This window comes from Nicotiana tomentosiformis, chromosome 10, assembly GCF_000390325.3.
Source record: "Nicotiana tomentosiformis chromosome 10, ASM39032v3, whole genome shotgun sequence".
NCBI lineage: Eukaryota > Viridiplantae > Streptophyta > Magnoliopsida > Solanales > Solanaceae > Nicotiana > Nicotiana tomentosiformis.
Window position 1 is genome coordinate 48,123,727 of NC_090821.1, and position 72,089 is coordinate 48,195,815.

The following is a 72,089-nucleotide window of genomic DNA, read 5'->3' on the forward strand; positions in this document are numbered from 1 at the left end:
AGCTTGAGTGGAAAGAACTGAAGGAGTAGTTGCAAGATTTGCTTGATAAGGGATTCATTAGACCTAGTGTCTCACCCTGGGGTGTGCCAGTGTTGTTCGTGAAGAAGAAGGATGGTTCGATGAGGATATGTATAGATTATAGGCAGTTAAACAAAGTTTCTATTAAGAACAAGTATCCATTATCGAGGATTGATGACTTATTTGATCAGCTTCAGGGTGCCAAAGTGTTTTCGAAGATTGATTTGAGATCTGGCTACCATCAGTTGAAGATTAGGGCATCGGATATCCTTAAGACAACTTTTCGGTCTCGGTATGGGCATTATGAGTTCCTAGTGATGTCATTTGGGTTGACAAATGCCCAACAACATTCATGGATTTCATGAATCAAGTATTTAAGCCCTATTTGGATTCTTTTGTAATCGTCTTCATTAATGATATTTTGATCTACTCCCGCAGTCGAGAGGAGCATGAGCAGCATCTTCGGGTTGTACTTCAGACTCCAAAAGATAGTCAGTTATATGCCATGTTTTCAAAGTGTGAGTTTTGGTTGGACTCGGTTGCCTTTTTGGGGCATGTTGTATCGGCCGAGGGCATTAAAGTAGATCCTAAGAAGATTGAGATAGTTCATAACTAGCCTAGACCTACTTCAACTACAGAGATTCGGAGTTTTCTGGGTTTGGCGGGTTATTATCGTCGGTTCGTGGAATGGTTTTCATCCATTGTATCCCCATTAACTAAATTGACCAAAAAAGTTTCCCCATTCAGGTGGTCCGATGAGTGTGAGTTGAGCTTCCAAAAGCTCAAGACCACTTTGACTATAGCCTTAGTGTTGGTGTTGCCTACAGGTTCAGGATCCTACACTGTGTATTATGATGCATCGTGTATTGATGCAGTATTGATGCAGTATGTCAAGGTGATTGCCTACGCATCTTGGCAGTTGAAGGTTCATGAGAAGAATTACCCTATTCATGACTTAGAGTTGACAGCCATTGTTCATGCATTGAAGATTTGGAGGCATTACCTCTACGGTGTGTCGTGCAAGGTATTCACAGACCATCAGAGTCTACAATACTTGTTTAAGCAAACGGATCTCAACTTGAGGCAGCGGAGGTGGTTAGAGCTATTGAAAGACTATGATATCACCATTATGTATCATCCCGGGAAGGCCAATATGGTGGCCGATGCCTTGAGTAGAAAGGCTGTGAGTATGGGTAGCCTTGCATATATTCCAATTGTTGAGAGACAGCTAGCATCAGATGTTCAGGCCTTGGCCAGTCAGTTCTTGAGGTTAGATGTTTCGGAGCCTAGTCGGGTTCTTGCTTGTACGGTTTCTCGGCCTTCTTTGTACGAGTGCATCAAAGTGCTTGTCCTTAAGGACACGGTGCAACATGGTGATGCCAAGCAGGTTTCATTGGAGATGATGGGGTGTTGCGGATGCAGGGTCAGATTTATGTGCCCAATATAGATGGGCTTCGGGAGTTGAGAGGAGGCCCACAGTTCGCGGTATTCCATTCATCTTGGTGCCGCCAAGATGTATCAGGATTTGAGGCAACATTATTGGTGGAGAAGAATGAAGAAGGATATAGTTGCATATGTGGCTCGGTGTTTGAATTTCCAGCAGGTGAAGTACGAGCATCAGAGGCCTGGCAGTTTGCTACAGAGACTTGAGATTCCAGAGTGGAAGTGGGAGCATATTACCATGGATTTCATTGTTGGTCTCCCACGGACTTCGAATAAATTTGACGCAGTATGGTTCATTGTGGATAGGTTGACCAAGTCGACGCATTTCATTCCGGTGGCAGCTACTTATTCTTCAGAGCAACTAGTTGAGATCTATATTGTAATGATCCGGCCAGTCATTTTGAGTATTATAGCCCCGTTGCCCCATTTATTGCCTATTTTGTGTTTGTTTGCTGTTATGTAACTTGTCGGGGTGGTTGGTTTAGTTCTGAAGATGTTTAGTAATGAGTTGGGACACTTAGTCCCAAGGTTGGAAGCCTAAGTTGAAAGAGTTGATCGGATGTTGACTTATGTGTAAATGGTTCCGGAATAGAGTTTTGAAGGTTCTCATACATCCGTATAGTGATTTTGGACTTAGGAGTGTGTCCGAATATTGATTTGGAGGTCCGTAGGTGATTTTGGCTTGAATTGGTGAAAGTTGGAAAAGTTAAAGTTTGGAGAGTTGAGAAGTTTAATCGAGGGTTGACTTTATGGTTATCGGGCTTGAATTTTTGTTCCGGGCATTGGAATAGGTATGTTGTGTCATTTATGACTTATGTGCAAAATTTGAGGTTAATCGAAGTTGGTTTGGTATGTTTCGACATTAGTTTTGGAAGTTAGAAGTTCATAACTTCATTAGGCTTGAATTGATGCACGATTCATGGTTTTAGTGTTGTTTGATATGATTTGAGGCTTCGAGCGAGTTCATATTATATTTTAAGATATGTTGGTATGGTTGGATGAATCCTGGGGGCCTTGGGTGTGATTCGGATCATGTTCGGTGCATTTTTGGACATTGAGGAACTAATGATTGTTTGTTGCTAGTTTCCTCTTTCGCGACCACGGAGATGGAGAAACGATCATGAAGAGTTGTTATTGGAAGCTGGGGAATTTGTGCTACGCGTTCGTGAGAATGGGTCTACGATCGCGAAGCTTGGGGAGTCAGTGAATCGCAAATAGGTGAGTTGGGTTGTGTCCGAGAAGAAGGAAGGAAGAGGCTGGGAAGTCCACTAGGATTGTTCAAAACCAAGCCGAAACCATTAACCGAACCGATAGCTTATTGGCTTATTGGTATCGAATTATCGGGGTAATAGATGGTAAACGAATTTGAGATTTTATAATTAACGACTTAACGGTTTAGGGGCGGATTACTCAATTTTCTTATCAGGTAAATCGTTAACCCGTTAAGAATTTTTATATTTATACTTTTATCCCTATGTATATAAATTACTATTGAAACCCTAAATGGCTAAATTCCTAATTTCTATTTTCTAATTCTCAATTGTCTGCAGCCACCAGCGGCAGAGAAGTCGTCAGTCTTGTCTCTCTCTTGAACTGAAAACTAAGAAGTAGAAAAATCGAAATCTCAATGATTAATACGTGTATGTCTGTATGAGTAGTCTTAATTGTATTAAAAATTTGGTTAATACGTGTATAACAGTATGAGTAGTCTTGAAGCCTCTTTAATTAAAAAATACCGTTTTGTTAGATCTTAGATGGTATTAAAAATTTGGTATTGATTTGAAACTGTTTGGTATTGATTGAATGATTGTTCAAAAAATTTCTATTTGGTTTAGCCGATAAGCTGCCCGATAATTGTTAATCTGATACCAATCCACCCTTTGTCTTATTGGATGGCTAGCGTATTACTACATTTATAATCCGGTAACCGTTAAGCCGAACCGTTAAGCGTAATTATCCGCCTGATTCGCCCGATAAGCACCCCTAAAGTCCACGTGAGTGTTCTTCGCGATCACGTGAAGGAGTCTGCAATCGCGTAAGTCGAGGATTATGTGCATCGCGTTTGCGATGGGTTGTCTGCGTTCGCGAAATGTAATTTGGAGGGCTGTAATTTTTGTTCTTCGCAATCGTGAGGGACTTTCCGCGATCGCGAAGAGGAGCACCTGGGCAGAATATAAGATTCAAAAATGAGGGTTAGAGTATTATTTCATAATTGGACTTTGGGAGCTCGGATTGAGGCGATTCTTGGAGGGATTTTCAAGGAATTGATTAGGGTAAGTGATTCTAACTCGGATTTGGTTAATATACATGAATCTATCGTTGATTTTATCATTTAATTAGTATTTTGGGTTGGAAAATTTGGGAAACATTGTAGAATTTCATAAACTATAATTTAAGGATTTGAAGGTCGAGTTGAGATCGGAATGGAGTAATTTTAGTACTGTTGGACTCGTGGTTGACTGGGTATTCGAATTTTGTTAATTTTGTTAGATTTCGAGACGTGGCCCCAGGGTTGACTCTTTGAGTTGACCTTTTGACTTTTGTTAAAGAACTTAGCTATATCATATGGAATTGATTCCTATAGTATGTGTTGATTGTATCGAGTTGTTTGTGGCTAGATTTGAGTCATTCGGAGGCCGATTCGCGAGGCAAGGGCTTGCTGGAGTCGGGATTTATGCGGTTTGAGTTAAGTAACACTTTTAAACTTGGTTCTGAAGGTATGAATCCCTAAAATATGTGTTATGTAGTTAGTGTATAGGTGACGTACTTGCTAAGTGACGGGCGTGTGGGCGTGTACCGTAGTAATTGTGACTCGGTCGATTATGTGGAACTGTGTAGTCACCTAATCTTGTTATTATTCATGTTTACTCCATATGTTAGAGAATTTTAGCTTTGACTTATGTTAGAAATCATGTTTAGGCTATATATTGGTACTGTTGGGACCCACAGAGGTCGTTATTTTGCTGTTGAGTTATTTTCTTAAAATGCAGTTATGTACTCAGTCGCATTCATCATTTGCATATCATATCTCAGTCTCTATTACCATTTATTGTTACATCATGTATCATTATTTTGGGAAGATTGGCATGAGTGTTGTGAGCTCGAGAGACTGGAGAGATTGATGGCTGAGTGACGCCGAGGGCCTGCTTATGAGTGATATTGATGGTATCATGTTACGCACCCAAGTGGGTATTATTGATTCATGACGGGATCGGGTTGCATGTCGCAACAGGTATTATTGATTCATGATGGGATCGGGTTGCACGTCGCATTAGGTATTATTGATTCATGATGGGATCGGGTTGCGCGTCGTAGTAGGTTTTATTAGCGCTTGGGCAGGATTCGCTCCTCCGAAGTCTGACATACCAGCAGTGAGCGCAGGTACCGTACAATGCTGAGTGACTGAGTGTGATGAGTGAGAATTGAGACAGTCAGATTGAGTACTCTGAGAGCGTGAGTACATGAGGTTATCATTGTGATGTATTACATGTGGCATGCACTTTTGACATGTAGATATAAAGATGTAACATTCCTCATATCTGTCATTCTAGGAATTATTTATCCATAGTATTATTGTTTTTTTATATTGAAGTTACTACCCTCCTCCCGTCTAGGGTATTGAGGCTCGAGGCAGAACATACATACTGCTTTGAGCATGTTTTCATTAGAGGTTGGATGGAACCATTATGATACTCTCGGGGTAAGTTTCTTGTATCTTATTTTTTATCTACCCTACATTCGTTCTCTCTAGTTAGTTGTAGTATTACTTCACATTTGGAATCAACGGAGCAACATATAGCAGTAGTTCGCTATTTTCTGTTAAATAATATTCTTAAAGCTATTTCCTCTTACATAATGTTCTTAACTTCATTTTCATGTATTTTTTACCAATATGAAAATGTAATTTTCTACTCCAAGTAGTAGTTGGAGTTCCTTTTTCTTTCTGCTTAGCCCTTATTCATGTAAAAATGAGCTTTGGCTCCTATTTCTACAGTTTTTATAAGATGAGTTTTCATACTTGTAGTCTGCAATTATAATTGAAGTTTCAGTTTTTTATTAGAATATCTGACTTTTGATGGTGACTTCTCCCTTGTTTGTGATAACCACAAGATCTTGAGAATAAGAGAGCTCAAGCAACATATGTTGCACCCTATTTTGCACTAGACAAAACAAGATTCAACTTGTGATTTCTCTGTTGTTGATAAAAGAGAGTCGCCACCTAATATTTAAAGGTATACTGGGGTACCTATTTAATTACTAAGTCATGTTCCTTATTGGTCTACAAACCAGTGAGATTATGAGTAAGGGTTCTTGTTTTTCTAAGGGGAAGGTGTTAGACACCCCTTAAAATCTACCTGAGGTAGCTCCATAGGACTTAGACTAATTTTAAGGGATCAGTTATTTATACTATGCTTAATTACTATTAAAAGCACGGCTTACTATATATATATATATATATATATATATATATATATATATATATATATATATATATATATATATATATATATATAAGGTAGGATACATAAAAGGGGGTGTAAGACTTAAGAGGGATGTGAATTCATAAAAGAGTTCTGAAATAGGTATGTAAGTGGTCTATATATTTTATAAGGCTTATAGATGAGGTTAAGTTATAAAAACGATTGATTTAGGGAATGGGTGTCTATATAACTCTAAAATATGTTTGTAAGAAAGTGAACCTAAATGTACCTTGATTTCTAAAATCTGAAGAGAGGCGGTCTTTGAAAATCCATTTTGGGCAATAGTACTTCACCTTTTTATAAAATCGGAATTTTTACCTCTTAATAGTAAAGCTGGCGATCCGTTTCTAATTTTTCTTTTTAAAAACGGGGGCTGTTTTGACTAAATTCTGGGCTTCATAATCTTTAAGAAAAAGCAAGGGAACGATGAGATTATAATGATACGGCAAAATTAGAATTAGCGAAATGAGAATTAGTTACTAACTAATTCCTTTTATATCATATATTATTTAAAGTTTGCATATGTTTCATGTGATATTAAAGTATGAAAATAAAGTACGTGATCTAATATATGAGTGTTAAATACATGATATCAAAATACGATAAAGCGACAAGGCAGTAAGTAAAAGTAATGAAGCAGTAAACTAGATTAAGGAAGCAATAAATAATAACAAAGGAAATGAGGGAAAGAAGACTAGACTCTGGTGATTGAGGCTCAAGAAGGTAGGCCCAGCAATAGAGAGATACGGCTACAACTGACTTTGTACTCTCCAAAAAATGCGACGAGGCTGGGACTTGGGCCTGAGTTCCTTAGGAACTCAGCAGGCCCAAAGGAGTGTACATGCCCAAAAGAGAAAGAAAGTCATTAGACACATACTCCATGTATTCAATATATTCAACCATGTATGAAACATATATAAATAAATGACTGGAACAAGAAAATACAAATACTCAAAGACTATGGGAAATTATACTAATGTGGTAGTCATACATGGCAAATAATTTTAAACCTTTCGTTGTCATTAAACACTAAATCCTTAAAGAACCAAAGGCGTCAATGAATTAAGGGCTAAGGAGGAAGTTCTACTCAAGATCGATGCCCCCTTTAAATCTCTCGACACTTCAAAGTTCCCAAGGGACTCAAGGCCCAGGGCAACGCTTGTGCCAGGGAGGGCATCCCAACCTAGAGTTAAACTCCACTCTCAAATACCCTTAACTATTAACAACATATTTTTCTCATAGGTTTAAGTGCCAATGAGGCCCTTTTAATGTAAACTAAATGCTATAACATCACCTACCACAAAAATAACTTTCCCTTCTAATAGAATAACATAAGAGCACACAGAATACATTTGATACCAAATAAAGAATACATGTCAGGTAAACCTAAAGTCAGACTTTCGAACACACACATGAGAGAAGCAGAAGCATCATAACATACTGTTAAGGGTCCAAACATTAGAGAAGAATACATTTGAAGGGAAAATAAGTTATACAGAGTTCATATATGTTGTAACACAAATACAGATGCTCATGCCCTAACAAACTAACTATGGACTAATTAGTTTGATACTGGCACATGCATGGGTGGGTAATACTACTTAAAACTTTAAAGGTCATCAATAAAGATGCAGACAAAATAGTTATGACTCGCCACTTTTGCAGAAGATAACAGAAACAGGATTAAACTCTCAACATGACTACAAGTTCACAGATTTAAAAATGGAATCTCTAAGGGCTCGCCGGAGTCATATCCCTAACAGTATTATCCTTAAAGAGGCCATCATGTTCAAACGATATCAACAAAGGACTTCTCACAGGGTTTAATGATCAGGTTCAGTTTTTAAATTAACAATAGAGAAAGGACTGAGTATAATTTAAGACAAGAACATGAGATCATAGAGTCAAACAGGGATACATGCAATATTCAGTTAGCTATACATAGGCAGTGCAAGTGAGGTTGTGACTTCATATAGACAGGGGAGCTTTGCACATTACATAATCAAGCTAACATGTCATGAAGAGGGGGAGTTACAGATAAGGGAAGTGTTGTATCAAAACAAGGTTAACTCAGGCATATAGTCTAGCTTAGTATCTAAATGTGAAGTAGTCATGCTTCAGCCTTTAAACATTATCACGGATTAACTAAGTCCCACTTTCACGAGAGATAATCTCAAAGATAACTACATGTAAGCTTCATAAAATCAACAGTAGTTTAATGAGATTAAAGACATGAAAGTACCGCACCAAGTAGGTTTTGAATTGCACATGTAACTGAAGGTTTTAACTGATCATGATATAACTAAGTTCAGTTGTACAGCAATTACCAGTTGACTATAACCAAACATGGTCATGACTTGTTCTATGAAGAGGAAGATAGCTTAATCTTAACAGATTATATACAGTAAAGGTTCATGAAAAAAAAATAGTTTAACTCAAACAAGATGGTATCATACAAATGCATCCAACAGTTAGGTACAACCATGAGAATTCCATAGTAATAACCCAAAAGTTACCTTCAGAGTTAACAGATACAGGTATAGAGGAGAAAGGTATCTAAGCACTTGGATTTTCATGCTTAAGTCAAATGGTAGATGATATGAACTTAGGAACCTTCAAGTTTATCCCAATCAAGACTATTAAACCATAAACTCGATCATAAGACAGACACACAAGGGAAACAATAGGCAGGGGTGAAGATCATAGTGGAATCAGCCATGAAAGATTATGAAGTTCAAGTAAAACATGAACAATCATTCAAGGCACATTATAGCTTAAACATATAGATTGTTGGAACTCAGAAATGAAAATCATCAAGAATCGTTTAATAACTTGATTAATCATCAATTAAAGACTCAAGAAGCATGATAAATGAGCACAAGTAGACAGTAAACAGAACAAAGCATTATCATACTAATTACAAACATCATAAACAATTATAATTCTTAGAAGATAACTAGCACATCCATAGCGTTCAGATAAGGTGAGCAAAAGAGAGATATTAGGGATATACTAACCTTTTTGAGGGTAGCAGACCAAACGAGGATCTCTCTTAGTTGCTTAAGACCCCAAAAGCTGAGTGGAGAGCAGTTGACCACTGAAGGAAAACCCTTCGGATAAATTTCCAAAACTCAGAGGTCATTACGTTTGACCTATGGGTACATAATATTCATGATGGAGCTCTGATACGTGTGCGTGCATGCTCTGATTCTGTAGAGAGGGTGGAGAAACCAGATAAAATAAAAGCTCATCAATTAGGTATATGATTTCGAATTGGGGTTTTTGAATTCAAACAACGAGATTGGAAACTGGGCTTACTGGCTTCGTCTCCTAAGGACAAAGGAGACGAATCTACAAGTTGATTTGAATGGACGAAGGAATCGTGTTTCAACCATACAGGTCGTGTCTAATCTCTCAGATTTGGAGAATAAAAAGGTAAAACTAGTGGGATTCGGGGAATGGAGGGACAGGGAAGGACGATTTGATGAAGGTCTTATGACCTTGCACCGATTTGTGCAAGCTTTCTCTGATTGATGGGTTGGAAGGGATGAGAGAAAAGAGATAGAAAGGGGAAATGAAGGCGGTAGAGTTGGGTGAGAATGATTAGGGTTTCTGGGTAATTGGGGGTTGGTCTCTAGGTTAAGTGTCAGGAGATAGAACCTTGACCGCTGAAAAGATCAATGGTCCTGATAATTTGGTTAATTAGGATTTTAGGGGGAAATTTTGGTGGTCGTTGGATTGAGGGATTTTAGATGGCTGAGATTAGATCTCTGGGGCGGGTATCAAAATCAAAAGAAAAATCAGAGAATAAATGTGAGCCGTTGGTCTGAGGAACAAACGGCTCAGATTCGTTTGTACTTCTTGTGTGAGTGGTGAGGGAGGGTGATATGGCGTGTCGTGATTGGTGCAAATAGGGTGGCTTGGATCGCCACAGGGAAAGAGATGGGTGTTTGGGTTGGGTATATTTCGGAGTGGGCTTGAGTAATTGGGCCGAAATAATTTAAGGAATGATCACTTTGCCTTTGATTTGAGAATTGCAATTGTGGCCCTTTTGTCTTTTAACCCCTTTTGAATTTAATTTAAATAAACTTAATAATTTTCAATAAATGTGATAAAAATTATAATTACTATATATACTACTAATTACTTAATTGACTATTTGTAAAACACTTTGTTTTTCCTAAATTGCAACACTAATTACGAATTTCACATAATAATCTAATTAACTAGAAATTAAAGAGTAATTTATTAAATTAATTATAAAACCTAATTAATGTATATATAAAAAATATTTTAATAATCTTAAAAATAGTAAATATATTTTTAGTTATATAATGTTAATACTACGCGATTAATTTTAAAACTATTACTTAATTAATTTGTAAAAATAGATATTTGTTACTAGAAAATACTTTATAAATATTTATTGTAAATTATTAAGTAAAAATAAATTAATTTAAAAAGGGAGGGTCAAAATTGTACATATGAAAGGAGAAGGCAGTTAGGAAAACAAGCAGTACAAATTTTAAAGTAACAATTCCTTTTTCTTTTCATATTTGAATGTATATATTTCTAATCTTTGTTCTTGAAATTGTTGAGAACTCATAGGAAGCAAATAGTATGAACTACGCAACATAGGATTGTTACCTTGTGTTTAAAAAAAGTAAAAGTCAATGTGCTGCTAGTGGTCTTTATATCTCGTTATACTTGTCTTAAAAATTACAAGTTGTTCTATATTTTTTCTTGCTTGACTAGTTCTTTGGTTGAATCATTACTATTGTCCTTGGATGTGTGATATAATATCTTGGTCATGACTTTCAATCTTTACCGCTAGTCCATTTTTCTTTAGTTAGTCTGTGTAGGAAGATTTCATGTTTTTATTTGGTTGAAATGACAATACTTCCAACTCCCAAATATTTTTGTTTGGTTACCAACTGGTTGGATGCATTAGGGACTTTCGAAATGGTATCTTACAAGATTAGGCAGCCCCAGTTCCAAAGATAGTGATCAAACCTTATGTAGATTCATCTGAACGAGAAAGACCATTAATAATATTTCTTTAGTTCCATTATCAGAAATTCTTTCTAGCATCCTTTGTATAACCTTAAGTCTTAATCAAAGAGGATCACCTAATCTTTTTGCAGGTCATGTGAACTTGATATTGACAGGAAAGTTGAAGGTTCTTAGAAGAGAAGATATAGAGGAACAAACAGTCGATTTTTTCCAATGAACTTCAGAAAATCTGTGTTCCAAATTTTATTAATAAGAAGGCCTTAATTCTTTTTGATTTTAGCTGTGTTGCCACGGTTTTTAGGAAACAAAATACATTTATTTTTATCATTAAGTTTACTAAGTATAAATTAGGTGGATATAACACACTAGTATAAGGAGAGATAATATATATTAGCATTTTATTTGTAAATGTTGGTGTGACACAAGCTTTGGTCTCTATCTTCGTGTGGATGTTTAATAGAAAGCAGAGGAGTAGAATCTTGAAAATGGAGTAAAAATATCACTTTTGCATTCTTGTCGGATCTTTGGATTTTGCAAATTTCTTTAGTATTCTTTCTTTTTTTCTAAAAAGAAACGTGAATACGTCTATCCTGTAGGTGGAAACAGCAAGTACTCCACATGTTTGCGCTATCTCCTTGTTGGATTGCTATTGTTAAGTACAAATAGACTTGAGAAATCTGCAATCCTAATGGAAACCATTGTGAGCTTTTAGAACACACTTATATAAGTTTGTTTGGCAGATATTCATTTGAATGCATTTGTAAAGCTGATTCTGACCATATGCTGCTTTGAGATCTTCAAATACAAATCTATCTTTTGAGAAAAACACATTAATAATAAACTTCTTGTTCATTTGTTTTAATGGGATTTGGTAGTAGCAATTCCTTAATATGCTATATGAGCGTGCAAATGTCACGTAGTTGGTTTCCTAGCTATTGATGAACTTCATATGTGGTTGTTTATTTATGTTTTTTATTTCATTATGTCAGGTCATTTATGATGTTCAAAATCTTCGCCCTGGCAGATTTCATTATGATCAAGAGTTGGAGAATCTTTCTTATGTCACATATTGTATATAGCTACTTGATAAATAATTTATTAGATGCAAAATAACACTAGTTATTAGATTCAAATAGGTTAGCGTTTTTGTTATGTTGTTGACACTTCCAATTTATGGATTAATAGTTTTGCTTGTTGTGGATTAATGAAGTGCATTAAGGTTTTTGAAGAGAGTATCATTTTTAAGGTAAATAAGCATACCATGCAATAATTAAATGTGACAATTATTTTTTAATAGTTAGCTGCAATAAGAAAAAACTGTTAAAAGGTCATTGTTATAGCAATTATATGAACTTTTATCGACATTAATAAAAGCTATTTAGTAAATGAATAAAGGTGAATTCAAGGATAACTTTAGTGGCCATTATATTTTTTGCCAAAAGGGTTCTTTTTGTCAGTTATTAAATTGAGTTGACAACTTGTGTGCCATGCTTTCTGAATGTAACTTGGTGGGAAATCCTAAACTGTGGTGGTTTGATTCAGGAGCCACTCGCCATGTTTGTGCAGTTAGAGAGGCTTTTGCTACTTATGCTCTTGCTGAACCCGGAGAGACAGTTTATATGGGAAATGCTTCAACAGCAAAAGTTGAAGGATATGGGAAGATATTTCTGAAAATGACTTCTGGCAAGGTCATGACTTTGAACAATGTCCTTCATGTTCCCGAAATGAGAAAGAATTTAGTCAATACTGAACTTCTTGTTAAGCACGGTTTTAAGTGCGTTTTTGTGTCCAACAAGGTTGTCATTGGTAAGAATAAAATATTTGTAGGAAAAGGTTACCTCACCGAGGGCCTTTTCAATCTAAATGTAATGGTTGTGGAAAATAATAATAATATTTCAGCTTCTTCTTACTTACTTGAGTCAAATAATTTATGGCATGTACGTTTGGGTCATGTCAATTATAAAACCTTGCGAAAAATGATTAACTTGGAAGTACTGCCCAAGTTTGAATGCGAAAAATCAAAATGTCAAACATGTGTGGAATCTAAGTATGTTAAACATCCTTATAAGTCAGTTGAAAGGAATTCAAATCCTTTAGACTTAATTCACACAGATATTTGTGACATGAAGTCAATACCATCTCGCGGTGGAAAGAAGTATTTCATAACTTTTATTGACGATGGTACTCGATATTGCTATGTTTACTTACTGAATAGTAAAGATGAAGCAATAGACGCATTCAGGCAATACAAAAATGAAGTTGAAACGCAACTTAACAAGAAAGTAAAAATGATAAGAAGTGATAGGGGTGGTGAATATGAATCTCCTTTTGAAGAAATATGTTTAGAATATGGAATTATTCATCAAACAACAGCCCCTTACACGCCCCAATCTAATGGGATTGCGGAAAGAAAGAATCGCACATTAAAGGAGATGATGAATGCGTTGTTGATAAGTTCTGGTTTGCCACAGAACTTGTGGGAGGAAGCCATTCTTACGGCTAATCGAATATTAAATCGAGTGCCCCATAGCAAAACACAATCCATTCCATATGAAAAATGAAAAGGAAGGAAGCCCAACTTGAATTACTTTAAAGTGTGGGGGTGTTTGGCAAAAGTGCAAGTTCCTAAACCCAAAAGGGTAAAGATAGGACCGAAAACCGTTGATTGTGTTTTCATAGGATATGCGACAAATAGTAAAGCATATCGATTTCTGGTTCATAAATCAGAAAATTCCGACATTCATAATAATACGGTTATAGAATCAGATAATGCTGAGTTCTTTGAAAATATATATCCATATAAAAAGGAATGTGAGTCGTTTGGTGAAGGATCTAAACGACCTCGGGAAGAAACAAAAGAAAGTACATGTAACCAGGAGGATCCAAGACGTAGTAAACGTCAAAGAACGTCTACTTCATTTGGACCGGATTTTGTGACTTTCTTATTGGAGAATGAGCCTCAAACATTTAAAGAAGCTATGACTTCTTCGGAATCATTGTTTTGGAAAGAGGCAGTCAATAGTGAAATAGAATCCATATTGAATAACCATACATGGGAATTGGTTGATCTTCCTCCTGGAAATAAACCTTTGGGTTCTAAATAGATTTTTAAGAGAAAAATCAAAGATGATGGCACTATTGATAAATTCAAGGCAAGGCTCGTAGTCAAAGGGTATAGACAACGAGAAGGTCTAGACTACTTTGATACATACTCTCCAGTTACAAGAATTACGTCCATACGGATGTTAGTAGCATTAGCTGCAGTGTATGGTCTTGAAATTCATCAAATGGATGTTAAGACTGCCTTCTTAAATGGAGAGTTGGAGGAAGAAATTTACATGGAACAACCTGAAGGGTTTGTGGTTCCAGGTAAAGAAAAGAAGGTATGTAGACTTATTAAGTCTCTTTACGGACTAAAACAAGCACCCAAACAATGGCATGCGAAATTTGACCAAACAATGTTGTCAAATGGTTTTAAGATAAATGAATGTGATAAATGTGTGTACATTAAAAATGTTCCAAATCACATAGTCATTGTTTGCCTATATGTGGATGATATGCTGATAATGAGTAATGACATTGCCAACATAAATGCTACTAAGCGTATGCTCAATAGCAAGTTTGATATGAAAGACTTGGGAGTTGCTGATTTAATTCTGGGAATTAAGATCCATAAGACTCCTCAAGGTCTGGCATTGTCACAATCTCATTATATTAAGACAGTACTTGAAAAATTCAAGCACTTGGGCTTTAAAGTTGCAAAGACTCTAATTGACGTGAATCTTGCATTAGCAAAGAACAAAGGCCAAAGCATATCACAATTGGATTATGCTCGTGTGTTGGGATGCTTAATGTATATCATGAATTGTACACGACCAGATATAGCTTGTGCTATAAGTAAACTGAGTCGATATACAAGCAATCCAGGCCAATCTCATTGGATGGCAATGAAACGAGTTTTGGGATATTTAGAACATACCCAGAACTTTGAATTGCACTACAGTAATTTTCCTGCGGTGATTGAGGGATACTGTGATGCAAATTGGATCACCGGTTCAACTGATTCTAAGTCCACGAGTGGATATGTATTCACTATTGGTGGAGGAGCGGTATCTTGGAAGTCGTCCAAACAAACATGTATTGCCCGCTCTACAATGGAGGCTGAATTCATAGCCTTAGATAAAGCCGGTGAAGAAGCTGAATGGCTCCGAAATTTCTTGGAAGACATTCCATTTTGGCCCAAACCGTTGGCACCAATATGCATACATTGTGATAGTCAAGCGGCAATTGGAAGGGCTGGGAGCGTTATGTATAACGGTAAATCTCGTCATATACGACGAAGACATAAAACCGTTAGGCAATTACTCTCTAGAGGAATTATCACGATTGACTATGTAAAGTCAAGTGATAATGTGTCGGATCCACTTACAAAAGGCCTAACTAGAGAGGTAGTTGAGAAATCATCAAGGGGAATGGGGCTATGGCCGAGAACAAGTCATTGTGGCGGTAACTCTACCTAGAAGACTGGAGATCCCAAGATCTAGGTTCAAGGAGATCAAACAAAGTCATTAATGACGGTTCAACATTGTCAAATAAAATTTTAGTCCGTTCTCGTGATGAGACAATGTTCAGTACCAAGGATAAAGCATTAAGGCTTTTTAATGATTTCTAAATTTGATACGGGGTATATCAAATAGTGTATCTACAGGATGACACGTTTAGGAATCACCTATGTAAGTGTGAAGTGTTAGCCGCTTCAAGGAGAACTTTGTAAGGCCAGTTCTCTACGCACTTATGAAACCAGGCGGTGTTCATGGCTGAAACGAACACAACAATGAGAACCAAAGACGGTTAAGGGTTGATTGTGTCACTTATGGTTGTCTAGGTATACACCAAAGATCGACGGTTCAAAGATATCAAATCTACCGATTGACCGAGTATATCCGACATAAGTTTATTACGGAAAGTTCAAAAGGAAACCTACTTATCCAGATGCGATTAATTCTTACTTGTAAATCACACATTTTTTTCATGCATACTTCCGTGATATAGCCATTCCCCATTCATGTGGGGGATTGTTGAGGTTTTGTTTTTAAGATGAAATATTCTTAAAATGAGGGTGAATGGGAAATGGAGGGAAAATGAAATTTTGAGTAAAATTTTAAGTTTTCCCCTCTTGACAATGAGACATTGTCCCATATTGGAAGAGGAAGACATTTTTGGTGGGTATATATATAATTGCTCTTCTTGTAACTCTTAAAGAGTTAAGAAGAAAGCAAGCCTCGCGCCGCCGTCGTCGTCGCTCGCTCGGCTCGGCTTCGGCTACGGCTACGGCTTCGGCTTCGGCTTCGGATTTGGATTTGGTCAAATGATCGATTGATTGATTAATTTTTTGGACCAAATTTATTTGTTAATAGTAAATATTAACGTAATGCTCTTCCCACCATGAATGTGCTTGCTCCACAAACATGAAGTGCTTGCTCCACAAACAAGCTAATGCTTGCTCCACCATGGAGGGTGGACGTTTGGTCTTCTTCAACACTGGCTGCTATATATATGTGCAGCAGATGTTGAAGAAAGACACACAACACACAATTCGCTCAACAAATTGGCTATACATTGCACTCCTTCCTCTCAGCATTTCCATACGATTTTCTGAGTTTATACTCCTTCGTTCTGCATTGTTTTTAACTTCAAACAAAGCAACTGTAAGTGTGATTTGCTACCGAACTTTGTGTTCGCTGAAACACTGGGGTTTGAAGTACCGCTACACCAGTGTGTTATTCGTTCTATCCTGGGAGGAAATAATCCATTACCTTGGGTACTAGGAGGGGATTAAATTCCTTAAGGAAACACTGTGAATTCAGTGGGCTCGAATTTATTATTGTTTCATTACGTTAACTTATATTTTGCAGAATTATTATTTACAAATACAGTAATATTGGCGAAAATAACATAACGCTCTTTAAATTTTTTAAATATTTAATTTTATCTTTTAATATTAAAGGATTAATTCTTAAACTGAATCGAACATTAAATAGTCTGTGGCCGACTTGACTTTGCCAATACAACTTCTTTTGTCGTGGCTATTGATTTTTTCTTTTTGCAGCATATAAATAAAGACGGACCTATGCTTTAAGGAGAGGAGTCATCAAACCCTATTAACTTTGACAAAAATTTATATACATATGTATATGTGTTAAAACGATCATATATTTTATTTGGAGCTCTTAAGATCAAAAGTCACATGGAGCTAGTTTGCTCATGTGCCTGTCACCTTCAACCACGTAACCAAAAGAATATTACTAATAAGAAATTGATAAAAAGAGAATGAGAAGGTAAAATATATAGAAATAGAAAGTTTTCTTATTTAGCTAATGCATCAAAGACTGAACATCAGTTATTTCGAAGGAAATCCAGCTTTTATTGTTCTTTTTCTACTTTTGGCCCATGAAGTTTTGGTTCTTCAATTGTGCCCTCATTAGTTTTTGCAACTTGTTTTTGAGGAGGCCCGTAATTTGAGCAAGCACATAAACCAAGTGAACAACGATAGATAGGGGATGCACCACAAGTTTCCTTACAATCTGCATCTGTCTTGCAACAACAATAGCTCACATTCCTTGCTTCAATCTTTGGTGAAACACCTGCCAATTTCTAAAATTTATAATTATAGTTGATGAAATAAAGGCTTTACCATAGTGAGCAATGTATATAAAATATATACATGCAAATCTTTCTTTTCCCTATACAATAAAAACTTTATCTATGCTGATTCACAAAAAAACCTTGAAACAAACAATTAGATATGACTGGAGTTACCATAAATAATAAATAATGTATGGGATAAATATTGTCTGTTTTGCCAAGCTTCTCCTAGGGCCAAAAGTGTCCTTTTCCCAGAAAATAATTTTTTTTTCAACTTGAGGTGGTTGGTCAAGATTGTTACAGTTTCTCCCCAAAAACATAAGTAATTTTGACTTTTCTTCTTATCAAAAATGCCTTTAACAAAATTTAGTATATACCGAAATAACCTTATTTATTTTAAATCTAATACTTAGGATATTAATGTATAAGTATTTCTTCTTATTTTTAGGATAACTTTCTAATATATAATAATTTATGCGGTGAATATTTTTATATTTGTTAAATATTTTTTAATATATTTTAATTATCTTGAAAGAATTAAAGTATTTTTTAATTTTATTTTCATATTTTATTTAAATAAAATAAAAAAAAACTTAATTATTATCTTTCGGTTGGTGCAACATATATACGAGGAAGTCTTTCATTTATTACTTTTGCCCCACTATGCATGTCTCAATCCACTAAAAAAATGTTAAAATAAATAAATACATAAATATTTTACTCTACATACAATAGCCCTATTTGGTCTTCCCCTTTTAACTTATACCCGTTTTATTTTTTCGTTTACATCCGTATTCATTTTTTTGTTAAAAGCATTTTAAAAAGACGATTTTTCCCTTCGGGACTATTGACAAAACTATAGACTGCACGACAATACTTCAGCATGTTTTGGCATGAAGTTTTAGCAAATGAACTAAATAATTTAAGCATGTTTAGTCTGAAGTTTTAGCAAATGAACTAAATAACTTAAGCATGATAAGTCTGAAATTTTAGCAAATAAACTAAATAACTTAAGCATGTTTAGTCTGAAATTTTAGTAAATGAACCAAATAACTTCAGCATGTTTAGACTGAAGTTTTGGACAAAACTCATGCAAAACTGTTGACTGCACGATAAATAGCTTCAGCATGAATTAGCATGAAGTTTTAACTTCAATGTAAAACAACTTCAGCTGCTACTGTAATTGGCTGAAGTTTTACACCATCTCGCATGCTAATGAATAACCCCTGGTACTGTAAAATAACGTCATCTCCAAACGTTAGCATGGTGCTACGTTTATCAGGGCTTGTTTTACAGTATGCTAATGCGAATGAGGTCATCTCCAAAGTAGCATGCTAATACTATCATGGGTGTAATTGTCATATTATTACGAATTTTTTGTCAACTGGCTACCAAATCAATAATTTTTAAAAATAGGCTACAGGTTAAAAGGTGGCACAAATATAGGGTACGACGGCAAATCTCAATAAGTTCTATATGAACTTGGAGTAAAATCAAGAGGAGTGTGCGATATTCATGTATCGAAAATTTTGAAAAACATGTACAATTTAAAGAGGAAAAGACTTACAAAGTCCTATCACTATGAAGGTAAGAAGAAAAGTCATCACTTTGTAAACCATATCTAAACAATTGGTCTAACTTTAGACAAGTTACTTGAAAATAATATGTGTAGGTGTTTGATGATAACATATTTGCCTTTGTTCTCTATTTATAGCATGTTTAGCCAATATATTTGCAGCAAGCACAAATAAATGATCTTTACCATTGGTATTTAGTAGCAAATTAAAATAAAATCTAATAATATTTGGCAAGTATGAAGTATCTAGTAAATGCATACTTATTAGATTATGATCTTGACAACCAAATTTAAAATTGACCCGTTGTCTAGTTAACATGTTCAACTACCACTTTGTTTTTGAACAACAAAAGTATTTTTTTAAGATAGATGGGACTGGTTATATAATAGGGGAAGCAGATGTAGTTTTTTCTTTCAATAACCGATTAAATGACTAAAGAATTATCGATCTATTCTATCTCAATACATTATTTCGAACCTTACAGTATTGACGCAAAAGGATTGTTTTGATTCGCTTGAGTCAGACTCAATCACTATTTTAGTTTGGAGATAAAGGAAACATGTTAGTGAATTTAGTAGCATATATAATAATAATAATAATAATAATAATAATGTCTAATGAGTACAAATTGAATTATGGTCATCATAGCAAACATTTAAAGCAAATTAAAGTAATATCTAACAAGAACAAACAAGAATTCATGGACTTATCTATTAAAGACAAATCAGATTATAATCTCTACAACCAAATTTAAAATTTGACGCAAAGTTTGGTTAAAATGATCAATTCCCACTTTGTTTTTGAACACTAGGTATTCTTCTTCTTCCTCTGACGATTGAAGACAATTGTTACCAAAACAGATCAATAAATTTAGTAACAAATTACATTTTAATATCTAATAACCTCTCAAATACAACTAATATAGCCTAAAACGTTTTAACTTGTTTGCATTCAAAAGTCTCGGCGATGGAAATTTGGTGCCGGAATATAAGCAGCCTAAGGAGGTCTGCAATAAACAGGCAGCTAAGCCATCTCATTGCACCATATGTTTCTGGTCAACTAATACGTTGTCGTTCGACCAAGATTTCTGATGCTCCTCCAGACATACGTAGAGCGAACAAGAACATCACGAATTTAATTCGAAATGGTCGAGTAGAGGATGCCAGAAGATTATTCGGTATGTTAACGCATCGAAATACGGTTACGTGGAACTCAATGATAAGTGGGTACGTGCAACAGCGTGAGATTGTAAAAGCAAGATACCTGTTCGATAAAATGCCGCAGAGAGATGTTGTCTCCTGGAATTTAATGATTTCTGGTTATCTGTCCTGTCGACATTTGGAGGAAGGTAGAAAATTGTTCGATGAAATGCCTGGCAGAGACTTCATTTCCTGGAACACGATGATTAGTGGGTATGCTAAAGCTGGAAAAATGAATGAAGCACTGAAGCTTTTTAACTGTATGCCTGATAAGAATGTTGTGTCCTGGAATGCGGTTATTTCTGGATTTTTGCGTAATGGGGATGTGAAAACTGCTGTTGAATATTTCAAGAGAATGCCGGAGAGGGATTCAGCTTCTCTTGGTGCCCTTGTATCGGGTTTGATCCAGAATGAGGAATTGGATGAGGCTGAAAATGTTCTTTATGAATTTGGAGAAAGCAATGATGGGAAAGAAGATTTGATTCATGCTTATAACACTTTGATTGCTGGATATGGTCAGAAAGGAAGGGTTGGTGATGCTAGACGCCTTTTTGATAAAGTTCCTTCTTATAGTAGTGGTCAAGAAATTAGCAGAAATAGGAGATTTGAGAGAAATGTGGTATCATGGAATTCCATGATCATGGCTTATATCAAAGCCGGAGATATGGTTTCTGCAAGAGAGCTTTTTGATCAGATGATGGAGAGGGATACATTTTCATGGAACACAATGGTTAGTGGCTATGTTCATGCCTCAAATATGGATGAAGCATCAAACCTGTTCTCTAAAATGCGAAATCCTGATGTACTATCATGGAATTCAATAATCTCTGGATATGCACAGACGGGGAAGTTGGAATTGGCCCGTGATTATTTTGAAAGGATGCCCCAGAAGAATCGGGTTTCTTGGAATTCCATGATCTCTGGGTGTGAAAGAAATGCAGACTATAAAGGAGCAATAAAGCTTTTCATGGAGATGCAACAGGCAGGAGAGAAACCTGATAGGCACACACTCTCCTCACTTCTAAGTGTTTGTGCTGAAACTGTGGCTTTGTTTCTGGGTATGCAGATTCATCAGCTAGTGTCAAAGACTGTTATACCAGATATACCTTTAAACAATTCCCTAATAACTATGTACGCAAGATGTGGTGCAATACATGAAGCAAGGACAATTTTTGATAATATGAAATTTCAAAAAGACGTAATCTCATGGAATGCAATGGTCGGAGGATATGCATCTCATGGTTTTGCATTTGAAGCCCTAGAGCTTTTTGAATTAATGAAGTGCCTTAAAGTGAGGCCAACTAGCATCACGTTCATTTCAGTTCTGAATGCGTGTGCTCATGTTGGTTTAGTGGAACAAGGTCGGTTATATTTTAAATCAATGGACTATGAATTTGGCATCAAACCTGAGGTTGAGCATTTTGCCTCCCTTGTAGATATTGTTAGCCGCGATGGACAGCTTGAGGAGGCCATGAAAGTGATTAGCACTATGCCAGTGGAGCCAGATAAGGCTGTCTGGGGTGCAGTATTAGGTGCTTGTAGGGTGCACAACAATGTTGAGTTTGCGCGAATAGCAGCTGAAGCGCTAATGCGCCTGGAACCGGAGAGTTCAGGCCCTTATTGTTTGCTATATAACATGTATGCCGATGCTGGAAGGTGGGATGATGCGAATGAAATCAGAGTGTTGATGGAAACGAATAATATAAGGAAAGAACCCGCTTATAGCAGGATGGGCTCAACTTCCTCATAGTGATTTCTCAAATTATAAATTTTGGTTACACGAAGAATTTGGACCGAGTTGTCTATTTTGGGGTTTAAATCATTTGAAGGAAATGTCATGTACATCCTGCTGAGCATTTGCAATATTCCTTGCTATGAATAATAATTCGACAATGCTGTTAAACCCCTATTGATGTTTTGGAGCATTTATGTCTGCAGTTTAAGTGCTGGAGTTCAAAGAATTGGGCATAGTGAATACAGTGGGGCATTTAAGTGCTGGAGTTCAAAGAATTGGGCATAGTGAATACAGTGGGGCAGAAGCTTGTTTCATGAAGAAACACCATGAACACAGGCATGGACTCTACTGATAGCATCGCATGATCGCCAGGTTCGCTTGTGACTTATTCTTCTCACTTTTTATCTTCAGTAAACAGTTGTGTCTTCTTCGTTCAATCTTTGGCTCCTTCTTTCTCTCTCTCTGGTAAACTAGTCAATCTTCTTGTTTTTGCATATGACCTTAACTTCTATTGCATTTTGATTTTTTTCATCTGTAACTTCTAATTTTGGCATCATATCCATTGGTGGCAAGGTTAGTCTATTGTGACAGCTTAGAAAGTTATGTGAGAGGCATACTGTTTATGTAGTCCTAATGTTTTCAGCTCTTACGCCGGAGATAAGATCTTGGAGCTCTTCAATATATTGTGTCTGAGTTATCTTAAGAGCAGGCCCCTCATAGACTTCTCCATCTTCATTGCGAGTACTTTTAGAGTTTCTTGGAGATGGCAATGATCGTGAAATCTGGCTTACCATATTTGTTCAAGTGGTTGGTGGTTTCAAAGCATCAATCAGCTTTCTACTGCGGTGACTTAAAAGAACTTGGCTAATCTATTTGCACCTATAACTGGGAAGGTAATACCACCTTCCAAACTGCTTCACAATAATGTAGCTAAAGCCAGGGATTTTTATATTGAAGTGTACACTTCTTATTAAGTCTTGGCTCTACAGATTCAACCCACAATGAAGGAAAAGAAACTTTACTTGTTTTGCAATAATAAACATCATCAAAGAAGATGGATAAGAGAATACTCCTTCAATTTTTGAATGGTTAATTCGTTGATTTCACAAATCGGATGCATTCTATTTTACCAAAGACTGGGGCAGCAGCTCAGGTAATCCAACATTAGAACTAACAACCTGGTTTCTGCTGTATTCCAGACTGATGATAATTTTGCTTCTGGAATTGGATTTTTAGAGCTAAATATGCAATCGCCCATGTCAAAGCTGTTATTTTTTAGACGGACAGATTTTCAGTTAGTGATGCTGCTCTCTCTTGGACAAAAGACAGTCTTGTCACTAGATCTCGAGCATCGGTCACTGTCGGCCCGTCCTCATATTTATGTTGTCAGGCTGGAAATCTTTAAGATCTGTGTGGACAAGAAATTTCCCAGTTTGCAAATTATGTATTGAGATAATAAATACTTAGTGATGCTAGAAATTGGGGATATAGATTCTTTCAAGGGACTAAAAATGTTATTGAGTTAATCCTACTAATTGACTAATCTACCGTTTGATATTTTGATGTGGATAAGATGATCAAGAACTACACTTTTGTGTGATGTCTCAAATTTGTGTAATTGGATTATTAATTAGAAAAATGTGAACATTTTTTATGTAAAGAAAAAGAAAAAGTCAAGCCTTTTAGGATAGAGGGAGTACCTCTATGATTTGCATATCTATTGAACTGGTTTTTTAATGCACTTGCACATTGAGTTCTGTTTTCTTTTAGTTTTCCCAAAAGTCAAAGAAATCCTAATACTTCTTCCTTTTTGATTAGCTTTTCATGAATTGTACTGATAATATAAGAAATGAGGAACATTTAAAGAAAAGAATCCAAGAGTTTTTTTTTTTTTTTTGGGGGGGGGGGGGGGAGGAGTTTAATAACTGGCAATTTGCATATCTATGTCAGAGAATTAAGAGTTCCTAATCTTTGTCTAAAGTCTAACTGGAGTGTTACCTTTGTTTGCACCTTTTTTTCTGATCTTTATGGTTCTTCCTCTACAATCACTGGTTTTTTATTGCTTACTGGAGATTGACCATGTCATTGCTCTTATTCATGTTAGGTACACTGCTCTCTGACATCAAGCATTTCCACCTGAACAATCAGAAAATAGATCAAAGCTTATTAGGATGGAGGACGTTAACATCAATCAAAATGCTCCAACTCCTAGACGCTGTATTCAAATAACTGAAGAGGAATCTGTGGGGTTTGAGGATGATACTGAGAAGCTAATTCATCTACTGACTAGAGAAACAGAGGAATCGGATACTATCTCTATTGTTGGCATGCCTGGTCTAGGCAAGACATCTTTGGCCACAATGATATCCAAAGATTCTTCTATTTTTTCTCGCTTTGATATCCGAGCGTGGTGTATTATCTCGCAAACATATAATCTGAGAAAGCTATTAATTAACATCTTTGGGCAAGTCACAGGTGTTAAGCACCATGTGCACCCCAATGACGATATAGCTGATATGTTGCGCAAATGTCTGATGGGCAAAAGATTTCTCATTATCCTGGATAATATAGGATGTCGAGGCATGGGATGAGTTAAGATTATGTTTCCAATTGGTGGAAATGGAACCAAAATTATGTTAACAAGTCGATTAGAACAAGTGGCAGAGGAAGTCATGAGACATGTCATGGGCTGCTTTCCATCATCGACCCATGACCCCTTGGACGCGCCCCGTGGCGTCCCAGCAAGCCTCCCAACGCCTAGCGCCACGGTCGGCCCTGTGGTCTCAGCAGCGCCAAGTGACAAGCGAGCATGCGCCTCTGTCGCCCCACCGATAATCAGTGCCAGCGCCCAGCGGCTGGCGAATGCCATCAGCGTCGCGTGCACCGACAATGCCGCGGGCGCAGACCCAATGCCAAGCACCAGCGCCCTGCCGCTGGCAGATCCAAATAGTGCCGCGCGCGCCCACAGCAATGCGCGCGCAGACCCTGATGCCAAGACAAAGTTGCTTCCATCGGACTTGCTTCCATAGAAGACTAAGTCCTTTTCATTGTAATTATAGAGTAGTTTTACTTCATTCATTTTCAGTGTGCTTCTACAGCTTTCTTAGGTCAACTTATGTAACTTTGGTTTATTTTTTTTAAGCATTATTAAGGGGGACCAAAGCATTCAAACATTCAAAGGCGGACGAGAGGCCTCCCACATCACAAAAGAGGACCTTAATGTTCGTTGACATGAAAGTAAACGGCAGACCTATTCGGGCATTGATAGACACAGGTGCTAGCCACAACTACCTGGCCTCAACTCAGGTTCAACGCTTCGGTCTAGCAGTGCAAAAATGCAAGGGTCGTGTCAAGGCTATTAACTCTCCATCTCAGCAAGTGAGTGGAATAGCCAAAGAAGTGTCAATCAAGCTTGGCCCATACAAGGGAATATTCGACCTACACATAGCTATCATCGATGACTTCGAACTGATAGTGGGATTGGAATTCCTCAGGCAGACCAACACCATCCCGTTACCATATGCCAACATGCTCCTAATGATGGGAGACAACGGGGCCAAACCCCACACCATACCATGCATATCCAAGAAGATGGCCGCTAGAAACATCACGGCCATGCAGCTTAAGAAGGGAACCAATAGACCTGAACCCATGGTTCCGGCTGCCCTCAACATCCTCAAACAGACATCACATCATCGAGGTCCAACAGCTCATGGCGTCCCTCATTGTGTGAAGACTTGTCAAGCATTCCAAAAGGACAAGTCGGATCACTCAGCACAAGCGGGACTCTTGGAGCCGCTACCTGTCCCACAGAGACCTTGGGAAAGCATCTCCCTGAATTTCATCACAGGATTACCCAAGGTCGGAAATCATGCAACCATCATGGTGGTAGTAGACCAATTTTCCAAGTATGCTACCTTCATCGCAGCCCCACAGAATATATCGGCAGAAGATACAGCTCGACTCTTCTTCTCTCATGTTGTCAAACATTGGGGTATGCCCAGCAACATCATTAGTGACTGTGACCCACGCTTCACTAGCAAGTTTTGGACCCAACTCTTCAGTTGCCTCAGATCCAAATTGAGTTACAACTCAAACCATCATCATCAGTAAACATATGATCAATCAGACCGGTTCAATGACATGCTGGAGGAATATCTCCGCCAATTTGCAACTGGGTCACAAACACATTGGGTGAAGCTTCTGGATGCTGCTCAGCTATGTTTCAATTCACAAAAGTGCGCCCATACAAACAAAAGCGCTTTTGAAATTGTTACCGGACAGCAACCGCTACTCCCACAAAATGTGAATGCACCAAACATGCCATCATCTCATCGAGCTGCCAGTTTCTCGACAGAATGGGAGCAAACTTTGAAGATAGTGCGGAGCTATCTTGTCAAAGCCCAAGAGAGGGCAACGAGGTATGCCGAACAAAACCGTCGCTTTGCCCAACATCAAGCAGGGGACAAAGTGATGGTAAGAACCCCGAGGCGGAACTTATTTGCAAAGAGGACCCAAGATCCTCGCCTATTGCAAAGCTACATCGGGCCTTTTTCCATTGAAAGGCGCATCGGGAAATCCACATACAAGCTGAACACACCAGCCTGGTGGAAAATCCATCCAGTCTTCCATGTCAGCCGCCTCAGGCCATTTCAGAAATGCATGGAAGATCATTCAGAAGACATCTCACAATACCGAGGGGAACAGACCTCCCAGCCAATAAGAGCCTGACCAATCATTATCATCCGGCAAGTAAGGCTCCGAGGACGTCGCCAACTCAGGTGGGGGAGAATGTCATGGGCTGCTTTCCATCATCGACCCATGACCCCTTGGACGCGTCCCGTGGCATCCCGGCAAGCCTCCCAACGCCTAGCGCCACGGTCGGCCCCGTGGTCTCGGCAGCGCCAAGTGACAAGCGAGCATGCGCCTCTGTCGCCCCACCGATAATCAGTGCCAGCGCCCAGCGGCTGGCGAATGCCATCAGCGTCGCGTGCACCGACAATGCCGCGGGCGCAGACCCAATGCCAAGCACCAGCGCCCTGCCGCTGGCAGATCCAAATAGTGCCGCGCGCGCCCACAGCAATGCGCGCGCAGACCCTGATGCTCAAGACAAAGTTACTTCCATCGGACTTGCTTCCATAGAAGACTAAGTCCTTTTCATTGTAATTATAGAGTAGTTTTACTTCATTCATTTTCAGTGTGCTTCTACAGCTTTCTTAGGTCAACTCATGTAACTTTGGTTTTTTTTTTAAGCATTATTAAGGGGGACCAAAGCATTCAAACATTCAAGCATTCAAACAATTCTCTGTACTGGTGTCTCTCCCCCCGACACCGCATTGCATCTTGTAATAGCTTTCATCATCATCAATACAATCATCAGCTTTCATCATCAATTGCTCATTTTCCGCTGCTCAATTGCTCACGACATTGATTTTCCCGTACGGCACTGACAATCTAGTCTAGCATACGGCGAGGACCTCGGTTTACGCATAGCAACTGTACTGACATCGGTTGCTTAGCCTTACGTCGCCCTTCCAAGGAATTTCAGGAAGGCGCCGCGTAACAGACATAATGATCCTTAGTCTTCAATTCATGAGTAGGGATGAGAGTTGGAAATTGTTGCAGAAGTATTTGAAAAGGAAACGTGCCCCCTGAACTCCGAGCATTCGACTACAAGTTGCACAATATTGTTACGGACTGCCTCTTACAGTTGTCTTGATTGGCGCAATCATTGCAAAGAAAAGGAACTGGCTCGGAATGGTGTGAAGTTGCAAATAATTTGAAGTCCCATGTTGGTGTAGTTGAAAATGAGAGCAGCTTGGCAATTAAATTAAGTTACTGTATTTACCAGTTCATTAAGACATTGTCTTCTATCTATGGGAGTACTTCGAGAGGATGCAAAAACTAGAGTACCCCGATTGATGTTACTCTGGATGGCCGAAGGGTTCGTTCAATGTAGCGATGAGAGAAGATTGGAGGAGGTAGTAGAAAGTTACTTGAAGGATATAATTTCTAGTAGCCTACTAATGGCAAGTTGAAATACTTGCAAATTCATGATCTAGTGGCTGACTTGTGCTTGAACAAAGCCGAAGAAAAAAGTTTATGAATTCATAAATCAGTCTTTGCTAACTTTACTCTCAAAGTAAATATATTTCTAAGTAGTAGTATCTCTTATGTCAAGTGAATTTGGTTCTAAAAGAAAATTTTCACGTTACTGTCATACTACCACACTTCATAGCTAAAATAATCGATTGAACGGTAAAATGATGAATGGAAAGTAAAGAGAGAGAGAGAGATATTTTATTGATAATCTTTATCAATGTTTTAAAAGGCATGGGGTAAAGCGAGCCGTAAACCCCGAGGCACAGAGCGTAAGTCTCATGGGTATTTAATTTTTAATATTTTATGAAATAATATAATTACAATAAATATATTTAAATAGGTAAACTTACATAAAAATTGAAGAAAACTATAAATAAGTGAAAATTATATACAAATGTGCTCCATCCCCACAAAAAAACTAGTCAAAATAATTCATTATTCGTTACCTACAAGCACAAGTAACTTGAGTTGAAAAAATAAAGTGTTCTACATGGAGAAACAAAAAGGATGACTAACCTACAATTTTGAAATTTGAACTTGCTGCTATGGAGGAGAATGAAGTTTTCTTTGTATTTGCAAAAAAAAATTGAATTTTCATTGTCTTTGGGAGATAGTAGCAAACTAGCGGACAAAATAAAGAATCGGGAAAGACCATAAATAAGGGCTTCTAGCAATTAAAAAGAAATTGACTTTTAAATTTAATATTTCAGTTCCTTTTTAAAACTTTTGAGTAATTAGAAACTGATTTTTTGAGAATTTGAGTATTATAATAAGGACTTATTCAACAAATTTTGTTTTAATTTGAAAAAGTCTCTTGGACTTACGTCTCACTTCAAAAACGCGCCTCAATACCAGAGCGTACGCCCCGAATTGCCGGCGTATGCCTCTTAAAACTTCCGCCTCCCACCATCGCCTCAGGCCATTTTTGGTGTGCCTCGCTCCTGAACTCGCCTCAAAAATGTCTTTTAAAAACACTTGTCTATATCAATAATTGTTAACAGAGCCTTCTTGCACAGAAAAAAAAATAGTATAACGTTTCTATATTATCATAAAATCTTAAAGTAATGAGTCAAAAGTGTATAGGAGTCACTAATATTGACAACTACAATAGACTAGTGGAAGAAAAAATAGAAGAATTAATATCCTAAACCTCCTTAAATTATTACATTTTTGTCAGTTTTCTACTTAAGATATTCGGTGTCTCCAAAATCCCCTTGAACTATATTGCCGCTTGTATTAAAAATCTCTTGTCGCGACCTTGCATAACATGTGTAGATACTCACTTGGGAGCGCGTGGTAACTGAAAAATACCATCAAAATGGCTACCTAACAGAAAATAATGGCTAATTAGCCTAACCCTCTTTCAAATTTATATTTTTTAATAAATATTCTCCTTATTTCAGTTATATCCATCTGCCTTATTTTTTTCACCTTTCTTCTTTGTTATTCACCTTCTTCTTCATTTTTAATCTTTTTTCTTCAGCTCTCCATATGAGTTTCCTCTAGAAAAATTTCTCCCTCTCTTGTTTTCTCGGAAATTATTTACTCTCTTTCTTGTTTTAGTCTTCTTTCATGTCTTACACATATTGTTGAAAGAATACCAATTTAAATCTTCTTACTAAATTCAACATCTTGTAAAGAATAAAGTTGAATCTCTTGAACCTTCTTTAGGTAATTTGAAATTAGAGAATATAATTATTGGGCAACTGATTTTTTATTTGTAAAATTTTATTTTGTGTAATCTTTTTTACGTAATATAAGATGACTTTTAAGAAATACAACACTATATGCCTTTATTTATATTTTAATTGTGCTACAAAGTGAATACAAATAAAGACTTATCAATTGGAGTCTAGCATAAAGCATAATCACAATTAAACCTACAATTAACACAGTACATTAGATATTATTTTGGGCAAAACTCCTAGAATTAATCAACCATTCGAGAGTAATATATCATGAATAAACTATGTAAAAAAACTTTGTATAAACCATAAGTTAATATAATTAGACTAATGTACCTTTAAAAGTCCAACATGAGGTTTTAATATATAGGGGAATATAGTTCAAGGGGATTTTTCGGGACACCAGATAGTTTAAGTAGGTAACTTATAAAAAAATGATAGTTTAGACGAGTTTTAGGCTGAGTTAAATAGCCACGTGTAGCGCTACATGACACGTTTTTTAGACAATTAGGAGCGTGTACTAGACGCACCTCTAAGAATGCAATGTGGGGGGAGGGGGGGGGTGTTTAATATGAAGGACAATATAGTTTGGGGGATTTTGGGGACTCGAATAGTTTAAGTTGGAAACTGACAAAAACTTGATAGTTTAGGGGGATTTTAGGGTATTAACTCGGAAAAACTATTATATTTTGATTAGAAATACTAAGAGGAAGAAAAAAAACTCCTAGTACCAAATTTCATTTGCCAAACCCAATCCATTTATTGCGTCCACCCACCCGACAATCCATGACCCGACCCAGATCATGGACCCAAAAAAACAGAAGATATTTAACTAATTAGAGGATAACAAGCGGTTAAAACTGTTGCTCGGCTGCTCCACTTTGAGCCACTCAAGTCTCAATTCTCAAAATAACTTAATTGGTTCCCTCTTTCTTCTCTAATTCATTCATAGGAAAACATTTCAGCTCAACTCTCCAGTAGTAGAGGTAAACTTGACAATGGGTTCCACAGCGTATACTGGTGTATATAACAGCCTTTTATGCAAAACTAGAGCTTCTTCTTTGATGGGTATTTCTTCTTTTCCGTTGATGGAACCAATAATGAGACCAGGTGAGTCATTCTCATTTTCCACAGTTCTTCTTACTTAAAAATGGTCCATCCGACTTAAATAGAGCGACATGGACTGTGAAAATTCATATAAGGCCTTTTCATATATTTAACAAATGTATGTTATCAGGATGGGTTTATGGGTTCGAGTTCGAAATTCTACCGCAGCCCATTTGATTAACTAGGTTTGAAATCTATTATTTGTACTTATTTAGTGGATCTTTGTAGCACATATGTATAGGGTTTGAGCCAAAGCTATTGATTCGGATGAACCCATAACTAGTACACTTAAGTGTGTTCCTGATCATTCAATCAATCAACTACAACTCAATCCCTAACTAGTTGAGATTGACTATATAAATTCTCTTACTTTTAGAAGATTCTTTTTTAATTTTGGTGGTCAACATACCTCAACTCTACTTCTTTATATGGGTTTGGACTAACTATGCTTTGGGAAACTCGCATAGGAGAGTTAAATTTAACAAAGGCTAATTGATCAAAATAAAATTTGATTGCTTTTGCTCAGTCACTTTTCTATCTGAATTGCCTTACATGCTTAAAAGCCTTTGGAAATATTATATAGTAGCATTTGTGATCTTGTAGAATCGGTAGCTATTGTTGTAGAACTAAAGAGTATTGTATGTTCCTTATCCAAGATTGCTTCTTTACTGAAGAGAGAAGTTTATCAAGTGAAAAAGAAGTTTTTAGCTTCAAGTTAATATCTATGTGGGGAGGAATGAGAGGAGAGGTTTATTTTTTCTCCTAAATCTGATGTGTTTATATTTGTTAGGCTACTTTACATGAATTTAGAGCAGTTCAGAATGGGCTCATATATTCGTCAGTTTATATTATAATTGTAAATGATGCTATATATATACCTATAAAAAGTGTACATAAAATTTTAATCAATGAAAAAGAGTTTATCCCAATTCCCAATAACGTGAGTGTTTTCAACAAATTCACGTTAAACAAATTCCTTATCACGATCTTGCATTTTGTTGATGTTTGTCGTATAATTTTTATTTTTAAACAGTGTTGGAAGTCTATGTCTGATGGAGTTGTGGAGGAACATTTAGTTCAACTTTGATATTCGAGTTTCAATTGTTTGATTAAGAAATTGCTTGTTATACTTTTGTCCTGCTTGCAGAAATAACTAACTCCCAAAGACATCTCAGAGTAGGAATTTCCCCTTCCCTGAGGAATGTATCCTACAACATGGGCTTGAAGAAAGTTCCACTTATAATCACCAGAGCCAGCTCAAAACCGAGTGACAGTAGCGATGAAGCTCTTGGCCAGAATAAGGCATGTTTAGAGTTTGAATTTTGCGTTTCTGTATTATGCATATGAATCTGCTGTTCTGATTCTTGCATCATCAGCCGGGAGAAAATTCATATGTTTTTCTTTATTACCCCTTCAATGATGTAGAAATTTCTATCATTATCATTTAGCAATGTCCTTTATTTTGACTTATCATTTAGAGTTTTTCAGCTCAGAGAGGAGAAAGTTGCTTAATCTAATGTTAGCAAAACAGAACCACTTGTGCGAGCTTTTATTTGTTTTGAAGTGCGGGAGTTTTTGTTACTTGAACTTCTGTTACCAACAAATTGTTTTAGGTTGCTTAATATGCTGAAACCAAGAACATTTGTTTTCCATATCGTGATTATGCTTTTGAATTCTGGAACTGTTGTTAACTGCTGTTTAGAAGTATGTCCTTTTTGTGTTTTGTCATTTCAAAAATTTGATGCTAATGCAGACACCATTTGGCTATACGAGAAAGGATGTTATATTGATTGGCGTTGGAGTTACCCTTCTAGGGTATGGCTTAAAGAGTGGATTAGAGGTACTACAGTTTTTCTTACACATCTTCAATGTCTTTTTACACATATCGTTCTTCTTTTTTAATTGAAACTAAATGCTTTTCTACTTTGTGAAAAGTTACTTGGGTGATAAAGATAGTCCGTAGGTACTTTCCCTTGTTATTACTGATATATGATGTGTTCCCTATCCAAGTGAAAATCTATCTTATCTAAGGTGTATATTTATGGTGTTTTATGTGAACTGATTTGTGATAATCCATTTTTCTCTCTCATATATTTCTATCTTTTCACCAATGCTTTTTGGAAGGGATGTGTTCCTGTAATATATACTCTTGTTTGTAATAATTCTGATCCGAACATCTTATGCAGTTCTTGGGATTTGACCCTTTACAAGCTGGAAATGTAGTTCAATTAGTCCTGGTTTTGGGTCTAACAGTTGGATGGATATCAACATATATCTTCCGGGTTTCAAACAAGGAAATGACATATGCTCAACAATTACGAGACTATGAAAGCAAAGTCATGGAGGTACAGTAACTTTGATTAACATTCTTTCTGTTTCACATCTTAAGAATGACATGTCTTCTATTTGCTGAACAGTGTTTAAAGAAACATATTCATCAGATGCACCACGGTTAAACATTACAGTGGACGCTCCTAAGCTCTACTTAGTTAGAAAATGTCACACCAAATATAACCATATATTTTAGTTTATTTTCTTATGTTTACCATTTAATTAAAAAGACAAAGGAAAAATGATTCTTTAGTCAATTTACTAGTCTTGCAGCTGTTATCTTTTTCTGTGTTTTGAATTTAAGTTCGGTGATTTTTTGTATTTTCTGAAGGGGGTTAAGTCTAAGACTTTCTAGTAGAGGAACATTACCTGAACTATCCCTATAAAATGTAGCATTTGTTCCACCAAATTGATTCATTCTAGAACTCTTGGTAATTCTTCAGCTGCTCACATCGTCCTCAACTAGATTGTATCATATTGAGGGAAGATGGAACAGCATAATGGGGTTGTATAGTTGTCTCCTACCTTTTTTTATGCGTATTGATTAATTTAAAATCGGTGTCACCTGAGAGTTTAAAGTGATTATTTCCATCATTCTCATACTTGTGCTCATCCTTTAATTAATAACAAGTTTTTCTGTGATTGTTCTGTGGGGTTGAGCCTTAACTTTTCTCGACTTGCAGAAAAGATTAGAGAGCTTAACAGAAGCAGAGTTGCAAGTATTGCTTGAGCAGGTCGAAGAAGAGAAGAGTCGTCTGGCTAGTGGTAAAGAGGTCAAATAGATACCCTTGGTTTTCATGCCAAATGGTCTAAACCATAAGGAAGTCTGTACAATAGTCAAGAATATGCTTGCCTAACATATGATGAACACAACCAACTTGATAAAACAATTCTGGAATGAAAAAGGTTTCCCTAGGTGGGAGTTCCTGTTTCTGTATATTGATGATTAGGATTTTATAGAAATACGAATATCCAAACTATTATTTCTCGTCTGTGCATTCATTGTTACCTTTCTACTCAAGCAAGAACAGAAGTGTGATAAAACAATTGTTACCTTTTCTATTCAAGCAAGAACAAATGTGTGATAAAGCGACTTATCGCCTGTGCATTGAATGTTACCTTCTTAGATGCATATTGTTAAGAAAATGGACCTTGGCCGAACTCAACCTCAAAAGATGTCTCATGAGGTGAGAGTTGTCCAAGACCATATAAGGAGACAAGAACCCATAAAACCGATGTGGATACTCTAACACCTCCCTCCCTTGCACACCCAAGGACCGGACATTTGGTGCATGGAGATATTCCATGGTGGTTGACATTGGGTAAACCAAGAATAGGGATGGTTTTGACTCTGATACCATATCAAGAAAATGAATTTGGAACTCAATATGCAAAAGTTAGCTCGTGAGATGAGGATTATCCAAGACCATTTAAGGAGATCACAACCCATTTGCTCAACTAATGTAGGACACTCTAACACATACAATTTTGTACTTATGACAGAAGCCTTAAATATTCTATATAACTATTTGCATATTGAAAGTGCTGATTTGCCAGTCTTGTTCATTAGGTGGATGTACTTCAACTTCCTTAAAAACACATGAATGGTTGATTTAGAAGGTTTATGATACCAGTGTTATCAAAGGCAAAACGCGCAAAAAAACTCTAAGGTCTGTTGGTGCTTTAAGCGCAAAGCGCAAATAAAGTGTGGGGTTTAACGAAGAAAGGCGCAAATGGAGAAGAAATACTAATAGTTATGTATAGTCAAAGACTAACAATTATAAGCGTGAATAACAAATATATGGACAAAGAAATGGAAAAAAAATTACGATAAAGTGAAATAGTAATTGCTTAGTGTCGCCTCTTCAGGATTACGCTCATTGGCAAGGAAAAGTATGCCTTAGAGCCTTGATGATGACACCGAAGCGCCCGCTAAGCGCTGGGGAAGCGCTCAACATGTTTTGAGCCTCGCTTCAGAGCTTAAGCGCGCCTTTGACAACACTAATGGTGCAACTTTGTGCACTTAATGGCAATAGAGTAACACACCCCTCTACTTCAGATATTTTTAATTTCAACATCTGCATAAGAGATTCCAGCTGGATAATCTTGGGAGAAGAATATTTGTGGATAAGGAAAAAAAAATTGAAATTCATTTCGCGTAATCATGAAACACTTGGAAAAGAATCTCAGAGTTGAAATCATTAGTGAAACAAATCTGTGTACACTTCAAATACTTTTATAGTTTCCTCTCTATGTACAGAGCTTGATCCCTTCTGATTTGTTTTTCTGGTATTCATGAATCATCACTAGAATCAGAAGAAGAACTGCTCTTTGAAATGTCTGATAAGAAATTAGCAGGCAATTTTGGGAATCTAACAGCCCTACTATTCGCCATTCCCGGTGATGATGATCCTGTAACAGCCACAAGGGGTTTCTTTTTCTGCATGTTTCTTGTAATTTCTACACAAACTTGATCAACCATTTCTAGGAAATCCTTAACTATGGCAAATAGTTGAAGTGGTTGCCACCCTTTATCATCTGAAGCTCCTGCTTGATAATAATCTGTTGTTTTCTTTACAAGTTCCATCACTCTATCTTGTTCTTCTCTTACTGCTTTTATTTCTTTATCAACAGCATCCAGAAATTTTTTCATCTCTTTTCCAAATAGCCCTTTATCACTGCCACATTGTGCTAAATGCCTCCTGATTTCTGATGTTTGAGCTGTTAACATCGAGCACGTCTTAGAGACCGAGTCATAGTCTATTGCAGCTGATTTCTTTACATTACTGAACTCAGAACTTAGGCCGCCGACCACTGGTAAACCAAGCATCATGTACTCCTTCTCTGTCTCATCATTTTCAGTAGAATTCTTTGAGGTTGGGATGGCGCTGCTCCCACTACTCTGGCTATTGCTACGCCTCAAACTCTGATTACGATTTAGCACACAACGTTTGCCCTCTGCCCTGACTACTTCTTGCACAACAAAGTGAAGCAATGTGGTCTTACCATCCATACTTTTCACATCAGAGAGCTTCTTGAGAGCAGTAAGCTTAAATGCTTGTGCATTCCCTCTAGAAGTTCCAGCATTCATTCTATTCCCCGCCTTTAGAATGGCTTCCAAAAGTTTCAAGAATAATCTTTGAGTTTTAAGCTCCTTGCAAGCCAATTCCAGTGTTTGCAAGTACTCTTTCTGGTGCAGAATTTCTGCCCCATAATTTGCTCTAAAAAGCATGGCATTAAAACGAGTAAAGGCGGATGGAACAGCTTTGAGGATGTGGAAGAGGAAAGATTCAGCATCAGCTAGTCTTGTGGGGTCTCCTTCAAATGAAAGAATTTCTGATTCTTCTTCTTTTGTTGGGGATATTCTGCTAAGTTTCTCTAGAGTCTCAACACTTAGACCTTGTCCATCGATAAGTGCATCGATAATCTCTTTGCGAGTAACACCAAGGGACCTGAGTACAATTGCTATGTTTTGGGATTTCCTAGTTTCAAGAATGAATATCTGAGATGGTGGACCTGATATTTCTTCTCTTGGACTCAATGATCTTCTTTCTCTTCCCGGAGACTTCTTATTTGTAGCAACATATCCAAATAAAGCCTCCATAAGATCTCCATCAAATCTGCATAAAAAGGTAAACAAGGACTCAGTACAAATTAGATAGTGGAACATATACTTGTTGAGGAAATTAGTAGGAAAAAGGAGAGTTGAGAGATCTTTACTTGAAGGAACCACGGTCGAGTTTGTCCCAGACCATTGAATGATCAACATTAGCATTCAATTTATCCCAATGCAATGGCTTCAGTTTCACTTTATCATTTCCACTACCAGAAGTGCCTTCACCTGATGATGAAGTCTTAGTCAAGCCACTAGGATTAATAGGTGGGGGGGGTAGTGGAGGGCCTTTCCTTATCGCTGATGGCGGTGGAGGTGGAGGATTAGGCGCCTTTTGAATCGTTGTCACAGGCAATGGTGGTGGTGGTGGCGGCGGTGAAGGAGTTGGAGGCGGAGCTCGTGACTCGAGTTGGCTAGAAGAATCTTGTTTCTCCATAGGCTTAAAAACTATGCCATCAGAAGGTCTTGGTTGTTTATTTTCTAGTTCTAGCCAAGAAGGACTTTGAGATGTTGAAGATTTGCCTCTAAGCAGAGGCAATTCTTGGATTGGATGCTCTGATTTCCTCCTACCACCACCTCCTCTACTGATCATTCTCTTCTCTTCTTCTTCATCTTTTAAGGCATTAGCAAAGACTTGTTTTTTCTTGAAACTTTCTTTAACTTCTCCACTTTCTAGTTTCCTCCAATAAAGCACATCCAATCCATTTTCATCTACTATTACCCCTTTAAGATTTCCTTCAAATTTCAAGAATTGATCTTGGGCAACCACAGGGGTAGCACCAGTACCCCGTGGATCAATACTCGCGCCATTTTCTCGTTGCTTTCTTCTACGCCTCGAGTACCTAACCAAGAAGAAGAAGAAAAGGGCAGATAAAACAATACTGCTAGCAGCAGTTACACCAATAGCTGTTCCAACAGCTTTCTTTGATGGTGAATCTGATGCTAACACAGAAGGCGGCAGCATAGGCGTGTCCGATGGCGGTGTAGGGGGTGGAAGCAGAAGCGGAGGCGGAGATAGTGGTGGCCGTTGAACGGGTGGAATAGGAGGAGGGAGAATATTTGGCAAAGGAAAAGGGTAGAAAGTTTCAACATTTTGAGGTGATAATGATTGGCAAGAAGATTTTGGAATAATAGAAAGAATGAAAACGAAGAGATAAAGAATCATTGAGAGCCAAGAAGTGGCAGCCATTTTCTAATTTGGATGGAATTGAAATGAGTTTGAAATTTAGAAGCTGTGTTTTGCCTTATCTTGAGCATTGTAGTTGAAAAGCTTTCTTTCTTGGATTTGGTATATGATTTTCGTGCTGACACTTTCAAAAGGGGAGTAGTTGATTTTCCCGGTATTTTAAGCTCTTTTCTGGGGGGTATTAATGCAGGAAATGACAAACTTACCCCTCATCTAAACCAAATTATTATGAAGGACATCACTCCATAACCTTGTGAAGGTGTAATTTTATGTACGTGGAAAAAGCCTCTTGCAGAAATGCAGGGTAAGATTGCGTACAATAGACCCTTGTGGACCGGCCATTTCCCAGACGCCGAGTATAGCGGGAGCTTAGTACACCGGACTGCCATTTTTTACTAATAGAGGCGGACCTAGAGGATTGAAAGCGAGTTCTTTGAAGCTCATTATTTTCAACATAAACTGTAGTATAGATATATACGTGAAAAACATTTAAAAAAAAGTATTAAATTTACATCTTGAACCCTTATTTTCGAAGAATTAGAATTTAAAACCTGTTAAGTTTAAATCATGATATATTTATGTATTACCGGCATATAGCTGTAGAGGTAGCTGAGTTGGTTTACTTTTTCAGGGCTCTAAATTCTAGGAATTGGCCAAAACGTTGACAAAGTATGCATTTGCTGGCTGTTTTCCTTTTCTATTGACCATATTTTAAACACAAGGGTGTGCTGATGCGATTATTTAATTCTTATATTTAATTGTTAACAATTAATAATTAATCATAAATGATAATGACGTCTCATAAGCAACCGTAAAAAGTCAGAAGGAAGACTCTTATCAATATAAATTAACTTTCCAACAAATTTGAAATGGTTTATATGCTACGTACTTTAACATAACAGAAATATTATAAAATTTGTATAATCGAAGGAGCTTAGAAAGAGACAAACAACTAATGGCTAAGTCTAAAAGTCTAATTATTTTAAGTTGGATGAAAAGATTAGTGAACAGAATTGAATTGGCAAAATAATTATTTGTTTAATTGGTGTGGCCAAACGAGGACTTAGTTGACACATCATAAGAAAAGTGGTTCACCGAAACGTATATTTTATCATCAAGAAGGATCTAATCAAATGCCCTTTACTAAATCCCTTTATAGGAAAGTGGTTGAAAAGAGACAACTACTAGTATTCAATCTTTATCTAATTATCGTTTTAGTTTTAATTCCTTTTTATTGGAAAGTTTAGTAAAGTTTGTTTAGTAAAGTTATCTTTGTGCTTATATGTCACGAGTTTGAGTCATGAAAGTAACCATTAATGCTTAGTTTAGGCTGTCTACATCACATCCCTTATGGTGTGATCCTTCCTGAATCCTGCGTGAACACGAAATACCTTGCGCACACTGCACGGGCTGCTTTTTTTTTTTTAATTGGAAAGTTTAAAGTCAATGAAAACACCTGTAAAACTTCCAATTGTTGGATTTTAGTGCAGGTGAGCATTTCAATGAGAGGTTAGTTTGATTAAATAGTCAAAGATTGTATTGATGTCATCAAATGGTGCAGTTTGGATGCAAGTCATTTATAGTAGCTCTGAAATTTAATGCGTTTTCTTGAATGTTAGACTATTGCTTGTGTAGGTGGAAAATCATTGAGCTAAGGAAAAGGTTAGTAACTCATATGTGGGATTAGGAAAGATCTAACTAAATATTAACAGTCTAATTGTTTGCTTAGAAAACAAAATAAAAAGATTGGAAGTGTGAATTTCTCTAACGCTTGAATATAGTCTGAGCAATTTGTATGAATGAATGTTTGGCCATACATTATATCATTATTTATGAAGGTGTGAACTCCTGAGTCATTAATATATGTTAGGATCGAAAATTCGGGTAGTGCAGAATTTAGCCAAACAATGGTATAATGACAATAACAAAGACAATGAAAGTTGATAACAACGGCAATTAAAGCATATAAAGAACACATAAATTTAACGCGGTTCAGTCAAAGTGACCTATGTCCACAAGCGGAGAGGAGCAATTTCACTATACCAATAAGAGTACAAAAGAGAATACAAAATTAGAGTAAATACTATAATTAATCTCAAATACCCTAAGAGAATAACCTCACAAGATTACTCCATAGAAAGGGTTCACACAAGTGTTTCCCAACACTTAACTCTCATACAAAACACTCTTAGTAAAGGAAGAAAGGAAAAAACAAGAAATGAAGACTCAAGTCTTGTTGGTGTGTGTAATATGAACTAATGGCCTTCCCTCTTATAGGCAAAAATGTCTTGGCCTCTTAGGTATAAAAGAAAAGATACAACTTGTGCAAATGATGTCCACCACACAATGCAATATTTTTGGGTCCCAAAGAATATTGCCAACAAAGTCTACACTTTGCAAATATACTTATGTTTATGTGAGATGGACTCCATTAGCCAAAATATTGGTCATATTATAAATCTCCACCTTGGCCTAATTTTGGATGATATAGTAAATTTGCTCCACCCTCTCCGCAAAAGCCCCAATGGGCACATGTCAAAACTTAATGCCATCAAAATCAGACAAGTTGTCTGATACCGAAACTGTAATAGGGCCTATAACAATGGAGCCCAATAAAGTATACAACGAACCAGATTTGTGTGCTTTCATGATCATAAGAGCGTCATGAGAAACTTTCAGAACTCCACCTTCACTTGTGTACTTGCACCCAAGAGATTCTAGAGTGTCCAAAGAGATGAGATTTTTCTTCAAGTCAGGAACATGTCTAACATCGGTGAGAATTCTCACCATACCATCGTGCATTTTGATTCGGACTGTACCTTTTCCAAAAACTTTGCAGGCAGCATTGTTGTCCATCAAGACAACTCCACCTCCAATAGATTCATATGTGGTAAATAAATTCCGATTGGGACACATATGATAAGAACAACCCGAATCTAAAATTCACTCATTGTCTAATCTGAAACTAGTTTCAGTTGCTAAAAATATAGTTCCCTCAATCTCATCAGTTGCTACACTAACTTCGGCGGTGTCAGTATTTTTATGCGCATTTTTTCTTTCTTTATGCTTTTCTTTATTTTTCAGCTTATAGCATTCAAAGATAATGTGACATTTCTTATGACAATAGCGATACTCTAAATTATTATATCTGGATATGGAGTCGGATTTGCCCCTAAGAAACAAGCCAACTTCCGCTTGAGTTCTACTAGATTTTCCTGTAATATTACTATCTATCTGTTCTTTTGATTTTAAGATATATTTAATATACTTATAAGAGATATTATCCTTTACATAAAGTATAGTATCTCTTATATGTTTAAAAGATGGGGGTAGAGAACAAAGCAGTAACACGGCTTGATCCTCTTCTTTAATTTCAGCATCTATATTATTCAAATCTATAAGAATGGAATCAAAGGTGTCAAGATGAGAGAGAATAGAAGTACTTTCACCCATACGAATTGTATAAAGTTTCTGCTTCAGGTAAAGTCTATTTTTCACTGTCCTCTTCATATATAAGATTTTTAATTTTTTTCACATGCCTTTGGTTGTGGTTTCTACAGAAACTTCACGTAAAACCTCATTTGAGAGATTTAAAATGATACCTCATTTTGCCTTTTTATCTATGATGGCAAACTCCTCGCCCGTTATTTTATTCGGCTTCTTCTCCTTTCCTTACAACGTCAAGTCTAAGCCATCCTGAATTAGGATAACTTCTATATTTAATTGCCACATTTCAAAGTTTGTATTTCGGTCAAATTTCTCAACATAGGTCTTTGTTAGTGTCATTTTGGCTATTGAAACTAACCCGGTTATATCCGACTCTGATACTAATTTGTTAGGATCGGGAATCTGAGTAGTGCAAAATTTAGTCAAACAATGGTATAATGACAATAACAAAGACAATGGAAGTTGATAACAACGGCAATTAAAGCATATAAAGAAGACACAAATTTAACGTGGTTCGGTCAAAGTGACCTACGTCCACAAGCGGAGAGGAAAACTTTTACTATACCAATAAGAGTATAAAAGAGAGTACAAAATTAGAGTAAATACTCTAATTAATCTCAAATACCCTAAGAGAATAACTTTACAAGATCACTCCAAAGAAAGGGTTCACACAAGTGCTTCTCGACACTTAACTCTTATACAAAACACTCTTAGTAAAGGAAGAAAGGAAGAAACAAGAAATGAAGACTCAAGTCTTGTTGGTGTGTGTAAAATGAACTAATGGTCTTCCCTTTTATAGGCAAAAAAGTCTTGGCCTCTTAGGTGTAAAAGAAAAGATATAACTTGTGCAAATGATGTCCAACACACAATGCAATAATTTTGGGTTCCAAAAAATATTACCAACAAAATCTACACTTTGCAAATATGTTTATGCTTATGTGAGATAAATGTTGAGGTTTTGTTTTTAAGATGAAATATTCTTAAAATGAGGGTGAATGGAAAATGGAGGGAAAATAAAATTTTGAGTAAAATTTTAAGTTTCCCCCTCTTCACAACGAGACAATGTCCCATATTGGAAGAGGAAGACATTTTTGGTGGGTATATATATAATTGCTCTTCTTGTAGCTCTTAAAGAGTTAAGAAGAAAGCAAGCCTCGCGCCGTCGTCGTCGTCGCTCGCTCGGCTCGGCTTCGGCTACGGCTACGGCTACGGCTACGAATTCGGATTCGGATTCGGATTCGGATTCGGATTTGGATTTGGTCAAATGATCGATTGATTTGGCAGCCGCCTAATGCTCTTCCCACCATGAATGTACTTGTTCCACAAACATGAAGTGCTTGCTCCACAAACAAGCTAATGCTTGCTCCACCATGGAGGGTGGACGTTTGGTCTTCTTCAACATTGGCTGCTATATATATGTGCAGCAGATGTTGAAGAAAGACACTCAACACACAACACACAATTCGCTCAACAAATTGGCTATACATTCCACTCCTTCCTCTCAGCATTTCCATACGATTTTATGAGTTTATACTCCTTCGTTCTGCATTGTTTTTAACTTCAAACAAAGCAACTGTAAGTGTGATTTGCTACCGAACTTTGTGTTCGCTGAAACACTGGGGTTTGAAGTACCGCTACACCAGTGTATTATTCGTTCTATCCTGGGAGGAAATAATCCATTACCTTGGGTACTAGGAGGGGATTAAATTTCTTAAGGAAACAGTGTGAGTTCAGTGGGCTCGAATTTATTATTGTTTTATTACGTTAACTTATATTTTGCAGAATTATTATTTACAAATACAGCAATATTGACGGGGATAATAATCTTAAGGAATTTAATATTTATTTCTGTATTTGTGTTATTCTTATTATTCTACAAACTAAAACCTTTGTGGTTTGTGTACTCCCGTTTTGGAGAGTTAAGCCTTCGTGGCGTTTTGTTGGATATTAAAATCTACGTGATTTTTACTCCAGTTTGAAAACGTGTATTAAACGTTTGTTTGTGTCATTCTTTTACAGAAAAAATGATGACTGAAAGCGAAAACCAAGCTGTTCCGATGGTAACTGCCAACGCATCGACAAGCCGAACACCGGCGTTGGTACCGACAGAAAAACCCAAAAAAAAATTCGGGATTGATTTCAAGCGCTGGCAGCAGAAGATGTTCTTCTATCTAACTACGTTATGTCTACAGAAGTTCATCAAGGAAGATGTTCCTGATCTGCCAGATAAAACTCCAGAGAATGAACGCTTTCTCGTGATTGAAGCGTGGAAGCATTCTGATTTTTTATGCAAGAATTATATTCTTAGCGGACTGGATGATAATCTGTATAATGTATACAGTAGCGTGGAGACGTCAAAAGAATTGTGGAATGCGCTTGAAAAGAAATATAAAACTGAAGATGCCGGGATGAAGAAATTCGTTGCCGCAAAATTTTTGGACTACAAAATGGTAGATAGCAAGTCTGTTATTACCCAAGTCCAGGAATTGCAAGTGATTATTCATGATCTACTTGCTGAAGGTCTTGTCATCAACGAAGCATTCCAAGTAGCAGCAATGATTGAGAAGTTGCCTCCGTTGTGGAAGGACTTCAAAAATTATTTGAAACACAAACGAAAGGAAATGTCCCTTGAAGATCTCATTGTTCGGTTGAGAATCGAAGAGGACAATAAAGCTGCTGAAAGGAGAGGCCGTGAAAATTCAACAATAATGGGAGCAAATATTGTTGAAGCTAACAAAAAGAGGAAGAAGGCTTCTGGTCCGAAATACAACCCAAGCAAGAAGCGATTCAGTGGAAACTGCTACAACTGTGGGAAAACTGGACACAAGTCTATGGAGTGTCGTGCTCCGAAGAAAGACAAGAAAAGAGGTCAAGCAAACATGGTAGTAAACCATGATGTGCCATGCTTTCTGAATGTAACTTGGTGGGAAATCCTAAACTGTGGTGGTTTGATTCAGGAGCCACTCGCCATGTTTGTGCAGTTAGAGAAGCTTTTGCTACTTATGCTCCTGCTGGACCCGGAGAGACAGTTTATATGGGAAATGCTTCAACAGCAAAAGTTGAAGGATATGGGAAGATATTTCTGAAAATGACTTCTGGCAAGGTCATGACTTTGAACAATGTCCTTCATGTTCCCGAAATGAGAAAGAATTTAGTCTCTACTGGACTTCTTGTTAAGCACGGTTTTAAGTGCATTTTTGTGTCCAACAAGGTTGTCATTAGTAAGAATGAAATATTTGTAGGAAAAGGTTACCTCACCGGGGCCTTTTCAATCTAAATGTAATGGTTGTGGAAAATAATAATAATATTTCAGCTTCTTCTTACTTACTTGAGTCAAATGATTTATGGCATGTACGTTTGGGTCATGTCAATTATAAAACCTTGCGGAAAATGATTAACTTGGAAGTACTGCCCAAGTTTGAATGCGAAAAATCAAAATGTCAAACATGTGTGGAATCTAAGTATGTTAAACATCCTTATAAGTCAGTTGAAAGGAATTCAAATCCTTTAGACTTAATTCACACAGATATTTGTGACATGAAGTCAATACCATCTCGCGGTGGAAAGAAGTATTTCATAACTTTTATTGACGATGGTACTCGATATTGCTATGTTTACTTACTGAATAGTAAAGATGAAGCAATAGACGCATTCAGGCAATACAAAAATGAAGTTGAAACGCAACTTAACAAGAAAGTAAAAATGATAAGAAGTGATAGGGGTGGTGAATATGAATCTCCTTTTGAAGAAATATGTTTAGAATATGGAATTATTCATCAAACAACAGCCCCTTACACGCCCCAATCTAATGGGATTGCGGAAAGAAAGAATCGCACATTAAAGGAGATGATGAATGCATTGTTAATAAGTTCTGGTTTGCCACAGAACTTGTGGGGGGAAGCCATTCTTACGGCTAATCGAATATTATATCGAGTGCCCCATAGCAAAACACAATCCATTCCATATGAAAAATAGAAAGGAAGGAAGCCCAACTTGAATTACTTTAAAGTGTGGGGGTGTTTGGCAAAAGTGCAAGTTCCTAAACCCAAAAGGGTAAAGATAGGACCGAAAACCGTTGATTGTGTTTTCATAGGATATGCGACAAATAGTAAAGCATATCGATTTCTGGTTCATAAATCAGAAAATCCCGACATTCATAATAATACGGTTATAGAATCAGATAATGCTGAGTTCTTTGAAAATATATATCCGTATAAAAAGGAATGTGAGTCGTTTGGTGAAGGATCTAAACGACCTCGGGAAGAAATAAAAGAAAGTACATGTAACCAGGAGGATCCAAGACGTAGTAAACGTCAAAGAACGTCTACTTCATTTGGACCGGATTTTGTGACTTTCTTATTGGAGAATGAGCCTCAAACATTTAAAGAAGCTATGACTTCTTCGGAATCATTGTTTTGGAAAGAGGCAGTCAATAGTGAAATAGAATCCATATTGAACAACCATACATGGGAATTGGTTGATCTTCCTCCTGGAAATAAACCTTTGGGTTCTAAATGGATTTTTAAGAGAAAAATCAAAGATGATGGCACTATTGATAAATTCAAGGCAAGGTTCGTAGTCAAAGGGTATAGACAACAAGAAGGTCTAGACTACTTTGATACATACTCTCCAGTTACAAGAATTACGTCCATACGGATGTTAGTAGCATTAGCTGCAGTGTATGGTCTTGAAATTCATCAAATGGATGTTAAGACTGCCTTCTTAAATGGAGAGTTGGAGGAAGAAATTTACATGGAACAACCTGAAGGGTTTGTGGTTCCAGGTAAAGAAAAGAAGGTATGTAGACTTGTTAAGTCTCTTTACGGACTAAAACAAGCACCCAAACAATGGCATGCGAAATTTGACCAAACAATGTTGTCAAATGGTTTTAAGATAAATGAATGTGATAAATGTGTGTACATTAAAAATGTTCCAAATCACATAGTCATTGTTTGCCTATATGTGGATGATATGCTGATAATGAGTAATGACATTGCCAACATAAATGCTACTAAGTGTATGCTCAATAGCAAGTTTGATATAAAAAACTTGGGAGTTGCTGATTTAATTCTGGGAATTAAGATCCATAAGACTCCTCAAGGTCTGGCTTTGTCACAATCTCATTATATTAAGACAGTACTTGAAAAATTCAAGTACTTGGGCTTTAAAGTTGCAAAGACTCCAATTGACGTGAATCTTGCATTAGCAAAGAACAAAGGCCAAAGCATATCACAATTGGATTATGCTCGTGTGTTGGGATGCTTAATGTATATCATGAATTGTACACGACCAGATATAGCTTGTGCTATAAGTAAACTGAGTCGATATACGAGCAATCCAGGCCAATCTCATTGGATGGCAATGAAACGAGTTTTGGGATATTTAGAACATACCCAGAACTTTGAATTGCACTACAGTAATTTCCCTGCGGTGATTGAGGGATACTGTGATGCAAATTGGATCACCGGTTCAACTGATTCTAAGTCCACGAGTGGATATGTATTCACTATTGGTGGAGGAGCGGTATCTTGAAAGTCGTCCAAACAAACATGTATTGCCCGCTCTACAATGGAGGCTGAATTCATAGCCTTAGATAAAGCCGGTGAAGAAGCTGAATGGCTCCGAAATTTCTTGGAAGACATTCCATTTTGGCCCAAACCGTTGGCACCAATATGCATACATTGTGATAGTCAAGCGGCAATTGGAAGGGCTGGGAGCGTTATGTATAACGGTAAATCTCGTCATATACGACGAAGACATAAAACCGTTAGGCAATTACTCTCTAGAGGAATTATCACGATTGACTATGTAAAGTCAAGTGATAATGTGTCGGATCCACTTACAAAAGGCCTAACTAGAGAGGTAGTTGAGAAATCATCAAGGGGAATAGGGCTATGACCGAGAACAAGTCATTATGGCGGTAACTCTACCTAGAAGACTGGAGATCCCAAGATCTAGGTTCAAGGAGATCAAACAAAGTCATTAATGACGGTTCAACATTGTTAAATAAAATTTTAGTCCGTTCTCGTGATGAGACAATGTTCAGTACCAAGGATAAAGCATTAAGGCTTTTTAATAATTTCTAAGTTTGATACGGGGTATATCAAATAGTGTATCTACAGGATGACACGTTTAGGAATCACCTATGTAAGTGTGAAGTGTTAGCCGCTTCAAGGAGAACTTTGTAAGGCCAGTTCTCTACGCACTTATGAAACCAGGCGGTGTTCATGGCTGAAACGAACACAACAATGAGAACCAAAGACGGTTAAGGGTTGATTGTGTGACTTATGGTTGTCTAGGTATACACCAAAGATCGACGGTTCAAAGATATCAAATCTACCGATTGACCGAGTATATCCGACATAAGTTTACTACGGAAAGTTCAAAGGGAAACCTACTTATCCAGATGCGATTAATCCTTACTTGTAAATCACACAATTTTTTCATGCATACTTCCGTGATATAGCCATTCCCCATTCATGTGGGGGATTGTTGAGGTTTTGTTTTTAAGATAAAATATTCTTAAAATGAGGGTGAATGGGAAATGGAGGGAAAATAAAATTTTGAGTAAAATTTTAAGTTTCTCCCTCTTCACAATGAGACATTGTCCCATATTGGAAGAGGAAGACATTTTTGGTGGGTATATATATAATTGCTTTTCTTGTAGCTCTTAAAGAGTTAAGAAGAAAGCAAGCCTCGCGCCGTCGTCGTCGTTGTCACTCGCTCGGCTCGGCTTCGGCTACGGCTTCGGCTTCGGCTTCGGATTCGGAGGATTTGGTCAAATGGTTGATTGATTGATTTTTTGGACCAAATTTATTTGTTAATAGTAAATATTAACGTAAGATTATCCGCATTTGTAACGAATATTTTTCAATCCGTATATTGACCATTTGGCAGCCGCCTAATGCTCTTCCCACCATGAATGTGCTTGCTCCACAAACATGAAGTGCTTGCTCTACCATGGAGGGTGGACGTTTGGTCTTCTTCAACACTGGCTGCTATATATATGTGCAGCAGATGTTGAAGAAAGACACTCAACACACAACGCACAATTCGCTCAACAAATTGGCTATACATTGCACTCCTTCCTCTCAGCATTTCCATACGATTTTCTGAGTTTATACTCCTTCGTTCTGCATTGTTTTTAACTTCAAACAAAGCAACTGTAAGTGTGATTTGCTACCGAACTTTGTGTTCGCTGAAACACTGGGGTTTGAAGTACCGCTACACCAGTGTGTTATTCGTTCTATCCTGGGAGGAAATAATCCATTACCTTGGGTACTAGAAGGGGATTAAATTCCTTAAGGAAACACTGTGAATTCAGTGGGCTTGAATTTATTATTGTTTTATTACGTTAATTTATATTTTGCAGAATTATTATTTACAAATACAGTAATATTGACGAGGATAACAATAAACTCCATTAATCAAAATATTGGCCATATTACAATATATTTAAATCGATATTCAACTCCAAATACGTACAATCAAATACACTAGGAGATAAATCAGTAGCAGATTCAACTATGAGTTCACGCCTCAGAACCTAACTGGTGTTCTGAGGTGGAATTGCTTGTTTGTGTGAAATAAGTATAGACAAAATTAAATATAACTTTCTTAAGTCACTCTTTCAACTCAAAAATCTCAATGTTTAAATTCTAGATTCACCTACATAAGCATAACACCCACTTGGAAAGTCTAAAATCTAGATTCATTTCACTAGAGGTGGACCATACTATGCGGGAGGGGTCACCGGCATCCGTAAGATTCGGTAAAAATTTCATGTATATATGTGTATATCTTTAGAAAATAATAATATATTAGTAGTGGACACCCTATATGCAAATTAAATTTTGATTGAATCCAAAAGTATATGCGCGACCTTCAAACTCCTGGATCTGCCTCTTCACTTCACTATCCACGTGAAAATTGTTTGACGAATGTGACGGACTACGTTTCATGTGGTAGGGGACTTTGTACTTTGGCCTTCTGTTCTATTATGACATCTTAGCCAATTACCAAAGACTTAGTGTATATTTGTTTCGAAGATTAATATAAAGTAAGATTAGGTAACTCCGAATGACCTATTCTTGGATGAATCGATTTCTGAATGAGTCGATCCTCGAACAAAGGTTTCCCATCCATGTTTGGCTAAAGCAAGATAAATATATCTTACACAGACAATTATGAAATCCATGTCATAAATTTGGGTTTGCTTATAGCAAAAAAGAAAATGAGAAAAAAAAAACAGTTGACCTCCAAAATCTTCTAGAGAGATGTATTGTATGCCAAAATATTTGGTTTAAAAGTTGGGTTGAATTTGACCAAACAGTAGACGTTTGACCCAACAAAACTGGAAAAAAGAAAAATTCATTTCCCAAGCATGATTACTGGATTTCATGTAATGGCCAAGACAAAAGAAACGTTTCATATTCGTAATTTTGAGGAAAAAATCAGAAATAACATAATTTACAACTGGTAGTTAAAAAATAGTCACAGTCTAAAAAGTAATCGAAATTTAGTCATTTTTTCATATAAAGATAAAATATGAACAAAAACACTCTTAAAAATCCGAAAACATTCTAGCATAATACGCTGGAGTTCGAATTTTTAACATATGACATCCAGCATAATGTGCTGGAATTTCATAATATGCTGGAGTTCCAACATAATATGTTGGAAAATTATGCGTAGGAGCACTATAATCCAGCATATTATGCAATATTTTTCATGTTTCAGCTAGGATATTTTTGTCCAAATTTTATCTCCGCATAAAATAATAGCTATTTTTTAAGAATTTTGCAAACGTTGACTATTTTTTGATTATCAGTCTAAAAATTAACTAACCTTACTATTTTCACGCAAGTTTGGTTAAAATCACACCTTTTTAAAAGCTTTAAATATTATTTTATTATTTAGCTTTAACCTTTTTTCAAGATCTAACTCGAAAGGATATTTAAAGCTCAGAAATAGATGTTCAGACTCTTATAACGAAGGACCGCTTTAATTTGGACCAGACACGACTCAAACCTCGGTAAATTTGATCCTCATTTGCCTTGTTGTCTATTGAATTTTGCGAAATTATTATTGAACTAATAAATTTACCCGTGTTTCGCACAGTCATACATAATATTTTGTCAACTTTACGTAATAATTAAAATATATAAAAATAATAAAAGTAGGATCTTGTAAAATTCTCAATATTAAAAAAATAGCGAAAACGTTAACATAATGCGAGATAACTGGGATATAATTAGAAAAAACTTAATGTGTGAAATATCTCAAACTTTTGTTTCACCACAAACATCTCAAATTCACAATATGTAGATAGAGCTTTCAATTAGTACTTAGTTACATTTTAATTTCTAATTTTCCATAAGAAAAGAAAAATAGAGAAAAAGAAGAAGAGAAAGAGGAAACAATTTTTATTTTAAAAAGGAAAAAAGAGGAAGAAGATGCAAATTTAAAAATTCCAACAGGTTAGATAAAAGAGATATAAATGTTACCGCCTTCTAGAAATAATTTTTGCAGGAAATTTCTTCTTTGCACATTTATATTTTTATTTGTGGCAATTTTTTCTTATTAGTATGAACCTTTATTACTAATACGAAATCCAGAATAATATGCTAGAGGTAGAATTTATCAGATATATTACACTGTCATGTTAGCTAAAATTTATAAAATTAGCCTCTCCTCAGAGTGATAACTAATGTAATGAAGTTCAAGTATCAATCTTTTTCACCGCAAATGCTTAACTTACGTTGCGTGCTTACTCTTATGGATCATATTGGCTAGGTTGTTCATATCAAAGGAATCTAGTCTTTACCTTAATCGATGAGTTTTTTCAACATCTACGTGAGCGAATAATCAAATTAAAGTTAAAGATATTAAAGGAATAACATAATTAGTGAATATAATCTCAAACAGATAAGTAAAGAGAACACCCCAATCAATATACCTGATCATGGAAAGAACTTTTATGTACAACCACAAAGGGAAGACAACACCTTCTTTTAGAAATAATTTGCCAAAAAGAGAGGAGAGTTAGATCGAGTAAAGAGCTAGTTGGATGGTGTTGTTCGTCTCCTCCGATAAGTACTGTTTGAATGCATCAGGTCTCCTGTTTATACCCATTTATCCAAGGCGTCAATAGATTTGTGAATAGATTTGTCACTCTTTTTTCAACTATAAAATGAGAATGTTTAGCATTCATTTTTTCTTCATTATGAAAGGGTAGTGTAGTAACGGCAATTCTTGGAACAGACACAACTGTACATTAAAGGGTGGTATTTTAACGGCCATTACTCATAACTGTTGTTAATATAATAAAATTATGGTGTAAATGCATGAATATGTTGATTTTTCTACCAGAAAAAATGAGTTAAGATGGCAAAAATTTGAGAAAAAAGATAAATACCCTTCCTAGCCTATGAGAGGTGCCAAGTCAGCATTTTTTATCCCTTATATATATATATATATATATATATATATAGATGTGATTCTAAGAGTGGAATATCATTTGGCAGGATAAAGTGCAGCATTAAATCTGATAGCACTAACACAAATAATAATATATTGTTAGACAAGATCCACGATCAAGTATCACAAAGGAGCAGTGGATGCTGGTATGCTGCTCAGATCCATTCATTTAAAATTTGTAATCCTTCTTTAGCGTTAAGGTACCACTTATGGATGCATTTTGGGCTGCTTTAATGATTAAGCCCAAATATCTAAGAGATGCATGTGTTAAGAAGGCCCAAAAGATGCATAAGATCCAATGCCGAAAATGCTACATTGAAAGACTATTTTTAAGTGAATAATATGGATTGATAATTATTATTTTTACCCATTTGGAAACCACTGTGTGTTGGGCCAAATTTCTTTCAAGTCAAAAGTATTTTTTTGTGTGAGGCTAAAAGTGTGTTATACACATCATCAATATAAAAGGAATTTTTACACCATCAGGTCACAACAGACATGTTTTATTTTTTAGATTATAATTTTTACATGTTAAGGTAGCTTCCCTCTCTCTCCTTGATAATGAAAACTCATACGCAAACCCAACTAAATTGGCATTGAAATATAATTGCTCTTGTTATAATTAAATAGTGCCATATGGGTCATCCTCCGAAAGGATGAGCAAATCTTTAGGTTGTTTAAATTGGTTATGTAAAGATTTGCCGCAGGAGTATAATTATTTCGATAAGATAAGAGAATGACACCTTACATTAAGTATTTCACTCCATAATATATACTATAATTGATTGTCTCATATCTGCTTATGATCTTGGCCAGCTAGGGGAAGATATATCCAGAAGATATCAATGAGGTGTCCAATAGTGGCACAATTTGGCATCTATCAATTTTATCTAAAGAAACAACTAACAAGTCTAACACGGCTTAATGCCCAAGCTTTTGTTAGGTGGTTGTACGAGCATTAACTCATACAACAATATAATCCCATAAATGAAGTATGAGAAGGATAGTATATACGCAGACCTTACCCTCACATTCAAGAAAACGAAAAGATTGTTTCCGATAGACCCTCGACTTTCAAACCAAAAACTTGATATTTACGAGTTGATTGTCCATCGACTTCCGAACCATAAAACTTCAAAATTTAAGTGGAGTAAAATAAAAACATAAAAAAGCTTATTGTACATTATCTTATCACAAAAACAAAAATAATTATTGTACGTAGACTTTGGAACTATGCAACAATTGACCTCGGAAATTTCTCAGATTATTTAAAGAAGAAAAAGTCTAAAACAGCTCAATACAACATGCAACCCCCCCCCCCCCCAAAAAAAAAAAAACAAAAACAAGATCGACCCAGATCCTTAGAATAAGGGAACATATCAAACATGTGTAGTTCAACTGAGACTCCAATATTCCTTTTAGCAGACAAGAATTGACATTTAATAAAGATGGTATCAGAATCATATCAATCCATATCCCATTATTCAATTCCAACCATTCTGAATCTGTCATTGAATTGGATACATTAATACTACTGCCAAATACATTAAAAGTAAAATAGGTAAGATTAAATTCAAACAACACCAGAACATGTTGATTCAATAGTGTCTAAATCAACTTTTCCTTAGTCACTTTGAACATTCTTTTGTAAAGCTTGTGTGATTAAACAATATCATTGATATGTGTCCCAAAAGTGACAAGCCAACAAAAAAACCTCACTAGTAAGGAGCAATTGGCTTATCTACAAGGTGTGCCCCAACAAGTAGCAAAAAGGAAAGGAAAGTACATATATTGTGTACCGTCACAAATCTTGGCTGCTCATTTTGAGTCGTCTTGTTGGTGAAGAGGGCATGGAAGAATCAGTGGAATGTGCCAATGAATCAATAGATAGGGACGACGAAAGTGCTTTGGGAGATGAAGTGGATGAGAGGTCAAGTGATGGCGATGGCGATGGCGAAGATGACAATGACGGTGATGGGGAGAGAGTTGGGGTTGATGAATCATCGGACGACGTTTCTGGCAACTTTCTCTTGTTCATTCCTTTTTGTTCTTCCCTAAATCGATCCTCGTTGAACATGTAACTCTTCAAACGTTTTACATCCGACAATTTCACTGGCTTCAATAGAAAATCTTCAGCACCTTCTTCCAAACATCTGTTAATAGCATCAGCATTAGTTTAATCAAGAGAATGTCTCACTACAAAATTCTAAAATATGCACTCCAAAATGACATTATCATGAAGTGATTCTTCTTTTAAGATAAGTAAACTAATTTAAGTCAAAGAGAAAACAGCTTTTTCCATATCTGTTTCTGGTAGGCATTTCTTCCCAATAAACAATAAAGCCACAACTTTTACAATGTGACATTCCAAAGAAGCTTTATGCATTGACATTTACTAGTGGCAATGCCAAAATTGCTTACATTGCTAATCTAATCTTTACTAGAAAAAGATCATGCATTCCTCTTTATATTACTAAATAAAAATACAACTGCTAAAGAAACAGAAAATGAGATGCTCTGGATTATGATATTGTAAAGCATGTATCCAACTACTCTTATTTTGGTATAAGATATATTAAACTAATGAAGTGGTTGTTCATTCATTGCTTTTGGTCATGCAAGAAACTAGTTGTTCAATAACAATTAACTGATCACAGCTTCCTAAAAATGCAAGTCAAAACCTTTTCTTTATCACAATCGATTAATTAAACAATCTAACAGATCTTCAAAGCACATGACAAACGATACGTAAAGATATGATTCTATCTTAATTTAATAGGGAAGATGGCTTTAGGATGTCAATGGTACTTCCTCCATTATTCTTTCTTAGTTTAATTGGAAGATAGCTTCAGGTTGTCAATGAGATTTCCCTTATTTTTTTAGGGGGTGGGAAGAACACGGGTAAGAAGAGATGAAAGTTCTTAACCTCTTTTTTTTTTTCAATAAATGCAATGGAATTAACTCTGCCTTCTTTTTTGGGTTAACCATCCCGGATCGGAAACCTACTGGCCTGATTAAAATCTAGATTCACACCGGACAGGTCCACAATGGGGTAAAACGTTCCCTTTCGAGAAGTTTTCCATTCTCAAAGTTCGAAACTGAGAACTCTGTTAAGAGCGAAGGGATCTAACCATCCCGCCACACCCCTTGGTGGTGAATGGTAAGCACTTATCCACACCCGATGTTTACACCAAATCATATTGATATATCATGGTTAAGTCATAAATTAAGGTGGTAATAGGTATTAATTCACTATGATTTGGGGATAAGAGTGCATGTCTAAGTGTCATATATTTATTGGATTAGTATAAACACAAGGTGCAACTAAGTATTTACCGTGCTGAATCTGTATTGCTTCATGACATTCATTTTAAGATAGCTATTAAATCTATAAATATTATCCCACACCAGATTCCAAGCAAAAAGCAAAAAATATATTCAATATTTTCATTTATTCTCTTCTATAAATTCATTAACCAAAACAGAATATAAAGGCAGAAAGGATTAAATAAGTAGGAAATCCAGCAGCAAAGAATTGGAAATACCTGTCAATTCTAGTCAAAACATTTTCAGAAGACATGATCACAACTGGAATTTCCCTAAAAGATGAACCCTGTTGACAATTACAAATTTGGAAAAACTTAAGTACATTGATTGAATTTCCTATAAGAAATCCAACTACTAATTTTTCCAGCAAAATAAATAAATAGAACAATAAAAGAGAGTAAAAAAGGACCTTAATCTTTTTGAGCAAATCATAGCCAGTCATTCCAGGCATACAATAATCTGTAATTATCAGATCCACCTTCAAACCCTAAAATATTAAACCAACACAAAACAAATCAAAATCCATAAAAAAATAAAAAAAAATAAAAAGTTCACAGCAAAAACAAATCCCAAAAATAATAAAATTTTCTTACATCAATTCTAACAGAGGTTTCTTCTTCATCCAATCCAAGATATTTCAAAGCTCTCATCCCACTATCCACTGTAGTCACTGTACAATTTCAATAAAAACACCATTAAAAATCTCAAATTTTCAGAAAAAGAACCAAAATTCATCACAATATCAGTTTTAAAAAAAGTTACCTTTGCAAGATGTAATTTTGAGGAGTCTTTCAATTACTATTCTGTCCACAAGACTATCATCAACAGCAAGGACATGAACTTCGTTAGTTGACTCCGTTAACGGCAACAACTCTTCTAACTCCTCCACTCTCTCCGCCCTTCGCCGCCGTGAAAACACGCCGTTTCTTGCCATCTCAATTTTAACAAAAATGGAATAAAACCCACAAATTGTATTGCTAAAGAAGAAAAACCCACAAATTTTCTTGAAAAAATATGTGGGAAAATTGTAAAGCTCTCAACTTCTAAGAAGAAAAACAGGGACATAAAAAGAGAGAGGAGTGTGTGTAATATATATGTATGTACACAATATACACGTCCTTGTCTTTTTTAAAAAAAATATTTACTTTCTAAAACTAAAAGTATAAAAGTAAATGTAAATAAAGAGACGACAGAGAGAGAGAACAGAGTGTTGAAAATCAAATCTGGTGAAATCTGCTTTTTAAATTAATATATAAGGGAGCAATATGGCTGAGATTCTGAAATCCACTTTGTTGTTGGTGATTTGATCTTTTCTTCCCATATCCACGCGAGTTATTAGTACGATATGTTCTTACCAATTTTGTCGCGAGATTGTGTTCTGTATTTTGTGAGTGGTTTTTTTTCTTTCTAAAAGGTTGACCTAAGGTCAATTTTGAGAATCCCGCCGTCAAATCAGAAGTGGGAAAAGCGGAAAATGTAACGACACGGTTACACGGCATGGATGAAGATTTATTTCACATTTGAGATCTTTTTATAGAAAAAGAAGAAATTAGAAAACTTTTGAAAAATTCAAAGTTAGAGTAATTTCAAGTTATCCACCTAAATTTTGTAAAGTCGGAAGACTATTATAACTCTCATTCTCGTATGTCTATTCTTTGTGTGACCTTTTTATATATTTGTTGTTACTAGAGAACATTGTGGAGTAATTATACTATATTGTTACTTATAGCCTCTTTAGCCAACCTTTTTCAAGGCTAAAAGTTTTTTTTTTTGTTTCAAAAAAATAAAAATTCAAAGTTAAAGTGTTTGATCAAGTTTTTGGAAGAAAAAAAAAAGTGCATTTGATTAGAATCAGAAGCAGTTTCGAAGAAGCAGAAAAAAATAACTTATTTCCAAAAGCACTATTCTGAAAAGCACTTTTGAGAGCCCGGTTTTGGTCAAGCCGCCAAAATTATTATTTTGAGAAGTACTTTTATTCAAAAGTGCTTTTTTAAAAAGTAGTTATAGAGAGTAATAGTTTGTGTTTGACCAATAGCCTATTTGGTCAAGCTGCTCAAGAGACAAAAGTGATTTTTTCTCAAAAATATTTTTTTCCTAACTTGAGGTGTTTGGCCAAACTTTTTTGGGAAAAAAGTATTTTTGCGAAGAAGCATAAATAATTTCTGAGAAGCAGAAAAAAGTAATTTTTTCCTAAAAGCATAAACAGAAACAGTTTTGACTTTTCTTCTTACCAAAAATACCCTTAACAAAATATAGTATATACCAAAATAACCGTTAAACCTAATACTTAGGATATTAATGTATAAATATTTTTTATTATTTTTAGGATAGTTTTTTAATATATATAGTGACTTTAAAGGTGAATGCTTCTATATTTGTTGAATGGTTTTTAATATATTTAACTTATATTAAAAGTATTAAGTACTTTTAAATTTATTTTCATATTTTACTTAAATAAAATAAAAAAATTTAATTATTGTCTGTAATAATAAATTTGACAAGACTGGGTTGCTTTGGTTGTGAGCACCCTCCATTTCCAACCAATAGATTGTGAGTTCGAGTCCCCCCAAGAGCAAGGTGGAGAATTCTTGGAGGAAGGGAGCCGAGGGTCTATCGGAAATAGCCTCTCTACCCCAGGGTAGGGTAAGGTCTGCGTACACGCTACCATTCCAGTATACTAGGTTGTTGTTGTTGTTGTTGTTCTGTAATAATAATTTTTTAAGATTATTTATTTACTTATAATATTAACTATTAAGTAAATCTATTTATGTCCTTATTCGTAATTTGATACTTAAAAACACTTTCTGAAAAGCTTGACCAAACACAAATTATTGCTCAAAAGTGTTTTTCAGAGTGATTAGCCAAACACAAACTGCTTCTCTCCAAAAGTATTTTTTTCAAAAGCACTTTTGAAAAAAGCACTTCTCAAAATAAGTTGATTTCTCCGGCTTGGCCAAACATGCTACAATTCATTTGAGAAGTGCTTTTTACAATATTTGATAATCAAATTGTGTTTGGTCAATCCTTTCAAAAAATACTTTTGAATATCAAATTACAAAAAAGAACAGTATCAATGAGGTAAAAATTTACCAGCACCGAGTATTTACATCAAGTCTAATTAAGTTAACCATGAGAGATAAACAAAAGTTTATTAGGAGTTCTAAATCTATTAACTGTTTTAATTTTAATAAACAAAAATTGTAAATATGTAGAGAATCGGAATAACTCGCGTTATCATTTTCTAGCATTCTGCATCTTGCGTCTTCATACTTTTATTTCTCCATTAAAGAACAAACGAGTAATTCTGAATGTTAATATAGGAACTAGGAAGAAGCGGAAGTAAGGGTTACTTATATAGAGGAAGAAAGTCGAGAAACAACTGAAAATTTTGAACAATTACTAGATTTTACAAGGCTTTAGAAAAAACAATAAAGATTATGATTATTATAATACATTCAGAAAAATTATTTGATTAATGCAATAGCAATGCTCTCACATCAATAAAAACATATTTTCTTTGATATATGAAGAAAGAAGGAGAGGTAAAAACTTACTCGCACCTCAATAAACAAGTTTTTTTAACGGAAGGAGATTTGGGTGCCCTACCGCTTGATACTTCTTTTGCTTTCTAACGTCACTGTTCATTCTTTTCGATTTATTTAACGTACCGTTAAAATCATAACGTAAATAGCTAGAATAATAAGAAAGTAGTATTGTTTTGATATTATTATTTAAGATTACGTGCAAAACAAATGAGAGATAACTATAATTAAAGACCATTAATTATAGTTAAATAAGATGACAAGTGTCATTCATTTATTGGCGTGGTGTAAATACCTGGTGCATATAAATTTTTGCCGTATTAATGATGAGTTTACAATTCGTACTATTTAAAAGGGAGCAATAAATACAAACATTTATTATAAAAGAATTTAATTTTTTTTTTTTTATTTAAATAAATGCAAGAGAATACTATTTATTCTTCAGAAATTTGCATTCTTTCAATTATAATATATGCAAACATGCCAAAAAGAAATAGAAATAAAACTATAAATTGGAGACCATACAACATTAGTATACTACAAAAAAAATCATATCTTGTGAAGAGAGTGTTTGAGTATGGTGATTAGCCTTTTAAATTATTTCAAAGAGGAATAAGAGGTGAAGAAAAGAAGCAATAACAAAAAAAAAAAAGATATTTATTTGTAGTAGAGAGACTATTCTAAAAAGGATAGGAGAAGGAAAATAAAAATATACTAAAAAAAAGGGATGGAGGAAAAGGTTAAATTAATTAGGGATAAGTTTTAAAATATAAATTTACGAAAATGATATTTTTGTCTTGAAAAAAATGATCTTCTACTTCTGCTTCTTAACGAGCTCAAAACACACAACTAAATATCCTCGCTAGTCAAAGATAATATAAAAAATTATCGTATCCACAGGGATTGGAGTTAAACAGTATTTTCGTAGCTTGTAGCTAGATTGTTATCCAAGATGATCAACAATTGAGATTATATGATTAAGAACTAAAATTAACAAAGACTCTAGATCTAATTGACTAATGACAATTTAACAAAAGTAAGAAAAGAAGATATTAATGGGAGAAAATAGGGGTTGATTGGATATGTGCAAGATAATTATCTGGGATTTAACTCTCGTTAATTCACTTCTAATGTTCAAGTGAGTCTCTCGAATTCACTCAATTATTAGTTCAAACGTTTAGTAGAAACTTCTCTCTCGATTAAGTCTCAACCTCACAATATGAACCAATTTATGCTCGGTGAAAATATGCACGAATTCGTAGTAGTGGATTGGTCTTTAAGAGAAACTCTTTCGATTATCCTCCTAACTAGGTTTAAACAATAATTCAACTAGTCTCTTTCGATTACTAAGAAGAATCAATGAATTCAACCAACAAGATGATGCAAAAACATCACAAGTTATGCCTCTCTCGATTACATGAACATGTGAATATAGATGCAATAATTAAATCACCTAAAATAATTCAATACATAAAAACTAGAGTTAATATCCACAAACAATCATCAAAACACCAAATCCATTGGAATGTAATAAACGACTAGTTTTGGTGCATTAAATTATAGCCTACCATCACTTCTGCTTAAATTGGTATGTAATAAACGACTAAAACATGAGATTATAGCCTACATCACTTCTGCTTCTTGGAAGAAGCTAGAATTTGTAATTTTTTCAAAAGCAGAAACATTGCTTTTGTTGTTGCTCAAAAGCACTTTTCTCTCTTGACCAAACACCTTAAATTTTTAAAAAGTGTCTTTTTCTCACAAGAAAAGTGTTTTTGGCCTCATAGAAGCTTGGTCAAAGAAGTTATGAGAAAAATATACTTATAAGCACTTTTTAAAAGCTTGACCAAATACTCATTGCTGCTCAAAAGTATTTTTTAAATTAATTAGCCAAACACAAAATATTTCTCACCGAAAGTACTTCTGAAAAAGCATTTTTGAAAAAAAGTACTTCTCAAAATAAGTTGATTTCATAAGTTTGGCCAAACAAGCTATTTTTCTTGTCCTCCATAATTATCATGGGCGGAGCTAGGTGAACGGGAAGGAGATTCAGTCGAACTCCTTTGCCGAAAATTACACTCTATATATAATGTTAATATTTTTTCATATATATATACTTCTTTGCATTTTTTTTTGTTGAATTTCCTTGATAAAAATCCTACTTTCGTAATGTGTTAGAGCAATGGGTGTATAAATATTTGGTTCTCTTTTTCATTATAATCGTTATAATGAGACCTTGAACATGGTAACAATACTTATACCGTTATACGTTTGTAATGTAATGTAATTGCAAATGACTTTGGGACAATGGTCTGGATAGTTGCTTGTGCCTTTGTTGGTCGAGCCAATTTAGTTATTAATATTTGAAATCGAACCTCAATCCTCCTCATTGGATCGTGTTCTATTTATTTCTCCGAGTTTGTGTTAAGTTGATGACCAAATATGTTTTTAGATATTTTTTTTCTATGTTATTATAGGTAATATGAATATAAAATTAAAATACTTTGAAATTTTCTAAACTATGTTAGTTCGAATGAGTTCCCTATTCCATATAGAAAGTTCAAGGATTATGATTTCGAAATTCTAGAAGGATAAAGGGGCTAATAATTTCTTTGACTTGTTTACGGAGGTCATGAGTGGATGACACAACGTCTCAATTGGCTAACAAAAAAATAACAAGATCTATGATATGTTTTATTTTTTGAATTTCTTCTAAGTAAATTAATGGGTAAGCTTGCAATCTTTACTAAAGATTTTTTCACTAAAAAATCACTATCAAAATCGTCTCTTGATTTCATAGATCAATGTACCATATTTCAAATGATTTCCTTTTGATTCTTGACTTAAAAAAAAAAGTTTCACATTAATAATTTTAGTTGAAAGTCAATAAGATTTAAAAAGACGACAACAACACCAACAACAATTTAGAAAACTCAAACCAATTTTATCATTGTTTGGAAAAAAGTCATAGACTTTTTGAAAATATTCTAAATGATGGGAAAGAGAGTGAGAAGACTGAAATTTGTTTCCAACAGTTATTACAAAGCAAGTAAAGTGGTCAATCAATTAACAATTATTTTGTTGTCGCCGTGAAGATTGTGCTTAATCTTTACAAAATCTTTTTGTGGTCCTACACATATTTTCTTACCTTTCTTCATTTCCCATTTAACTAAACTATAGGGAGTCAACTAATTTGTACGAAGTCAAGTCATGTCCATGTGCTATTCAATCTTAAATTTTCCTAATTACTCATAACTGATAACACTATGCAATTAAGACAATGACGCATAGATATTTACATATAACGTATTTAAAATTTAAAAAATTACACGAATATGTGCTTTATATCAAATTGATTAATTAGTTTTATAACCGTCCTCACTTCAATGTTTTATTATTTTACCATGATTAGTTAAGACATATGCTACACATAATAATAAAAATAAAACTCTAAGAAACTAAAAATCTTCTAATGCATAATCACTTAAAATTTAAATTCCACTAGCTATTGTATTATCACGTATATTTTATAAAATTACAAAATAATAAGCTTCATATATGAACAAAAAGAATTTTGCCTTATGATTAAATTGTTATACTATTATTTGACACAATATTCTCAATAATTCGTTCCAATATTTCCACTTCAAGGTTGTTAAAATTTTCGACAAGAATTGGCATAAAAGTTTGAAATAAGTTTATTAACTAGAAAGCAAAATTGGACCTTTTCCTACTTCATTGTCAACCATATGAACAAAATGGAAGGGAAAGACCTGGAAAAGGGGAACTACGAATAGACCTTGAGCTGTTTCATGTAGTTAATTTTTAACAAATTCAAATCAATAGATCTTCTGATATTATAACAAACACCATATTTATACTATATAAAGCAAATCATGTTAGTCAACACGGAATGGACAGACTAGTACCCAAAAGCAAAAAAAGTTCTTTCTAAAAAAATTCTTCAATCAAATTAACAGCAATAAAAGCTTGATTAATTGTTGGTAGAGTATAATTCGTGTTTTATAGTAAACACATTAATTATGCTGAGTATTGAATATCATATGATTAAAAAAAATAGATTAACAACAATAATATACACGTGTTTTATAGGGTAAAGTGTGTTATAAATCTGTATTGTTGTAATAAATAATTAAATCATTAAAATTTCTAAAATATATAAACAAAACAGAAAGTTAGTAATGCTTGTTTAACGAAATAAATTCTGGAAAAACAGTATAGGAATAAATCGAGCCCACTGAATACACAGTGTGTCCTTAAAAAAATTATTCCCCTCAAGTACCTGAGGTGTTGGAATATATCCTCCTAGGATAGAACGATTTAACTCACCGGAGTGTTGGTACCAAAACGTCGGTGAACAGCGAGCCACTCGAAGATTGTAAAACACACTGGAAATTTTGTGCAGAAGAAGAAGAAGAAGATCAGAAAATTTCATACGGAAAGATTCTGGGATTCAAAGTATATTTATAGAGTTGCTTTCAGAAACAACCATGGATGTTGGAACAGGTTGTTTGAAATATTGCGGGAAAATTTTAAATAATCCGGGAAAGCCCGACCGGACCGGGTCGCGGGTCATGGGTTATTCCGGATTGAATTTTTTATTAATTATTTAATTAATTAATTAAATAATTGAAAGAAATTTTGTTCAAAAAGATTAATCAATCAATCTTTGTCCGAAGCCGAGCGACGACGACGACGGCGCAAGACTTGCCTTCTTCTTAACTCTTTAAGAGGTAGAAGAAGAGCAATTATATATATACCCATCAAAAGCCTTTTCTTCCTCCAATATGGGATAATGTCCCTTTACCAAGGAGGAAAACTCAAATATCTCATTTTCAATTCATTTCTCATTCACCCTCTTTAAGCTACACAAGCTTAAAATCCTAACAAAGTATACGCAGACTTTACCCCAATCTTATGAAGGTGGAGAGATTGTTTTCGAAAGAATTTCTATTCAAAAGTAAATTTTTAACAAGAAAATTAACAAAATTTTATATAAAAAAACAGGGGGGGGGGGGGGGTTAAAAACAGAAAAAAGACATTTCCTTCGGGCTGGGGTAAGAAATTTTAATTGTGGTAGGAAGAAAACAGGACAAAAGAGAGAGAAAAGTGGAGATATGGAAGTCCCAACGAAATCTTTTGTAGGGCCCACTTCCCACATATTTTCCCCTTCCCCCTATATTTGAGGTTGGACTTTGTGGTGTGAGAAATTGAAATTATCGTAGTACAAGCCACGATATATTACGTGCTGGAATTTTTCCTTTTTATTGCATTGGATTTTATGGTCCAATTGGGCCAATGTAATGCCACCGCTACCCTCGTATTCTTTCGTGACAGACATAAAGGTGGTCCGCACCCCACTAGGCGCCAACCCCCTAAGATATTAATGGAGCGTTTATTTGAAAATTTTGCAAAAAATTGAGTTTGTTTTTTTGACTATTTCAGAAGTGTTTGTTTGATTTTTTTGAGTAATTTTAAAGTTCAGCTTTTAAATCTATCTACGCTACGCTGTATTAAAAGTCCGAAAGTGTTTAGCGAAATATCGTTCTTTTTTTTACCCTTTAAAAATATATTTTATATTGGACACAATTATAATTTAAATTACTTTTCTAATATTTAGGAATTTAAAATCAACTAAATTTTGGGTATTTATAAAATTTTCCTAATTTAAAAAAGTAACTAACACCAAAAATGAAAAAATCAAAGTTGGAATAGGCGCCTAGAGTTCTTTTAGGCTTAGAAATCTTTATTCTTTGAGGTAGAATTATATAATATTCAAAGAGTGACATAACAATTAGAAATCAAAGTAGAAAACAAAATTTCATATATTTAGAAATTACAACTCCATGACGTCTAGAAGTTTTTAGCCAAATATAACCATAAATATAACCACTAATTTGTTATGTAAAAGAATTAATTGAAAGAGAATGAATACATAGAAAACTATAGAAATAAAGTCATTAATCCTTTTCTTTTTTTATTTGAGCTATTCACATTTTTAGGAAAATAACCTAAATTACAATTTTGTCAAGGTGAACTTTATTTTTAAAGGATATAAAAAACAAACATATTTTACTTAGAGTATTCGTGCTTTTAATATAATCTATAACTCTATAGATTATATAGACATTGTTTGCAAATATGATTGTCACCTTTGTCAATGGAACATCGAGGCCGATTTGACTACTTTCTAGAGGTAATTCTACTTTAATCTTTGAGTTGTAATAATCAAGTAGATTGGAGCTTTGTACAGTCAATGAACATAATATTTCTAAATTATATTCAATTGGACAAAAGAAGCTACTTTATAATTTATCGTACCTTCCCATGCTATGATTTAATCCATATTAATTCTGATGCAAATAACAAATAACTATTTGTCGCATGAATAAGCCAATAGTATGCCATGTTTAGTTTCCTTAAGGAATAATTATTTTTCTCTAAGTCTTTTTGTAGATTTGAGTGTGAGAATTTTTACAATTATCAATGCTTCAACTAATACTCTATCTTCAACATCTATTTACTCCTTCAACATATAATCTAAGTTTCTTCTTCTTTTCTCTAATGAATTTTTATCTAAATGAACAACATTAATGATATACTTTAGACACTATATTGTATTGGTAAGATTTTCAATTATAGGGATTTGTTTGCTATATTTACAAGTTAAATACCATTTTTTTATTGTTCCGACTTTTTATGTTAGAGGTTAAATAAAAAGATGAGTTCGATTCGCTCTAATATAGTAATTATGATAATATCCTTGTTGTTCACTTTTATATTTAAGAAAGAATTCAGACTAATTTTAAATTAATGGTATTTAATCTTATTTTAATTTATTAATTTTAAATATAAATTTTATAATAATCGCTAGGCAACACGTGCTAAGCACGTATATTAAAACTAGTATTTCAAAAACTCTAGGCATTCAAAAAATAGAAAAAGATTCGTTTGGCATGATGTGTTTGACAAAATTTACAAACATTCAAAAGTAGTAATGAGTATTGGCATTTCGCATTTATTTGCTTAAACTCCTTGATTTGTTTCCCTCCACTACATTGAAGGTCGGGATTTCTATAAATATTGGATCGACGAATGCGCTTAAGAATGGATTAACTAACAAAATCCAACTTTAAATATATTTTTGTATAGTTGTAGGGCTAAGTTTTAAGTATAATCATTGATTTTTATTTATTATACCGTTTACCCGTAAAATGGTACAATTAAATTTATATGCGGTTTCTAGACAAGTGAATTAATTTGATCCAAAAATAATAAAATAATGAAAGAAATACACAATACTTAGCCTTGAAGTAAAGATAAAATCGCAGAAATAGTAATTTCGGAAGCAGAGCTTCCGAGCACAACAACAATGAAATCAAAGAATAAGAAGATAAAATTATAAAGCTTTAAATTGGTTATAACGTAAGTTTGCTAGAAAAGTTCTGTATTTTACAATTATAACATAACTCACTATTTATAGTTGCACATAGAAACAAGGTCCCAGGATCATGTCCTTTTTAATGTCAATTATGACGGCCATTGAGGAAGGTGTAACGGTGATCATAAATGACAAATTCTCTATAACGAGTAGTGCACTAAATGCTGTGAAATATTCTCCATTAAATTCTACCGGGCAGAGGGTATTTATTGCATCTTTACGAGTGTCATTCTTTCCTGTGACAAATGGGACAATTGCCTTCGATTTTAACTATCCTCTGCCTTAGGTTCCACGCGTTACTCTCTTAAGTGGCCACTCAGCATAGCATATTTTACACTACACAGATAGTCCCCCTGCTTTCCGGTGACATAACTTTGTGTCACCGAAAAGTTGGTAAAAGCACTCTTTTCTGGCGGGAATTACTATGATTCCTTCTAAAAAGCTTCTAACGGTTGATTAGATGCATATCTCTCCACATTTAATGCCCCGAACATGCGTTATCCCACGATTCAGCATAACTTTTGTCGGTTATCGAGGTAATAATAGCCACAAATTTAATCGCCTAAACCTTTACTTATACGCATCAACCTCCTTCATTCATACTCCATAACTCTCCAAACTCTCTAAAACTCTCTTTATTCAACTTGTATCTTGTTCTTCAACCTTTCTTTAACTCTTTTCAAATGAACAAGCTTTTCCTTCTTCCATAACATATAATGGCTTCTTCTTCAAAGAATACCAGTTCATCAAAAAACAAGAACAAAGCCGAGGACGCTGCTCCTCCAACAGTGGGCACCATCATCCCTAAAAGTCTTGTTACAACAAAAGACTTAGAATAAAAATTTCCATCTGTCATCCCTCGTACATGGGTTGTTAGCAGGTATCCTTCTTCTATCCGTCCTTCCAGCATTCTTGCTGTGAAGAAAGACTGTCATTGACAGGACCTAGACATTATCGCTCCCGACCTGGCGGAGCGGGTAACCTTACCCAAGAAGGGTTTTACGTACTTCTATACGTATCCCTTCACTTTGGGTACATTTTCTCTGAGTGAAGAGCTTGACTCCGTTATTGAGGAGTTTTTCCTTCGCTATCAAGTGTGCTTGGCACAGGTGAGTCCCTCCGTGTGGAGGATGATTGCTTGCCTTCGACGCATGTGCCGGGAAATGGGAGAGGAGCTAACTTTAGCTCATGTGATGAACCTTTATTCCCCCAAGATCTTCCATGGGGGATGATCAACTTCAGCGAATGGGGACACCATGTATTACTGTCTAGCATGGATGATGATAACGACCATGGGTGAATGGAACGGTTTGTTTCAGTTGCCACCAGTGAAATCATCTCGGCCTCATCTTCTTTCTTCCCAAAACCGTGGAACTGTACTCGTGAGTATATAATCTATTTCTTTCGTTGTTAAAGATCCCTTCCTCGTCATTATTAACTTTTCTTCTTTTTCCTGCCTCAGCGGCTCAGTGGGTTCCCCCTAGGGTTGAGGGCATGGACCAATGAGTTTAGAAGATTTTGGACGTTACCACGCTCGAAACCCGTTTATGGAAAGAGTTGTCCCTGAAATACGGGTGGAAGGCCAAAAACCATGGTAAGTTTAACTCATTATATACTTACCTTTTTATTATGAGAAAGTTATCTGACTCATTCCTTCTGTTGAATATAGGTCTAACCCAGGGATCAATTATTGTCCCCGAGGACATTTTGGCTGATCCTGTTGATACGGCGAGGCTGCTGCAAAAAGCTTTTTCACAGACAAGCGTCTCCGGACCTGCTTCTGGTGCAAGTGCTTCTTCTCAGAGTCCCCGGCCAGAGAACAAGCAGCCAAAAAGAAAGCATTCCTCTACGGCCGGGGGGAAAATAAGATGGCGAAGAATGCTTCCCCAGAGTCGTCTCCGGAAGTCGTGGTGACGAGCCCTTCGCCTAGGCCAACTTTAGATATCGTGATGATTGACGACGATGGAGAAGCTAGCACGGAATGAGCTTCTCTACATAGAGGATGACGACTTTTCTCAACTCAACAAACCACTCAATCTGTTAAGTTAGTTACACCAACCGAGGATGATGTCTCGACGCTCTGTGGGAGTATGAAATGGTGGAAAATGCCAACTCCCGCTTTCGGATCCTAGTCGTTGTACCCGGTATTTTAGTGCTGAGTACTGATCCCTCCTGTCCTCGGTTGACGAGCAACCAACGACCAGCACTGCGTTTGTCGCAGTTGTTTTCTTACCCTTCAATACCATCAGCTTCATCTCCATTTTCACCAATACCAACAACTACTACATCATCTCCACCTTCATCAACTCGTCTACCAACAACTGCTACATCATCTCCACCGGCCGCATCTACCCGAGAAGAGGGTGTCTTTCTATCCCAATCCCCAGTTCATGGGGAATTTGGGGGAAAACTATGCTCCCCCCTTTAGAAGTTCCACAAAGGAGGAGAAGCGTTACTCTCTCGGTCTCCACCGGATGCAATTTGCTATCCCCGCCGATGGAACCTTCTAACTATCTAAAGCCTTTGGCTTTAGAGAAAGATTGGAAAAAGATACAGACTCTCTCGGGAGAGTGCTTGTTGAACAATACCATGCACAACGCCGCAATGGTACATTCTTTATACCTTTGTTATTTCTTCTGCTTTTGCCTGAAAATATCTTGAGTTTGCTTTTATTGCTTTGTAGGCCAACTTTTTTGCTTATGAGGGCCTTCAATGGTTGATTCGGGAAAAAGAAGAACTTACCTCCGCACGAGATCAACTTTTGACCAAGTGGGAGCAAACTGTTGCTCGCCTCTCAGAATTGGAAGCCAAAGCTGCTGAAGTCGTTGTATTGGAGACTTGTTTGCAGCAAAGCGAGCAAGAAGTGGTAACCCTTAGCCAAGAGATTGGCCCGCTAAGGGTTAAATTTGACGAAGCCAATGCCAAATGGGATGAAGTCCATAATGCCGTTCTTGCTGCAACTGACCGCGAGGCTGCCTTCCCTGAAAGATTGACCAATTTAGAGGCAGCCTTGAACTTCAAAACTGAAGAGCTTGCCGCTGCGGGGGTGAAATATGCCGGAGGAGAAGTATAAGAAAACTATCGAGCATAATAGGCTCTTTAGCTCAACTGTCTGTGACCTTGATGTTAGCCTCAGATCTGATAGATCCGCCCGGAAAAACTTTTATGCCGAGGTAACACAACTCAAAGAAGAACTTAAGTATCGAGCGGCTTCCCTCGTTGTTGCGAAAAATTACGTTATGTACAGCATGAGGAGAAAATCTTGGAAGAGGCTAAAATGGGTATCATTGAATTTGATGTCGAAATCGCTAAGGCCCGTGAGCTTGAGTTAGCTGCTAAAAAGGGTCTCCTGGCAGAGGCTGATGCTTCCGGTTCTGAAACTTCAGGAACTTAAGAGGAAATGGAAGGCGAAGATGTTGAAGGCCAAACTGATGAGGGACAAAATATTAAGCCATCACCGGATCTACCCACTTCCCCTTGGGGCGCAAACACTTCTCTTTCTCGGGGTTACAGAGATACATCAATTTAACTTTTCTTTTCTTTTTTCAACTTCTATATATGTGCCGCTTTGGCATATTATTGTAAATAAAGACATATTTTTGCTCAAGTATGTTTGAGTCTTTCTTTCGTTTGAACATTTATGCAAGTTTTAATATTTGCATTCTATTTTTCTTTTGGCTTGTGAATTTTGCGCAAGTTTTACTATTTGTGTCTTATTATGTAAAGCCTTGGGTGTATTTTTCCCCGAAAGCATTTGAATTTCGGGCACAAATCCTTCCGAAATTAACCCTTTCTCGTGAGGATTTTTATAAGAGAGGGCCCTTTTATATTTACGTTGCTCTTGAAGAGAGCATCTCCTGTTCATTACGGCACTAGCATTTGAAGTACTTGTTTAACTTTCAAATGATAAAATCAATTCATCGATCAGACAAGAAACAAGATGGAAAATAAACGGACTTTACTTTATTCCTTTCGTTTTCAAAAAGTACAGAAGCATTCGTTATGCTAAAAAGAAATTGCCATTTCTTGTGGCTAATTCGTACAACTTGTTTCTACGGGACTGGCCGTGTAGTCCCCGCTTTGATGATACAACTGTGAGCACCTAATATTTACCCTAATATAAAATTACTCCTAAAAAATCTAAAAAAAATAGCTTTAAATTATTTTTCTATATTTTTACTCAGTTTTCTTTGTGCGTATTCATGTTTGATGCAATTTTAAGTTGCATTTTAAATCCTAAAGAAAATATAAATATTTTGAAATTTTACATTTTTAGATTCTAATTGCATAATTAATTACATTTGTAAAACACTAAAATTCCAAAAAATACATTAGTAACTCTACATGCATTTGTTAGCTAAATGAATTAGTTAATTGTAGAAAAATAGGTCATTAGCTTAATTTTGCAAATTAGTTGGAGTTATGAGTGTTAAATAAATTGATTAGTCTTGCAAAATACAAAGAAAGAATAGAGAAGGCTATGGGGTCTCATTACAGCTTTGGGCCAGGTGCTTCTAGTGGCCTATTTTACTTCCATTCGCCCCAGCCCACTACCCGCCGGCCCAATATCCCCCTTCATCTCTAAAATACACCCTTTTATGTCCAAGTTGTTTTTTATTCTTGCTTCAAACAGGTACACATATATTCCTAAGCTTGTAGTACTTGGGTAAATGGAATGAAAGTTAATGCAAATTCCTGTTGGTTTGAACTTAAATAAATAAATAAATAAAAATAAAAAAAATCTGAAAATTCTGATTTTTTTTTTATAAACAGAAGAGAAATGTGAGGAAAAGGGGAGGGGGAGAAAGAAAAAAATAGGGAGGAAGAAATTGAAAGAAATTTATTTTCTTCTTCTAGGATAAAGAAATTTCTACCCGTGTCATTTTTTCTTCGTCTTTCTTTCGAAAAATCCAGCAGCTTCACCACCCAAAAACAACCTTTAAACCTCCATAGAACAACCCTTTTAATACCATAAACTACCATCCAAACCCAGTCAAAACAGTGTGATTTTTAGTTGAGGTCGTCGTCGGGTTTCGATGCTACGTTTGAGGTCTTGCGTGCGGTCTGAATGAGTTTAAGATTCAAAGTTGTAAAACCGTAAAGTTTCAGATTCAACTTTTGAAGTCCATTTCTTATCTTATTTTGATTAATGATATGAGTTGCTTCTTTTTCTTTTGGTGTTCTTTGGTGTTCATTTATATCTTGAATGAATGAAATTATTCTTTGTTAAACATGCCAATTTTTTAGCTTCCTCTTTGTATATTTATTTTAGTTCATTAGCATGTTCTCTTAAAAAAGGGTTTATCCATGAATGATTTAATAAAATTTGCTAATTGATAAGTGAGTTGTGATTGTTCATAAGAAAAAATAATTTCTTATTGAAATGGAAGCTCAAGCAATGTTATGTCTCTATTTGATTATTTAGTCCTTCATGTGTTAATAAATGAGCTTTAGTAGTTCCATCTTTGTTTTAAATTAAGATGTCAATTGTCTAAAGTATAGAGTTAAGTTGTTAAACAAGTTTAACTAGAATTATGTCACTGGTGAAGATCCAATGTTTGGGCCTAGACACATGGGTTGTTGAAGGAAGTGGAGTTGTGAGGTTACTATAAGCTAATGAAGAAAGTTATTTTTATTTTTGGGCCAAAAATTGAAATCTGCTAGGCCCATTAATCTCATACAATGACCCCTTTTTGT

General features: G+C 35.7%; 5 protein-coding genes and 1 long non-coding RNA gene across 9 annotated transcripts; 3 read left to right on the top strand and 3 right to left on the bottom strand.

Annotated features, from left to right (window-relative positions):
• Window positions 1-19,919: 19,919 nt before the first annotated feature.
• On the top strand, window positions 19,920-28,240 carry LOC104108752 (pentatricopeptide repeat-containing protein At1g62260, mitochondrial). Of its 4 annotated transcripts, XM_009617867.4 has the most exons (4): window positions 19,920-22,483; window positions 22,755-23,004; window positions 23,101-23,264; window positions 24,216-28,240. In XM_009617867.4, the coding sequence occupies exon 1, from the start codon at window positions 20,144-20,146 to the stop codon at window positions 22,124-22,126; it is 1,983 nt and encodes a 660-aa protein (XP_009616162.1). In that variant the 5' UTR covers window positions 19,920-20,143; the 3' UTR covers window positions 22,127-22,483; window positions 22,755-23,004; window positions 23,101-23,264; window positions 24,216-28,240. The 4 variants fall into 4 exon arrangements, with proteins under 4 accessions (XP_009616162.1, XP_070043589.1, XP_009616164.1 ...); XM_070187488.1 differs by having other exon boundaries at window positions 22,755-23,264; XM_009617869.4 differs by lacking the exon at window positions 23,101-23,264.
• A 2,520-nt stretch (window positions 28,241-30,760) lies between these two features.
• LOC104108751 (uncharacterized) lies at window positions 30,761-34,324 on the top strand. Its single transcript, XM_009617866.4, has 5 exons — window positions 30,761-31,008; window positions 32,153-32,307; window positions 32,759-32,845; window positions 33,192-33,350; window positions 34,020-34,324. Exons 1-5 carry the CDS (start codon window positions 30,897-30,899, stop codon window positions 34,116-34,118), a joined length of 612 nt encoding a protein of 203 aa, XP_009616161.1. The 5' UTR covers window positions 30,761-30,896; the 3' UTR covers window positions 34,119-34,324.
• Window positions 34,276-34,425, bottom strand: LOC138900519 (uncharacterized). Its single transcript, XR_011411583.1, has 2 exons — window positions 34,391-34,425; window positions 34,276-34,345 (listed from the first exon to the last, which is right to left on the bottom strand). It is a non-coding gene; the product is annotated as an uncharacterized lncRNA (long non-coding RNA).
• Window positions 34,426-35,387: 962 nt separating this feature from the next.
• On the bottom strand, window positions 35,388-38,352 carry LOC104108750 (formin-like protein 4). The gene is made up of 2 exons (XM_009617865.4): window positions 37,057-38,352; window positions 35,388-36,956 (listed from the first exon to the last, which is right to left on the bottom strand). The coding sequence occupies exons 1-2, from the start codon at window positions 38,136-38,138 to the stop codon at window positions 35,630-35,632; spliced, it is 2,409 nt and encodes an 802-aa protein (XP_009616160.1). The 5' UTR covers window positions 38,139-38,352; the 3' UTR covers window positions 35,388-35,629.
• A 15,169-nt stretch (window positions 38,353-53,521) lies between these two features.
• On the bottom strand, window positions 53,522-56,610 carry LOC104085569 (two-component response regulator ARR17-like). Its single transcript, XM_033653250.2, has 5 exons — window positions 56,151-56,610; window positions 55,982-56,058; window positions 55,798-55,875; window positions 55,607-55,674; window positions 53,522-54,214 (listed from the first exon to the last, which is right to left on the bottom strand). Exons 1-5 carry the CDS (start codon window positions 56,320-56,322, stop codon window positions 53,863-53,865), a joined length of 747 nt encoding a protein of 248 aa, XP_033509141.1. The 5' UTR covers window positions 56,323-56,610; the 3' UTR covers window positions 53,522-53,862.
• A 12,278-nt stretch (window positions 56,611-68,888) lies between these two features.
• Window positions 68,889-69,786, top strand: LOC138900132 (uncharacterized). Its single transcript, XM_070186840.1, has 3 exons — window positions 68,889-68,999; window positions 69,076-69,459; window positions 69,640-69,786. Exons 1-3 carry the CDS (start codon window positions 68,889-68,891, stop codon window positions 69,784-69,786), a joined length of 642 nt encoding a protein of 213 aa, XP_070042941.1.
• Window positions 69,787-72,089: the final 2,303 nt, after the last annotated feature.

Bases quoted from the DNA above. Each gene is read 5' to 3' on its own strand.
- LOC104108752 (XM_070187488.1), top strand. From the start codon at position 20,144: ATGGAAATTTGGTGCCGGAATATAAGCAGCCTAAGGAGGTCTGCAATA.
- LOC104108751 (XM_009617866.4), top strand. From the start codon at position 30,897: ATGGGTTCCACAGCGTATACTGGTGTATATAACAGCCTTTTATGCAAA. The intron at 32,308-32,758 runs GCATGTTTAGAG...ATGCTAATGCAG, and splicing joins AAGCTCTTGGCCAGAATAAG to ACACCATTTGGCTATACGAG. The intron at 33,351-34,019 runs GTACAGTAACTT...CTCGACTTGCAG, and splicing joins ATGAAAGCAAAGTCATGGAG to AAAAGATTAGAGAGCTTAAC.
- LOC104108750 (XM_009617865.4), bottom strand. From the start codon at position 38,138: ATGGCTGCCACTTCTTGGCTCTCAATGATTCTTTATCTCTTCGTTTTC. The intron at 36,957-37,056 runs GTAAAGATCTCT...CTTTTTATGCAG, and splicing joins CTCGACCGTGGTTCCTTCAA to ATTTGATGGAGATCTTATGG.
- LOC104085569 (XM_033653250.2), bottom strand. From the start codon at position 56,322: ATGGCAAGAAACGGCGTGTTTTCACGGCGGCGAAGGGCGGAGAGAGTG. The intron at 56,059-56,150 runs GTAACTTTTTTT...GAAATTGTACAG, and splicing joins CAAAATTACATCTTGCAAAG to TGACTACAGTGGATAGTGGG. The intron at 55,876-55,981 runs GTAAGAAAATTT...TTAATATTTTAG, and splicing joins AAACCTCTGTTAGAATTGAT to GGTTTGAAGGTGGATCTGAT.
- LOC138900132 (XM_070186840.1), top strand. From the start codon at position 68,889: ATGGAACCTTCTAACTATCTAAAGCCTTTGGCTTTAGAGAAAGATTGG. The intron at 69,000-69,075 runs GTACATTCTTTA...ATTGCTTTGTAG, and splicing joins CCATGCACAACGCCGCAATG to GCCAACTTTTTTGCTTATGA. The intron at 69,460-69,639 runs GTATAAGAAAAC...CGTTATGTACAG, and splicing joins TGAAATATGCCGGAGGAGAA to CATGAGGAGAAAATCTTGGA.